A 72,089-nucleotide genomic window follows, 5' to 3' on the forward strand; every position below is an offset into this window, starting at 1 on the left:
GACTGTTCTTATTCTACTTGAACCTATTTGGAGTATAGGTGGATGGGTTCCATACTGTTTTCCTATTATCATTGCTTGTGATTTGTCATTATTTATTGTTATTCCTTTGCTTACAGCCCAGTCATTAGTTATTTTTAATACTCTGTTTGTTTTTTCTTCTGCCTTTTTCTTGATTTAAACTGAACGATGATTGCTATATCCTCTGCGAAAGCTTGGATGTGGGTTTCATATGGGAGTTCTTTACCTAGTAAGTCAGCTATGGTGATATTCCAGTAAAGTGGGCTAAGTGGTGAGCCTTGTGGCGAACCCACGTCTAATGGCTTAATAACCTTAATAATGTCAGATTCGTAGACAATCTTCCTCCTTGTAAGTAGACTATGTGTTAGTTTAATTAAATTACTGTAACATTTGTATTCTTCTAGTTTTTTGTTACTATAACTGGGTTAAAAGAGTTGAATGTGTTCTTAATGTCCAAAGACACGATTAAGGAGTTGGTTTTTGTCTATTTTCGCTCTTGTAGCCCTCTTTTTTATTTCTTGAAAAGCCTCTATTGTTGATGAATTATATGAGTAAAGCCATACTGATATTTATTAAAAAGGTTATTTTTATAGAGGTGGTGATATAGTCGGTCCTTAACTACCTTCTCCAGAACTTTTCCTAGGATTTAATTACCGTATTTACCCGATTCTAACGCGCCGCCGATTCTAACCCGCACCCGATTTTCCGGGCAAAACACCGAAAAAACTTTCACCTCCAATTGTAACGCGCACGGGACTTTCTGACCCAGACAAACGAATGCGAGAGAAATGGGCGATTTATTTCCCGAAGTAATCTCACTCATCTCACTACTCGTCGCTCTCCGCTGACCACAACATCTCGGCCTTGGTGCCTTCAAGCGCGTTCGCGATGCCACACTTCTGAACGAACGTTCAACCATGGTCTATGAGATCATGGCCCACGCCTCGCACGCCCATCCCGAGAGCTTCTCCAGAGGTGCACGCTTCAGCCGACCACTCGTTTTGAACGCGCGGGAGCCGCTGTGCCATTGCTGTTATCAAGCGCGCAAGCAAAAAGATTGGACGATTTGTGTGAACTCTGATAGAAAAGCCTAGGCGCCTAGGCTTGCTGCGTCCGAAAAATCGTTGCTAAAAGCTTTGGCGACATCTTGAGATGGCGATGGGTGGGACGAAATTTTCGTTGTTTCGGCAGTTTCGGTTTTGTATCCGATTCTAACGCGCATGCGATTTTTCGGCCTATTTTTTCGGAAAAGAAGTGCGCGTTAGAATCGGGTAAACACGGTAATAGCTATTGGGCAAAATTTATTTTCCTCGCATGTCTCGTCTGGTCTTGTTTTGGGGATAAGTATTACTTTTGATTCCTTCCATCTTTCTGGAAAATAACCGTTCATAAAGCAGGCGTTAAAGAAATTCAAAAAGAACTGTTTGTGTTTCCTGAAGATTGCTTGGATAACAGTGGTTTTACGCTTGTGCGGTCCTGGTGTTACATCTTTCCTAAGGTTATCCACAACTAATGTTACTTCTAATTCGGTAAATGGGGTGTCGCTACTTCCAGGATGTTCTCCGTCCCCTAGACATTCCGTTTGACTACTACTAGTATTCTTAACCCCTGTTCTTTTCACCGTCTGGTGCTCCTGGGCTTGTTGTGTTTGTTCTGGGTACAGTTTCCCTAGTAAGTATTCTATTGCCTCTTGGAGAGTTTTTGTTAGCTCTCAATCTTCTTTTACTATGCTCCTAAAGGTGTTACTTTAGTCTTTAACTGATTTCGTGTTTTCTATGCCAAGTTGAAAGGATTTTTCGTTAATTTTGACGTTAGTGCTTTCCAACTATTCTTTTTTGCTAGCTCTATCATGTTGTTATAGCATTTTTGCTCTTTGTAGGGGAGGTTCCCGTTTGAACCCATTCCCATTTCACCCTTCCCGCTTGTTCCGTCCCGCTTCAACCCGACGCAAAACGACCTTCCCGTTTCGCCCTGTTCCACTTGGCCCGTTCCCGTTTGAACCCGTTCCCATTTCAACCTTCCCGTTTGTTCCTTCCCATTTCAACCTGATGCGAAAGAACCTTCCCGTTTGGTATTTTCGTATTTAGCCCGTTCCCGGAATAACGTACCCAGTTTATGAAATGTTATGAAAACATTTTCATATTTTTTTTTTCATTTATTACTGTTTGTTCACAGCCGCTGCGATAGCATGCTCAGTACATCCAGAGTCCTTGACTGCTTTTCAAACCTGGGCTTCACTTTTTGAATCTAGAGACGACGATATTTGGTTACAATTTGTCATACCAATTAACCAATCTTTTAAATTAACAAAGCCTATCAACCAAATTAACAATTAACAAATTAATAAACAAATCTTTTAAATTAACAAACAAGTCTTTTCAATTAACAAACCAAAAAATGATAAAATCAAGAAGCCCAGAAAAGCGCCGCGGAAGCAGAAATAAAAAATCGCATTTGGCGGACTAACACATTCAATCGTTTTAATAGCGCAAGTGTACGTCAATGTCGAAAAGAAACAGATGAAAACTATAAAAGATAAAAACATATATAAAAATAAAGTAACCCTATGTATCTGGATACATATACCACATCTGGATATAAAAAATCGCAGTCATGAGAAGCGGCGAAAATTATAAACTTAGCTTTGCGTTTTATTGATTCTGTTTATTCCCGTCACTCTAGCGTACTCAATTTGCATAATAGGGCAAACCTTCAAAAGCATATGCAGCGCAGGGTCGTCTCTAGCCTAAATTTTCTTTACTACAGAAGCTTAAAATTGTCGCGGGAATACTACCTCCAAGGGCTTTTCAGACGTTCAGCGAGAAGACATCACAGTAAGACTTTTCGGCAGCCAATCAGCTCAATTACTATTCGAAAGTTCTCTTTGTTTCCTCGTGCAATTTCTTTCTGCAATAAGTTAACTGAAGGAACAGTGAACTCGGTATCGTTAGAAGAATTTTCCCCACGTATTGTAAATATGTGTTCTGGTTGAATCGCCATATTTTAAAATTGGAATACATTAGGAATACGTATCCTTGTTCGGACCCCTTTGCGTATATTACATATTTATGTCTCTTACTTATTTGTGTGGGGCGTTTTTAAACTACGCCAACCAATACTGGTGTGTTTTTATGATCATTCCTGCATGAGCCCGACCAGGCCGTAAAGTATCGGTAAATAAATAAAAATATCTGCCCAATACTCACGTAGGAAAAGCATTAGTAGCCAATTCTCAGATTTCTGCACATGTTTTTGCCTTTTTTAAAGTCTCTCCTACGGACATCTTTGATATATAGATCTCTCGAACGCGAAGACAAAGCTACGCTGCAAACAATGAGCATAAGAGCTGCTGATAAATAAATTTCAGCCGCACGTACGCCAACTGCAGAAAAATCCAATGCGTACTCAAGATATTGAGTATCGTTATAGTACACTTTCGCCGCTACAAATTTTGCGTCAAGAGGGCAGTATCGGCCTAAGGCCTTCGGAAACTTTTATCGGCCGGAAATATCAGTCGATTCGGGAAAATTTGGTGCATACAAGTTTTAAGTGCATGACCCGTTGCTTGTAAGCAAATTTTGGGGAGCAGTTTCGAAGACGGTAACGCATATTTTCAGAAATTCAAATGGGTTGCAACGATGCGGGTTCAGATGAGAAGAGCGCTTTGGGAGCGGGTTGTAACGGGAAGGGCGTTTTGGGAACGGGCTGAAACAGGAAGCGCCCAAACGGGAAGGTCGTTTCGGGAACGGGCGCGCACGGTACGGGTCAAGCGGGAAGGGCATTTCGGGAATGGGTTCAAACGGGAAGGGGTCAAACGGGAATGGGTTCTTTCGGGCTACACCCCTTTGTAGTATTCCTTCTTATACTTCTCTCGCATGTCTCCTCTAGCTTTTTGGTATCTTCTCCTATATGCCCTTACTCTTTTGCGTTCAATCTCTAACTCCATGTTCCACCACGGGTTGGGTTTTCGCTTTAGTGTTTTTTTTACTGTACTTCGCTCTCAGTACCTCAAGCTTGTTATAAAATGTATTAACTATGTTTTCTATTTCATCTGCCGTTCCAATCCTATTTGTACTTCTTCGAACCATACGTCGTTTGCTATTTCATCTATCATTCTAGCTTCACCTTTTAACGTTAATCCATAGACTTATTCTACTTTGACATTTTCGATTATAGTTCTTATATGTCTGTGGTCACTATTATTGAAAGTCTTTAATACCTTCCACTCCTTAATATCTCTAGCTAAAACTGCGTTAAATATTGATAGATCTATCCACCCTCTTGCCCTACTTGTCCTAAATGTGGGGGGGGGGGCGAATCTTTCTTATTTAGTAATGTTAAAGCATTAGTGACGATAAGCTCTCAAACTCTTTCCCCTCTTTCATCAGTTGTCTGGCTGCCTCAGATTTGATTTTGCGCGTTAAAGTCTCGACCTATTAATACCTCTACCGACCTATGTCTTTGTACTATTTCTTCTATTTTTGAAAGTTCTCTGTTGATGTCTCCGTCTGGTGAGCAGTAACAACTTATTATTAGTATTTCTCTGTCCCCTTTGTTATTTTAGCTGCCACTAAGTTTTGAGCTCTAAAAACTGGGAACACTGAGAGGTTTTTGTGGTTTATAATGGCAGATTTGAGGTCTTTGCTGGCTGCGATTATGATATGTTTAAGAGGAAATCCTATTGTTTTATTTTTGAGGGTATAAGGTGCTTGTATTAAAGAAATATCTAATTCTTCATCTTGTTGGAAATTAATGAGGGATTGATTTGCTTTGTATGCTCTAGCTAAGTTAACCTGGAGTATGTTGAGTTGCATTTGTGAGTTAGGTACTACGTTTTCAGTTATGCTAGTCATTTTAGCTAAGGCGAGTGATGATCCTCTTACGTCCCTGTTCAATCTTGTCCCGGTAGACCGGACAGTCCCAGGACATCATTTCGTGGTCTCTGCTTTGCTTCGTGCCATCCAGGTCACAGGCGTGACAGTGGGGGTCCTTCCTGCATTCTTCTCTCTTGTGGCCCCGTTGCCCACACTTTACGCAGCGGATCGGGGCTTTACAATCTATAGCGTTGTGTCCATGTTCTGCATACTTGGTACATCGCGGTACGAAGAAATGATCAAAAACTCGGCATCTGCTCCATCCGATGTACAGGTGTGACCTGTTGTTCAGCGCCAAAATTGCTGTTGTTCCTTGTCTTCCTTTCCAGGTTTTCTTGACCTCGATATCTCTAGTAGTGCAAGGTAAGTTGTTTTGTTAAATAATCATTTGCACGATCGTTCCTGCATCCTCTTCTTCGTCAATTACAATCACCTTTATGGGGTATCTATTTTCCTTAGGTCTCTTGATTGGAAGGTCCTTTCTTTTTCCTTGGAGGTGCGTCTTAATCTTCGCTGAGCCTTCCTTCGATGTAGTGGTGATTATTACACCTTCACTCCCAGGTTTGATTGTAGCGTCTCGGAGACCAAGGTCAGGTGGATGGATGCTCTTTTTGTTTAACGATGCCACCTCTTGTTTGCCCATTGTCCCTGAGGACACAACCAGGGCGTAGGTTGGCTTCCTTTCTTCTGGTTTATCTGGTTCGTTTTGGGGAGTGTATTGCTCTCTCTTGCTTTCGTACTGTTTTTCGAGTTCGCTAATTCGTCCTCTTTGGTAGGCCAGTTCCTCCCGTTGACCTATAATGATGCTCTTAAGTCTGACCTGCTCGATTAGGACGACATCTACCTGTTCTTGCAGCTTCTCATTGTCCCCTAACATACTTGCAATTTGAACGAGGGCATTTGTGATTGCCTTGTCGGCACGCGAAAGTTTCGTAAGGGACGACTGCCTGTCCACTTTCTCTTTCTGAACTTCTTCGTTAGTCTTGGTACCTTCGGCCTCTCTTGGTTGTCTTCTGAAAGGTTCCTGCGCTCCTCTGTAACCTTGTTCTTCTTGTTCCTCTTCTGTTGATTCGTCCCAAGAGTCCTTTGTAGCTACTTCCTTTGGTCTCTCTTCCTTCTTCTGTTTCCCTTTATCCTCTTCGTCTTCAAACCAGGAAATGTCCTTCCTGGTTTGTGAAGTCTCGTCGTCCTCCTGTCCTCTGTGGGTGTGCTCTTTGGTGCCATCCTTCGTCTTCTGTTTCTTCTTCTTTTCCTTCCTCAGTTGTTCAAGTCTTACTTGTTGGGATTTACTCCGCCCTGGTTTGGACGGAGCTGTTGATCCCTTGATCCCTGTTGCATGATCGGCCGTTGTTCTTGGCTGTACGCCCCTGGAGTCGTCCGTCGACGTGTGGGGTGTAGCCACTTTTCCTTTGGTGTGGTGCATACTTTTTTTCCCTAGCGTTCTTCAGATTTCTCCAGCATCATATGTTGTCCTTCCGTTATGCTCAGATTTTTTCTCCGTCCTAACCAAGTGATTCTCGCAATCTGAGGAAAAAATCAACTTTTATGCAAAATTTAGCAGATTTTCTTTCGAAGGTCTGGCAACACTGTAGCCCAGGTTTTTTACCAAGCGGGTAAAGCTGATTGCTTACGCAGTCGAGAATAGGGCCAGGGGCCCTATTCTCGACTGCATTCTCGACCAGTAAATTACGCCGGGGGGGGGGGCTTTCGAATTGTGTGAACATGGTATATTTTTATATGTTCAATGTGTCCAACCAAAATGAAATTGGCGCAGCTTGCACTAGGGGTGCAAGGGTGGAGAAACATCGGAGCTGGTGGTCGACCTAGATTCTTCCGGTTTGGCTAAGTTTTGCTATAGGTTTTGCTAGGCTTTTTTAGGTATTTTTAGGTTTTTCGATGGTCTTGCTAGGCTAGGCTAAATGTTGAGGGGTGAGGCCAAATTTATCCGGATTTCACAAGGCCTTTCTGGTCGGTCTTCCACACTGACAGCGGATCCCGGGGGTGGGAGGTAGGTCGACCCCCAGCTCTGCTATTTCTTTGCAACCTTGCATCACTAGTGCAAGCTGCGCCAATTTTGTTTTTTGCGCTTTAGTAGCCCAAGAAAGACTATCACCTTTAAAATGGTATAGTAAGGGGTGCACGTACACATATGCCCGTTGTACTCACACTCGAGAAGGTGCGAAAGCCGTCTTCACTGTTATAATATCCTGTCTGCGGTGGTGCACCCTTTACAGGCAGCACAGCTTATCTTTTTTGCTAACGCCAAGCTTAAGCATAAACAGCTCCGCTGTTAAAAAAATAATACTGTTTCGGGGTTCTGGTTGGGGTAAACCGGTTGGGTAAGATGGTTATTAACTAAGCGGGAAAAAAATAAAGCCATCTAGTCTAAAGGAACTGTGCAGAAAAATATAAGCTCCGTTCATTGAGAAGACAGCTTTATCCCAATAACAATGAGGAAACTTCTAATGAAAATTTCCAGGGATTAATCTAGAAATTAAAGAAAATTTCGGCCTAACCTCCACTTTCTCGTTCAGTCCTAATAACGTCATAGGGTGTTATCTACGCGACTGGCGGCCGCCGAGTAAAGCCAATGCTAAATGTAAAGACTTGGCAATTTATTAACGCCATCGCGTTTGACTGCACGAATAGAATGCTAACATGGAAACTCTGTTTTCTCCCTTTTGCTGCGGTTGGACGGCGTGGACCTAGAATATTTTCTATTATATTTTTTTGCGTGTAAGGACGTCCTTCCGGGTCAGAAGATATTCGAGCGAGCAACCAAGGGCTAAGTGTTTCCAACAAAACAAGGTTGAATTTTTTCTTTGTGACCTTCTGGACGTCCAAGTCTGAGCATCTAAGGCGCAGCGGTGGAGTAGCGCCCACGGCGAACTTATGCGTCTTCGGTATTGAGCTGCACTTCACTCCAATTATGGTGCCGTGCTACTGGCGTTCCCATTTCGAAATCAATCTACAAAAATGACACACAAGTTTTGAGAATTTTCTGCTAATGCGGAAACATTATTTGCAGCCACCCAGTTATAATTCAGGCATCTGTAAAGTCAGCTTTGCTGCTGTAGACAAATGCGTAACCAGAAAGACGTTCTGCAATGCGTTGTGTAAGCCCTCGTGCACAAAAGTATCAAACCCCATGCATCTATACGCATAGCTATGAATTATAAAAAGCGACAAGTAGCCACATTTAAGGCAGATGCGCCGTGCAGCTCGCTTGCCACCTACTTGGCCCTGTGCACTTTTCTATTAAGCAGGCTAATACCACAGAAGCCGTCCCGGTGTCACCAATTTATAAGGGGTTAATAAAAGAAATTTCGATTTTCAAGGTTTATAAAAGATATTACGCGACATAGTTATCGAAAATTTAGTCTTTTTTTTTTGTTATTCAAGTTGACGTTCTTTATGATTTGATGTATAATGCTTGTATAGTTATTCCTCTAGTTAGTTATTCCTCGAAACCCGCCGTGGTGGCTCAGTGGCTAAGGCGTTGCGCTGCTGAGCACGAGGTCGCGGGCTCGATTCCCGGCCGCGGCGGCCACTTTTCTCATGGAGGCGAAAAGCAAAAACGGCCGTGTGTGCGAGATTTCGGCGCGCGTTAAAGATCCCCGGGTGGTCGAAATCAATCCGCAGCCCTCCACTACGGCAATTCATAGTTGTAACTTGAGCGCACAAAAAACGAGGACTGAACGAAGACACGAAGACCAGCGCAGAAAACTAGAAATAAATTGCAATAACATGAAAGGCGGGCTAATTGGTGACAATTCATCGCTGTATCTTGAGCACACAAAAAACGAGGACTGAACATCGGCGTTTGGGCATTGCGTCGGTGCGTTAAACTCTACAATCAATCAATCAATTATAACGTCGATATTTTGGGTTTAAGGTTGCCTGGATCGTGACATTTCGGTTGCGCAGCCTTGCTTCTTCCGCAAAACCAGTGGCAATATATCATTGCAAAGTATTCACATGTATTTTGCCTATGTTATGATAACGACTACGGAATATTATATATTGGGCGATGGTAGTGTTGCCATTTGTCTGAGGAGCATAGGTTGGTGAGGGGTTATGAAGTCGGAGGTACGCGAAAGAAAAAGGCCCCAAATGACATTTGCCGTGGGTCATAAACAACATATGGTCAAACAGTTTCGGCGTGAACAGGTAACCGTTAGTTCGTTTGTCCGCCTACGGTCCGTTTCAACACAGAGATTATATATATATATATATATATATACATATATATCAGAGTGTCGAACTGGAACCGACCCGAACCGTTATTTTTGAGCCTGCTGAACACCAACCGGAACTAAACCGAAACAAAGAAATAACGGTTACCGGTTCATGACAGAACGGTTCGACCGTCCGTTGTTGATAACGGGTCGTCAATATAATTTGGGTTTTTTCTATTTCGCGCACCATCAACTTCGCTAACTCTCGCACACTTTTCCCCTTCAGGCGAGTAAAAACGCTTTCTTCGGGGTCGCAACATTGGGAAAAAATTGCACACCAATATTGAAATAAGTTGTTGCTGGTCGCACAAGTTGGGGGCAAGGCTGGGGGGAAAAGTTACACTGTCGGTGTAGTCTGCCAGGCGATTGTAGCACCCAGGTTGCCCTTTTCTCGCCGGGACTGCGCTGGGGCAATCAGGCCGAAAGATTGCTGCAAATGGCGCACCTTTGGGGTAGGGGCGGGGAGTGTAGAAAGGCTAAATGACAGCTTAACATCGGCAATCTGTGAATCAGCAGCAGCTGTTGAAGAAGCAACATGTAGGGAACAAACTGAAAAACTAAGAAAACGAAGGAACAAATTGCAAAACGTAAGAACATAGTGTCAATTACGGCAGATCTTACTGAATTAGCCGAGCTGTCGAAACTAATTAACAGAATTGAAACAAACGACATTCGTGCAGATAGCATGGCAGTGATAGAGAAAACGCTGCAAACAGGGGGAAGCTTGAAAGCAACTAAGGGAAGCTAGCCATCGGCAAAGATAGGATGTACGCACTCAGACATCAGGAGGGTAACATAACGCACAGCCTGGACGAGATAATAAAGGTAGCAGAACGATTCTACACCAGGCTGTATGCCAGCGACTTTAGACCTGGGGAAACTACTGAGAATTCAAGCTTAACTTGCGATGTCCCACTAGTAACAAATGAGGAGGTAGGAAAGGCTCTCAGACATGAAAAGGGAAAAAGCTGCCGGTGACGACCGAATAACTGTGGATCTTTTGAAAGAGGGAGGAGATATTTTGCAGAAAGAGCATGCTGTAGCATTTTCGGAATGCTTGAAGACTCAAAGAGTGCCCATAGCCTGGAAAAACGTCAACAATATAATCATTCATACTAAGGGAGATCCCGACGACCTCAAGAATTACAGGCCCATTAGCCTACTTTCAATTTACAAGCTGTTTAGCAGAGTTATAGTTAGCCACATATGTGACAGCCTGGATTTCCAACAATCCAGAGAGCAGGCTGGGTTTAGGAAAGGTGCTCAACCATGGATCGCATCCATGTTGTCAATCAAGTGATAGAAGAATCCGTAGAATGCACTAAACCACTTTACATGGCATTTATAGACTTAAAGAAAGCGTTTGATTCCGTACTCACCGCAGCCGTGCTAGAAGCACTAAAAGAAAACAAGGAATAGAGGATACCTACATAAGATTTCTAGAAGACGTATATAAATAATGTACGGGCAGGATAACCCTCCACAAGCAAGGCGATAAATTCCCGATCTGAAAGGGAGTAAGACAGGGAGATAACATCTCGCCAAACCTATTTACAGCATGTCTGGAGGGGGTATTTAGAAAACTTAAGCGGGAAAACATGGGATTTAGGATAAACGGGAATACCTGAGCCATTTTAGGTTTGCGTACGATAATAGTCTTGCTGAATGAGACTGCAGAACACCTGCAAACAATGCTAGGCGAATACAATCAGAAAGCACGGTAGTGGGGCTACAAATAAACATGAATAAATACAAAGTAATCAGGAATAAGCATGCCAACAACGTTCTCTTCAGATTAAGAAACAAAACGCTAGAAGAAGTAAAAAATATAAATACCTTAGACAGATGATTAGCGCTGACGCTAACGACAAAAGAGAAATACGGCGTAGAATAGGTATGGGCTGGGGAGCACTCGGTCAGCCCTCCCAAATAACGATAACTAAGCTCCCTCTTTAAACACAGCTGTCGGGCAAGTTGGTACATTATGATTGAGCGCTTGTCCCGTCGTTCTTCGTTTGTGTCGTTGTCATAGTCGCGCTCTATTTTTCAATCATAAGCTCCCTCTGTCACTCAAAAGAAAAATCTACAACCAGTGCATACTGCCGGCTATGACATACGGAGCTGAAACTTGGCACCTTACTAAAAAGCTATAAAGCAAACTTACGTCGGCTCAACGGACCATGGAACGCATAATGTTAGGAGCTGAACACTCAGGTACAGGAAACGAGATACCTGGATCAGAGAACAACCTAGACTAGGAGATATCATAATTCAAATAAAGAAAAAGAAATGAAGTTGGACTGGCCATGTAGTGAGGCGAACCGACAACCGGTGGACAATTAAAGGCTAACTGCACTCAAATTTCACCCTGGCTAAATGCCTTCGAAATGTGTAGTAGGTACCATGAGAACTACTGCGACGCGACCGGTAGCTCTGTGCAATGCGTGGTTATTAAGTTTCAGGCACTCAAAATAACGCCCTTGCAGACGACAAAGCACCTGCCGGCGTGCGCGCAAACAGCCATTTAGCGGAAGTGACATGCCAGCCGTTCAGGCCGATTGGCCTGCCTCGCAGCGGGAGAATCCTGAAAACTCGTATTTCGCGCCGGTACGCCTGGCTAGGGTGGACCCTAGCCTGGCTGTAGCCTGGCTTTCATGGCTCCGAAGAGGCTTCGTTAACCATACGGTTCTCTCCTTTTCGAGTGTCGTCGCGACATCATGCCTACGCGGTGTGCTGCTGTCGGAGCGCACGAATAGTGTCGTGCTTGCGGGACAAGCCCTCGCTTTTCCGGGCGCCTCCCACACCCCCGCACGCGCGCGCTCGCACTCTCCTTCTGGCTGGCCGAGCCGGACGCGTCGGCCGGTCCGCACAGCTCGCGCCGTCAGGCCCAAGGAGGTTCAGGCCAGGCCGTCTGGCCGCTCGCGCCGACGGCTGATACGTCACTTCCGCCTGCCCGTAATGGCCGCGTTTTGCCCAGTTTCGTTTTCAAAATCGTCGATTTTTTCTGGTCGCTTGCGGCGTAATTACGCACATTTTAGGCGACATATTTCGTACATCGCGGTCTTTTTAGTCATACTATGCAGGAACAGTGATTTCGCGCGGTCGAAATTTTGAGTGCAGTTGGCCTTTAATGTAACAGAGTGGATACTAACAGATGGGTCTAGAAGAAGGGGCAGGCCGTTATTCCGATGGAGGGATGAAATAAAAAAATCTTGGGCTCACTGTGCATTCGAGCAGTGCAGGACAGGAGCGGTTGGGGGGCAATGGGACATGCCTTCCTGCGGTGGACCTGAGTAGACTGATGATGATGATGATGGTGGTGATGATATTTCTATTCTTTATATTCATTTTTGTCTTCAGTTATATTATTTAGTTACATTTGTATTATTATTCTTTCCTTTATGTTTTATTTATATATTATATTTTATATTTGATGTCAACACTTGACAACCCGTGGACCGAAATCCTTAGTGCGAAATCGTGGTTGTGAAAATGCTGAAATTTTGGCAGGTTGGCACATATTCGTACGAATGGAAACAGCCTGTCGGACCGGACACAGGTAGAAAGAGACGCACACTTGCGCTGACTGTAGAAACCGTATTTTTTTATTGGTTTGGTGCATCTGCTTTATACACGTGAGGCGAACCACTTGAAAAAAAAAAAAAGAAAAGAGGGACAAAGAAGGGGGCGTTTAACAATGCTCAACGCAGTTGACTATTGCCACCAGTGGATAATTCCGTTCACTATTTATTTGTAAACAACGAAGGTAACAACAACCTCTTACTGTACACATCGAATGTTAACCTTTGATTCTATCTTCATTGGTTTCATGAGCAGCAATTTTATCCCCTCTTCCGCCCTCTCTCCTTGATCTAACTCGCTCTGTTTTTATGAGGCCACCCCTTCACAGTGAATGTTCTAGTGACCATCACTATATTTTTATGGGCCATTTCGTTTATTTCAAGAAAGTATGGCGGGGCACTATGGCGAAAGCGCCCGATTCTGAGTAGATTCGACTCGTTCGTAACCTGTAAAGCTGGCTTTTTTCGGAACATGTATGTCACCATGGCGGCACTCCGTTGGCTACAAATCAACCCGCACATCCAGAATGCAGAACTTAGCGCACGCGTTAAGGCTAAAGGCGAGGAAGCGCGCCTTAGTGGAGGGCTCCGGATTAATTTTGACCACGTGGGAATCTTTAACGTGCGCCGAATCTCGAACACGCGGGCGTTTTTGCTTTTCGCCACCATCAGAAAAGCGGCCGCCGCGGCCGGGAATCAAACCCGCGTCCTCGCGCTCAGGAGCACACATAGCTCAGTCCTCAGTCAGGAGAGGACAATCTCCTGACTGAGGAAAACGAAGCAGTGATTTTTTCGGCTCCGTGCTCGGAACGCGTTTTTTAGATTCCCAGGCTACGAGATCGCCAACCAGCAGTACGATCCATCGCCGGAACATCTCAAGCATCGTCGGTGAGCGCGCCAGTCTTCTTTTGAGGCCATGCAGTTGTTTCGCGGGACTCCGATGTGTGGTTAGGCTTAGTACACGTCCTGGCTCAGTGTACTTCGCCTAGCACGTTTTCTCCTACAAATCTGTACTCTGGACAGGACCTCTTGTCGACTATAATGTGGCTTCCGGGCACTCTCCTACGCTCCGCCCTACATCTCGAGGCTCACTTGTAGCCGGCGACAGCGCTCTGCTTTCTCGCGAGCAAGAATCTTTACCAAGAGACAATCCCCTTGATACTCATCATCAGCTGGAGGGGAACAATTCCCCGCGGGAACATGCCTCAGCTGGTACCAGTGGCGCTGGAAGTTCTCCGGTATCTACAACACACCATTTGGAGGGATTGTCCACAGAAAAAGAGGAAGATACCTCTCTTCTATGTGACAACGGGAAGCTGCTAATTAATATTCTCAGCGACAGCAAGCACAAAGTGCCATGTCCCTCGCGTGAAAGAATCATGGAAGTGTTCTTTGACATTCAGGCAATCTTCATGGCACTTCGCACAAAGCTTTCTCGTGCCGAAGGAACAATTGACGAACTTCGTTCACAACTAGCTGAGTGTCAAGAGTGTGAAGCCACCCAACAACCTTCTATGCCGCGGCGGTCCTATGTGAACGCTGTTAGAGACCACCAGGATGTCTGGCGTGGCTCTCAGGGTCCCGCACCATCGCTTGCTCCTCCTCAGCCCACGCAACAACGCCCAGATAACGCCGTCAGCTTCGCCTCGGATCCGAATCATGTACTGCACATTACTCCGTTGCTTCCTTCTGTTCATCCCGGCCCCGAAACTATCACATTGTTAAAAGCGACTTTCGGAAATGATCCATCAGGAATTGGCGTCAAACAGGTGAAACTTATCCCCAACCGTTCAGGGCTCACAGTGATATCTGCAGACCGCGCATCCATTGACAATTTGGAAAAGAGCAATTGAAGGAAATGTACACTTGAAAGCTGCAATCAAAGTCACCCGCCCTCCACGCCGCCTTCCCCAGTTTAAGATCAGTGGAGTTGACCCAAGCGTTGTTCCCGGCCTACTCCGCACAGACATTAATGCTCGAAATGGATTAGAGATCCCAGAAGAAGACTTCATTCACAGGACTTATTTTAAAGACCGCACGGGCAACAACGTACATATCGTGGAAGTTTCGCCTTCTGTGTGCAACATCTTGAAAAGGAGGGACCGTCTATTGGTTGGATGGACGTCATGTCCCATAAACGAAAATTTTTACGTGGCAGCGTGCAGCCGCTGCTGTACTTACGGTCACGTAGCGGTACGATGCAATTCCGAAAGTGTATGCTGCACATACTGCGCCGAAGAGCACGCCGCTGCAGACTGCACTTTGGCTGACAAGGAAAGGGTTGTTTGCAGGGAGTGTCGCGCAGCGGGCCGTCGTTCAGATCACGTCTTCAATGCGCCTTGCTGCTACACTGTAGAATCAAGGGTCTCACGCATGCGTCAAAAAACCATTTATGAATGCACCCAGGCACCTTGCTCTTCCTCCGTTGTCTCTGCATAAAATAACGTTTTGTTTCCCGCTCACTGTCACAAGAATATATCAAATGACTTTCTTAAAATTTATTCAGGCAAATTTGGATCACACCCATGCAGCTACTTCTCACCTTGTTGATTTCATCGAAGCGGAGCATATTGATGTGGCTATTGTGTCTGACCCTTACGCTCGTGGATTAACAGTGCCCGGAGTGCCGCCCAATTGGCTCTGTTTCCTCAACTCAGCCACCCCACGTTGTATGGTTCTCATACCTAAGCGCAGATTCGACGTATTCCCCTTAGCAATGTCTCCATACATCGTGGCTCTCCGACTTCAGCACCAGGAGTTCACCTTGCTCCTAATAGCCGTTTACGCGGCTCCATCGGTACCTCTTGACTTTACGTTGTCCGGTATTGAAGACGTTCTTCAGCGCCACCGAGTACCGAACTTGCTGCTGGCGGGCGATTTTAATGCGAGGAATCCTCTTTTGGGTGGCACCGTTCTAAACTCTCGTGGCATTCAACTTGCTCATTTCATTCATGGGGCGCAACTCCGAATATTAAACGACCCCATGTCCATAGCCACATTTCACAATGCATATTCAGAGTCTTGGATTGATCTCACCCTCGTTTCCGGAACAATCTGGGATGGCAACCCCTTGTGGGAAGTTCGAGACACACCAACTCTATCTGATCATAAATATGTGGTATTTGGTCCCAGAATGGCGCAGAAAAAACGCTTAAGCAAGGCCGCATTACAACATCTGGTTGAAGAATTAGCAAGTGATGACTGGATTGAAGGTTTCACTCATCAAGATATTGCTACACCAAGCTCCCTCAACTCGTCATTGGACAGATTTTACTCTAAGCTGGACTGTCTCAAAAGAAAGTTTGAGCGGCTTCCGAAGCAGCACAAGGGAAACATGTTGTGGAGTGACGCCATTGCGAGAGAGAGATCAGCCGTGCGAGTGTTGCGCCGCCGGTACCAGCAGTGTCGCGACCCCTTTTTACGAGCGGATTACAAATTCATTTACTATCGGCGACTTGCTGCGTACAGGGAAAATATTCAGCTTGCAAAAGACAAGACTGTGCGACAGGCATGCTCGAGAGCGTCCGGCAAGAACCTTTTTGGACCACCTTTTAATGTGGCGTTTCAGCAGCTTAGAGCGCCCTCTGTTTTACCTTCACTACATGTGACGGACGACACTTCGACAACATCCACAATACAGTCAGCGGATCTGCTTATGTGGACTCACTTTCCTGTTGATGAACGGGATGATACCCTGGCCCACATGGCAATTAGAACCATAGTGGCTTCAACTCCATACCCCGTGCACTCTAAGAAGACGAGGAGTGCTGGGCACTCTGTCTAGGAGTAAAAACTTTTGTCCCATATTTCACTCCCTTTGGCAGCATTGGGCGACTCTTCCGAGGAGTAGCGCGTGGCGGCCAAACGAGAGGCGAAACACTCCTCGTGGGATTTACTTGCTGCTGTCGAAGCGGAGTACTTGAACCCTGTGTGGGAATTGCTATGCCATGTACAAGGCAGCGTTCCGTCACTCCCTTTAGGCGTGAATAAGCTCTATTGGTTTCGGCGTTCCCGGATACTGCAGACGGGTACTACTACTCTCTCTTGTAAAGCATCTCATTACGCCTCAAGAGCGTTCTGCTATTCCCCGCGAGACAGCGTGTTTTCGCTCCGCCTGCTACTAGCCCCCCCCCCCCCCCCCCCCCCTCCATCCCCACGATGGTACTATAGGCAGTTACAAGCAAACAAAACAGGACAAACCATTTTGAAACATGGAAAAGAAGAAAAAACAAGGTCAGACTTTATTTTTCAAAAAAATACAACAATCGGTTCATTCTGCAATTTCACACAAAAAGCAATTTATTTTGAATTAAAATATCACAGCATAAAAACGGTTCTTACTCCACATGCACACACGAGACGTAACGCCTATTGAGGATACATCCAAGAGAAAAATTCACAAATAAAAATGCAGCAAAGGAATTGATAACACTGAAATACAAACATTAAATTAAGTCAATAAAAATGACATTAACACCCACAAATAAAAAGGTACTGGCATTAGCACGAAAACGTCAGTAGAAATACAGCAGTGGGAAAATAGTTAACAGTATTAACATAAAACAAAGTGGCCTTAGTACATCAGTGTGCTTCACATGGACTGGAAAGCCAGCTCTTATTTAGGACACATCAAAAACATTTACAAATAAATTTTGCGAAACAAAAATCTTAGACTAAAACTATTCAGCGTGGATTACTATTAGCGCATTACAAGGTGCAATCAACACAAAGATACAAAGCCACTGACACGGGAACTTTGCAACAGATATATGTTGGTGGGACAATAGGAAACCACCGGAAACATTCCCACTGGGTTTTTTAGGCGGGTGGTTCTCAAATAAGGATGCGCTAATAAGATTTAAAAAAGGCATAACTTGCTATTAAAAACAAACACGTTCTAGCTGAATGCTTCATAATGTTGGTGGCGGCCTTCAGAACAGCACCGACCAGGGCACCGTGCTTGAGCCGAAGTAACGTCTACAGAACCAAGGTGCGCTTCCCCTTTGAAAACAGACAGCAGCAATGGGAACTCATCCACGATGTCCAAGGATGGGAGCAGAAGTGTCTTGAATGCGACGGCCACTCCTGCTGACGCCTCGGGGATCTCGTTCTCTCTCAGGAAAAAAAAAATCTTCGGGCAAGTACCGTCTTCCCGTGGTTCCTGCATAGGAAGAAAGAGGGGGACAGCAAAGATAAGTTCTACAATGAAAAAACATTGACGAGTTTGACGACGTGATAGATTAGTTTTTGCGCCGAGAGAACGCATTGAACCCGTATTGGAATGCAATACTGCTTGGCGCAGTCATGCGAATGTGCGGTGACCTTGGATGCAGCCACGCTCATTGTGCCACTTGGCCAATGTCATGTCAGACAGCGCGCCCTACAGCTGTCTGCCTACGCAATGCGCCCCAAACCCATTAGTGCTTACGTGTCCGCAGCTTCTATTGTTTACCCCGCTATCGTTCCCGGTATAAAAACATTTAACAAAATTTAAGTAAAGAGAACTCTTTTTGTAACGTTATAATCCCTGATTAATTTGCATAGGATTTTGTCCTCAGCCGACTGCAACGTACGGCCCATTATACGTTCACAAGTACAGCGTGTAAAAGTTGCTATGGGGCATATAGCTACTGTTTTCTTCATTCTCGAGTACGCTTCGTTGCATGCACGCTGCAGATCGCAACACCTGATGAGAACCAATAGGCTCGTTATTGAACGATCAGAACGCTCGAACATTAAACCACACGCAGCGACGGCGGCAACCGACGCGAAAAAAGTACCGTAATGGGTACAACAAACACTATGGGCGACAGCGACAAACGAAAAAAAAATGCATTGCTGCCAATGCCATTCGTCGTCGTTGCTGCCGCTCGCTCGTGGGCTGCTTCTGGCCGGTATAAGCCGGCGACGGCGACGGCCCGTCGCCTGCCGCAGTTGCCGCCGTCAGCGGCCTGTGTAAAAAATTTTTGTCTGTGTCGCCCACAATACCTGTTTGCCGTACCCAATGAGTGAGTTTTCTCGCGTCGCTCATCGGCTTAGACCCTGTCAGGACAGCATTTCAGTCTGCTGTACGCGCGGCGGTCACTAAAATTATTGTAATTTTAGTGACTGCCACGCGCTAGACGCGCTCCTATCACTCAGCCTATTGGACGAAATTCTTTGGAGCCGCGCAGGCCACAGCTACTGCACGGCAGCCACTCTAACCCTAGCCGCCGAGCTCAGAGTACAAATTAAAACGCAAAAAACCTATCTGGACAGGATTTCAGTCTGCTGCAGTACGCGCGGCGGTAACTAAAATCATTGTAATTTTAGTGACTGCCACGCGCTAGACGCGCTCCTATCACTCAGCCTATTGTACCAAATTCTTTGGAGCCGCGCAGGTAGCCACAGCTACTGCACGGCAGCCACTCTAACCCTAGCCGCCGAGTTAAGAATACAGGGTAGCGCTGCGACTACTCGCGCGACCGTGCTTCTTACCTGCGAAAACATTCGGCTAGGATACCAACACTTCACGAATCAAAGGGATTGAAACGGTGCAAGACTCGACGCTGTTTGCACACGGGTACAAAAGCCGCCCTTCAAATTTAAGCAACGGTCAAAATGAGTGACGAAAACATTAGGGTTAGCCGCTTCCGCGGACCGAAGCTAGAGAGCAACTCTCCTTCGCTAAATACACAAGATAAGAATACCAGGTTAACTAATGGCTTACCTCCACTTCCAGCCAGCATTTCTTCGTCCGGTAGATAAATCCATGGTCGTCATCCCAAGATCCCAAGCTTAAGGCGCGAAGCCTGCAAAGGCAGCGACTGCACACCGGCTGGTCCGGCGGCTTGCGCGCGCATTGCTACACAGTGCATATAGTTCCGGTATCGGCCTCTGCGCCGCCGCAGCTGTGATGTCCGTCCGAAATAAAAACTAGTTCCACGCATTCACGCACGCACGAACGAACTAATATACGGCTTGCTTACGTGTTCGTGATCTAACGCTGACGCACAGGCATGCAAGCAGTTAGCGAGCACACGTCACACTGCGTTCAAGCAAGTATGACGATAAGGGCAGGTCAAACTTCCCATGTTGAGCAAGCCGTCTCCGAAGCTTCGGATAATTCTCGCGCCGAGAATGCTGGCGCCGAGAAGGCGAAAACGAAAACAGACACCGGCAGCCTGCCGAGGGGCCAAGCCCGGAGCACGAAACACCTGAAACCGCCACCGTCGCAGCGAACGCGGCCGGATGTTTATACCAACGAGTGAGAGCTTTTGAGTCTTGCCTGGGGCGTGTCACGTGTGTGTGCTGTTCGCCGAGGAGAGTCGCCCCACGCCTGCGCACCGCGTGAGACGTTTTCTCCCCGTGCTCTTCTGTCCTGATCCACTGTAACATCAGTTTTCTCAATAATTATACCTTTAATTCTCAAAGCCTAGTTTCTCCTATTCGATGGGAGCACGCGTCGTACTGTGTTCAAGCAAGCATGACGATAAGGGCAGGTCGAACTTCCCATGTTGGATGACGCGTCTGTTTGAAAGTCCACTTCGTGCGTAGCACATGGTTTACAAAGCGCAGCCCTGTGTTCCGCGCTGGCGGGACATCACGGTCTGGCGCGATCAGTCGTCGCTCGCCCGGTTCTTGCGGGTGCACCGCCTGTGTCGGTTTTCACCGTAGACGCGAGATCGCGTGGCGGAAAATCCGCCGTGGTAGTACGCCGTATATTCGTCGGGCTGAGCTACGGAGACGCGGCGTCCACCGCCGCGCCGCCGCCGCTGGGATGCCCTCGGTGTAATCGGCGTAATCGCTGAAATCGGCGCGCAGTATTCTTTCCTCCGTGGTGCGCACCTTTTATGATGCATAGTCTGACAACTTTTTAAATGTCGATAACTAAGCCATTACAGAGGAAAAAACAAAACAAAGAAACGAAACCAAATCGAGACATGCGTTTTTCTAGTTTTGTTAAGCTTGCTCCATTCATGTCACTGAACGCTGCGAGCAATCGTTACATGAATTCATATTCTTGCACGTTTAGAATGTGCGACGGAAGTACTCGGGCGCTTTTTACACAACTGCTTTATATAATATATACGTATGCAAATAATACATCGCTGATGAGTTGGTGTGCGTAAATGGTAGGAGTGCCTCTCCATGCTTACTCCCGCACTTGACAAGAATGAAATTGCAATTTTACTCTTCGTACTGGAGAGAGGAGACGATGTGCAGCTTTACTCTTCACTGGTGCGGGAGCGGAACTGGGGCTGCACTCCGCCGCGCACGAGAAGAGTACGCTGTCAGTTTTGCTCTTCCTCCTCATGGGAGCGAACATTACATCCAACTCCCCGCAGCTTTCGAGGGGAGCGCGCCAACGCTTGCAGGAGTACAATGACTGTTGGACTCTTCAACTACTCCCCCGATTTCTTAGAGTGTGGAAGAACAAGATGATGCATTCACGCTAGAAGAACTGCAATTGGCCTCTCGAAATTTAAATGCTAATGCAGCGCCAGGTCTCGACGGTCTCACAACTCCCATGGTTCGTCTTTTCGTTCATCATATTCCTAATTTTTTGATGTGTCTTTTCAACTCTTGTCTCGCGAATGGTCACTTTCCCCCCCACTGGAAACAAGCACGTGTCACCTTTCTGTTAAAACCAGGACGCTCACCCACTGCACCTTCTTCGTACCGGACAATATGCATGACATCTATGATTGGAAAGCTTTTGGAAAGAATGTTAAATGGCCGCTTATATTATTTCCTTCAACGATCTCGCTTACTTCACCCACAGCAATATGGTTTCACTACCGGTCAAAGCACGACGTCTGCCTTATTTGCTTTACGCAATCGACTGCAGCAGCATAAAGACAGTGGGGGACTTTCACTCGTAATCTCACTAGACTTTACAGGCGCATTTGATAGCATCTGGCATCCCCGATTATTATATTTTTTCCGATCTCATCATTGCCCCCGCAACATCTACCAGCTCCTGGAATCGTTTCTAAAGGGTCGCACCGTCTGCTTTGACACATTTTCAGGAAGCACTACCCATGCCACTTCAAAAGGCTCTCCTCAGGGCTCTCCTATCACCCCACTTTTGTGGAACGCATATGTGTATGATATGCTTTGCCTGCCCATGCCTCAAGATGCATACATGCAAGCGTATGCGGATGACACCGTGATCATTATTCATGGTCGTACGCGTCGACAATTGGAGGCGACTGCTGACGTAGCCCTCTCTAGGACAACTGCTTGGGCTGGAGTCGCAAAATTAAAGTTGAACCCCGCTAAATGCTCCTGCCTCCTTGTCTCCAAGGGTGACCGCGGGGCTATTAGGAAACCAACCATCAAGCTCAACGCCGCAGTTATCAAGCAGGTGACGGAAATGAAACTCCTCGGAGTGATTTTCGACAGTCACCTCACATTCGTGGCGCACACAAACCACTTGAAATTCATAGTTGAAAAGATGGCAGTTTCGCTCACAAGATTTGCCCGCATGCATACCATAGTCAGTCGATATCATCTCCGTCAGTTACATCACCTTGTGGTCCTTCCAGCAGTCTCATACGCAGCGCCTGCATGGCGGCACATCAACCAACACCATCTACTGAAAGCCCGGGTACACTCGCTGCTAAGATCTTCATTATTCGCCGTCACCGGGGCGTATACTACCACACGGACCGCCGCCCTCGAAGTCCTTGCCGATGCGCTTCCGCTTCACATCCACCTAGACATCACAGTGCGCATGTTTCTCTTGTTTCATCACCAGCAACCAGTGACCTTCAACACGGCATCATTCGATCCTTCTGATGTGGACCTGCCCATCAAGGTCGACACACACCCTGCGCGACGACTTCGTGTCCGTTACGACCGTCTCACCAGAACGGAAGCAAACCGCAGGCTGCACTTCTCCACTCTGCATGCCTTCACAGACGGATCACACACGTCGACTGCATCAGGAGCAGCCTTTGTTATTTTGAATGGGGCAGACCATGTGTATGCGGTGAGGAGGTTCCGTCTGGCGTGTCCAACCACCTCGTTTGATGCCGAGGTGATTACCATGCAGCAACTCGTACTGTTTCTCTTGGACGACAGACCTTCCCGCCCCGTCAGTATCTATTCAGACAGTATTTCGCTTTTATTTGCTCTCAATAACCCATTTAATCAGTCCGCTACCATTCATCGCCTAAAAGAGAATATTTCCCTGCTCTCAAATTTACTGCCTGTATCTATATACCACGTGCCAGCTCACTCTGGTGTGTGGGGGAATGAGCTTGCGGATACTGTCGCCCGCAGTGCTGCCACAAGAGGAGAGGAGGTTCGGGGAAGGTGGTCGAGAACCAGAGTGCGTTCTTTGCTGATGAAGGTCGGTCGCTTGGTATGGCAGGAGACGTGGAGTACTAACAACTGCGACACTAAATTATATCGATGGACCCCCAGTGTATTGGACCTTCCTTCCTATTTCCCGCCTTCCAAGAAGCTAGCTCACCTGATAACTGGACACGGTTGATTTCCTCATTACTTTCACCATCTACAACTCACGCCAAACTGTCAGTGCTTCAGCGGTGCGCCTGCCACTTCGGTTGGGCACTATTTAACAGAATGCCCGAAAACGGCCAGCTATATTCAGAGACTTCGTCGGCCGTTACAGCCGCCACAGCTTCGTCACCTTTTGGACAGTTCAACAGCCGTGAAGATTCTCATGGACCTCACCGATTTTATTTCCCGATCTATGCCCGAGGTGTGACGCTTACGTGTGTTCAGTGAATTTTTTTCTCGGTGTTTCTTTTATACCTTCACCCCCGCTTGCCGCCTTATTAGTTGAACTAATACCTAGATACGTGCCACCCATGAACTGCACCTCCGCGATATTGTGTGCCCAAGGTCCTTGTGCTACAGCGTGTGACCTGGTGTCTGTGAGAGTTGATAATGCCGCCTCATCTCTGACTCAGGCTTTCTTTGAGGGTGCTGCACACACGTGAGAGTGGAACTGCTGCGTTGTGTGATCTTTTGTGCCGAACTGACTTGAGAACGTTCTTCCCTATGCTTCGTTTGATGTTTCTTCGCGCTTAGTTATCCTTTTAAACTTTGCTTGGACGTCCTGCTGTTACGTACGTCGGGGAGTTTTTTTTTAATCATCAAATTGGCTTTTTCTTAAAAATGTTTGTTTTGCTTTTCGCCCTATTTTTTTATTTTATATTGGCTTTAAACCTGCCATAGCCTAGCTGGAGCAGGTCTCGTTCCCCACATTTTTTTTTCTTTTTCTTCTGACGGGGAAGGGGGGAACATGGAATTGGAATTGGATACCACTCACACTCACTCAAAAAAATATATTTATCCTAACGCACTCACTCGCACTCGCACTCGCCTCTCCACCCTCACCACGCGCACTCACTCGCACTCACGCTCACCACTCCGCCCTTACTACTCACACTCACTCGCACTCACTCTCACCCCTCCACCCTCACCACTCGCTCTCACTCCCGCTCACACTCTCCACTAGTCCCCAGCACTGGCACTCACTCGCACTCACGCTCGCCACTCGGGCCTCACTACTCGCACTCACTTCCATTCACGCTCACCACTCGTCGTCACCATTCGAACTTATTCGCACTCACGCTCGCCACTCCTCCCTCACCACTCGCACTCACTCCCGCCCACGCTCGCCACTCGTCCTCAGCACTCGCACTCACTCGCGCTCACGCTCACCACTCATCCCCACCACTCACACTCACTCGCGCTTACGCTCACCGCTCATCGTCACCACTCGTACTCATCCGCGCTCATGCTCACCACTCGCATTCGCCGCTTACACTCCCTCGCACTCGCACTCACCACTTGCAATGGCCACTCACACTCACTCGCAATCACCACTCGCTTCCTCCACTCACGCGCACTCTCCACTCCCATTACGCACTCACGCTCACTCGCAACCACCGCTAATTCACATTCCAACTGACTGTTTTTTTTTACAGCATGGGAGTTTAAACTTCGCCTTTGTTTTAAACCACACGAATCATTCCATTTTGCGGAGACCTACAATGCGGCCCTATTGACACCGACACCAGTATGTTATGTCAATCGAGAACAATTGGGTGTTTTAAGAGATAAGCTTCACATTGGCTATGAGGCATGTTCCAAAACAATCATTAACTCCTACCAACTTGCTCCAACTGGCAAAAAAGTCTGTATTACGAGAATTAAAGCGCGAAGCTTTCTCCCGTGCGACATGAGTCAAAGTCACAGTTTAAAATCGAAACTCATTCAACAGTGTTAGGATGGCGCAATTGGATAGACGTCTGGTTCATATCGCGGGAAACCCAGGTTCAATCCTCACCAAGGGAAAGGTTTTTCTTGAGGCGCTTGATGTGCCTTCGCTTAACATCATTATCGTTTTCTGAAACCCACTGTGTAAGGTTGGCTTTCCTACAGGGCTTTTGTTCAGGCTCCCACGCCATCAGCGAGGAATAAAAGCTTCACACAAAAATGGCGAAGCTTCACATAAAAATGGCGAACAAAGCTGGACGATTTCTTTCTCTGTAGGCACTCTTTCGATGTAAGCACCACGACGCATTGCATTCGGTTTGAAATTGTTTACTTGCATGTTGCATAGTCGCTTTTCACTGTGGTAGTAGTAGTCATTGTCATATTCATCTATACCATTGTTTATGCATGACTGGCAGGTCCGTGTCGTTTTGTCCGCGGGTGAAATCGACTTCGCGAACTGGGCGTCTGTAGCGCGAGCTGCCTTGTGCTCCCCCCTTGAGGCGCAGGCATAAGTAAGCTGTTGGTTTTTTTTTTGCGAGCTTAATAATGCCATTTTTAGAGGTAATAACCTGGGGTTGCAGATAAGCAGCTGTAATAGTCCTGCTGCGTGGATTCGCCATTTAAGAACAACTTGGCGCTCCACGTTACACTTAATAACTCGCATCTCTGGAAAATATGGCGGATCACATCAGAATGCATGTCTCATGCTTGCTCGTGCCGTTGCGCACGGACGACTGACGTACGGGTTCCCCGTTTATGAATTGCGTCCCCGCCATTTAAACGAGCTGAACATCCTCAACAGACATCTAATCCGTACCATCTCGGGGCTTCCACTCCATACCAAAACAGACGTACTGTCGGAAGCAGTTTCGCTTCCCCCCATCGCTAACCTGGTAGAGGAGACGACACTCCGCTTTCAGAAGCACCTTGAACACGTGCCTCAAGGACAATCTATTTTGAAGTGGGACACATTAAACAGTACTTTTAATGCTGACACTTTTCCACCTGCTATTCCACCCTGGGAGCGACCCGCCCTGGGCCACCTCAGGCGCCGACCCGCCGCGGTGGCTCAGTGGCTAAGGCGTTGCGCTGCTGAGCACGAGGTCGCGGGTTCGATTCCCGGCCGCCGGGAATCGAACCCGCGACCTCGAAAAGCAAAAACGCCCGTGTGTACGAGATTTCGGCGCACGATAAAGATCCCCAGGTGGTCAAAATTAATCCGGAGCCCTCCACTACGGCGCGCCTCATCGCCTGCGTTGCGTCGGCGCGTTAAACCCCACAATCAATCAAATCAATCACCTCAGGCGCCGACCCATTTCTCGCCGTAACCGCGCCGTACGGGAACAATATGTCCGCACTCTCGCCAACGACAAAGCTCCCGATGAAATAGACATTTTTACCGACGCATCCATCAACGGAACAACAGCAGCGGTGGCCTGGACCTGCCCTGACATCCCCCAGCTTAATGGCTCTCGCAATATAACAAACACATACGGTCTCACTGATGAAGCCGAACTTTTCGGAATCCTCGGCGCCATTCAGGCCATACAAAGTGCGACCTCATTTATCACCACCAACAAGTTCCGTGTCATCACTGACTCCCATGTCGCTCTACGGGAACTGAGCAGGTCCTTCTCGCCCAATTCTATGTACGGCCACCAACATTCTTTACAAAATTCGTGACCTCACTCACGAAGGGTTCAAGATACGCCTGGTCTGGACTCCTGCTCACACATATGGAGCGGACGGAAATCATTCGGCGCATAATGCTGCCCGGGAGTGTTTACGCAATCCTCCCATGGTTCCCGTGTCCATCCAAGGAAGACCTGAGCCCCAACAGGCATGCGAAATGGACTGGCAGCAAAAATACCGTCGAATTAAGAACCTCAGCCGGCAACAGCTTGCCGACGCCTCACCACCTGGTTTTCTTGCTCCTCTGCAGTCCCTGCCAAGAACAGGAGAAATTTTCGCTAATAAAGTCTACGCTGACTCGGCCTACACTCCGGACGTCATCTCCAAATGGACAACGCATAGGCACCTTGCTAGTCCTCGGTGCCCCTACTGTGGCAGCAACAATACACCGAATCTTTTCCACCTCATCTGGGCTTGTTCAGCTTACTCGACTGACCGCGACCAGTTCCTTACGACGCACGTACGCCCGACGACTTCTAAAGAACATGTCCAACACGTCAGAAACAACCCCCAAATTTTACAGAAGATTACAGAATTCGGTCTCAAAACAGGTCTCTATAAAGTAGTATGATGGCGGATCGTTCACCCTGTCTCTAGATGTACCCCCAAACACACCCCTTGTGGCTCCTGAACGGCTCCTTTTGGATACCCCAATCATGGTCGTAGTAGAGTGCCCTCGTCACAACTTCACCTGTGCATATCGTGCTAAGTGAACGAACGCTCACAGTGCAGTGCAGACTTTATATGAACAATCTTCCCCTCCCCTTTTCCCCGTGCCCCACACCAGGGCCTATTGGCCTCCTCCTGTAATAAAGTCATCCATTCCATTCCATTTTTTGGGAGCGCCACGCGCCAGCCAGGGCGACGCCGGGCGCTCCTCGTGAGACGCTTGCTCGCGCGCTCGCTAAACAGCCGGAGTAACTATCACGAAGTTTTTTAAAGACGATAGTCTTTCTTGGGCTACTTAAACCCAGAAATTTTGGTCTGTCTGTATGTCTGTCTGTCCGTCTGTCTGTCTGTGACTTGATTCAGCCACCAGGCCAAAGTAAAACAATGCCTGCGCAATAGTCTTATATAGTCACAGCTAAATGTGCCCGTCTAAGTCCGGTGTAATGTTCATACTTGTCAATATTGTTGAAGAACAGCAAAACATTACGCATATATAAGACAAGAAATTAATACAGAAGTGATATTTGCAGCGTTCCTTTATAAAAAATCGTACATGTTTGATTTTGGCGAGATTAAATACGTCATCAACTTAAGAAAAAAATATCACTCCGCCGTCGCCTGCTGTCGCCCGCGCCATATAGCTTCTGGCGGCATTTGAAGAAATAAAGTGGCAAGAGTTACGAAAGGTTCCACTAGATAGATTCCACGTTCTGCTTGGAACGCATGTGAACTAGGGAAACGCGGTTCTATAAACGTTGAAGTAGGGCGCCTCGATTCACACGCGTCTTCGCCGTACGGCAGCGTTGGCATCGAGACACCCGGTTTGGAGCAGTGGAACGCGGAAAATTTAAAATGATTTAAGCAAACCTTTGGCGTCTTTACCTTGGGAGGAGCGCGACGCAAGAGTAACAACATGAGAGGTGAGCGGGAAAGCGAAGGGAGGCATTTGCTTGGCAAAAGTCGATAAAGACTGTCGTCTTTTGACGACATTTGCAACGAAGGAAGCAAATACGCGGCCAATTTTTTGATGACGCCGCACACCGCACACATTACGGCCAGCAACAACAGCCTCACTGTTGAAAGCACACGCTGAAAAAGGAGTAACACGTAACCTCCCAAAACTGCAATGCAGCTGCGAAGCGCAGCAGCTAAAAAATATTTCTCTATGGCGAAAGTCTTTCAGCTTTAACGGCAGACTCCGGGCAGTGGCGTCTACTACTTTGCTAGGCCAATTATTGCGCCACAATACATAAAAATGAATTTAACCTCCATTTTGTAGAGAGCGCTTTAGGTTACATGGTGAAAAAAATTAAGACACACGAAGTGGACAGTGTGAGCGCTACTGTAATTTGATTTATTACAAGTACATTATTAGGGGCGAAGCTCCTTAAGTCATGGGTCTGTCCATCCCTTGTGTCTCGTGGTACGTGACCACCGCAGGCTTTCGGAGATGTCGCAAAGTGGGCCGCGTTGCACGCGCAAGAACCGGCTACAACCGGCAGCGCAAACTCGGCACCGGGACCGCGAGCTTGTCTGTGTTCGCCAACGGAGGCGCGAGCGCACGTGCACTGCGAGGGGGAGATCACGCAAGAGATCACGCCACGAACGCAGGCAGTCGTTCTCGGAGATCGAACGAGACGCAAGGACCTTTGCTCGTTTCCTCTCGTCTTGTTCGGGCACAAGTTCGCCCTAAATAAAAGTTCTTTCTTTACCGTTGTGTCCCATCCTACGTGACAAATTGTGGTGGAGGTGCGGGGTAGTCCTCGATGGCGCGGGGTCTTTCACCAGGTCTGGGCATGGGAGCATTGACTCCGAAAATAAAAGTTGATTTGTACAATGTACGCACACAGTCTTACGTCTTTCTTAATGATGTAATGGGCGAACTTTCACGGGAGAGTTACGGTTACCGATGATCTCCACCTCTCGAGCTTCGCCCCACTTATCATCATTCATTCCGTGGATATGGCGTGATTTTTTTCCTTGGAGACCAAACAAGTCGGAAGTGTTACAAGATACAACTTGAAGGGGGGGCGGGGGGTAGGGGGGAGGGGAAATGTGGGAAAACTTTTCGCTATAACTCACACGTGACAGGCGGCAAAGCATCAAAAGCTTGTGAAGGGCACTTTTCCTTTGTTCAATTTTTAAGTAGCCGTGTATACTCTGCATGACGCTTTTGATTTATTATATGGTTTAACCCAACGAAACTACGCCGGTTATAAGGCGCGCCGTAGCGGAGGGCTCCGAATTCATTTTTACCACTTGGGTGTCTTTAACGTGCGCCTAAATCTCGAAAAAACAGGCGTTCTTGCTTTTCGCCTTCACCAGAAAAGCGGCCGTCGGGTCCGGGAACCGAACTCGCGTACCTGGCGCCTTTTCTTCCCATGTGTCGACTCTCTGTAAGCTGCGTTTAATTAGGTCTATTTCAGGTGCGGAATAACTGAGCATGAGTTCACGTATGCGCTCTGCTCGCTTCATATGTGATAGATTTCCGAAGTTTCGCGTGTGGTTGATCTGTTATTTTTCCAAAACAAGAATTTTCAAAGATTGGGCTGCACTCTAAAAAATCCAGTGCAGCCACAGATTGCCTGAAGGGCTGTTTGCTGGCATGTGGAGCGGTGTTCTTGAAGCTTCTTATTGAGGCATCTCGCTGTCGTGCACTGCATTAAGTGCGAACTGCGAATAGATGAAGCAAGAGCGTAATTAACAAAGTAAGAGCCAACAAGGAAACATAAAGGCCTTTAAGCTTGCCCGAACGCTCTGTTATACGGTTCCTGCTTTCGGAATTACAAAACAGATTTCACGCTGCTGACGTTCCCGGCATTTTATGACTGCACCACAATAAAAAAAAATTAGTGCCTTTACACTCTGTGAAGAAGGATGAGCTGCGGAGCTGGACGCAGTATACGAACTTCAGAGGGAGACAGGGAACTAAACGAAGGGTGAAGTCGGCGAGTCATTATGACAAATACTATGTGATGTGATGCTAAGGCGAGCTTACTTCGTTTGCATGCGAAAGGTACGCACATCGGCGCATATGAGTCAATGCAACATTCACGCAACATAACGAAACGTAAATGTTTTGGTGAAGTTTGCAATAAAACAGCAGCGGTGAAGTTTTCAGGTGTGTCAAACACGCGGACAGCAGCAAATCACATTCCTCAAGGCACGCACCGTAACTGCCGTAGAAGGATGTGTGACGCCAAGTCCGCGTGGAAGCGAGTATCATAACACAGTGCCGCCGTATCAAGTAATGGCAAACACTGATGCGTTTAATACGCCAAGGTCTCGAAAATCAGCTACTGCTTCACCCGCCGCGGTAGCTCAGTGGCTAAGACGTTGTGCTGCTGAGCAGGAGGTCGCGGGTTCGATTCCCGGCAACGGCGGCCGCTTTTATGATGGAGGCGAATAGCAAAAACGCCCATGTGTACGAGATTTCGGCGCACGTTAAAGATTCCAAGGTGGTCAAAATTAATCTGGAGCCCTCCACTACGGCGCGCCTCGTCGCCTGCGTTGCGTCGGCGACGAGGCGCCGAACCCCACAATCAATCAAGCTACTGCTTCCACAACACTGAACTCGCCCATCCGAACCATTTCGCCATCCTGATACGCGAATCCGTGAAAATCTGCGATACCTTTCCAAACGAATCCGGCTAATTGGCAGCTGCATGCGGCAAGCCGGCCAATTATGTACACCAAGTACTACGGCACTAGACCATGGTGCTTCCTAATGCCTCCATCGCAGCGCTCAGCGGTAGTGAAGTGCAATCGCTTTGTTGCGACGACGTTACCGACACTAATTCCAACACAAAACGCTGCGAGCCAGGAGCATCATTCGGCGAGAGTGCGCGCAACAGCCCCTCATTGAGTCATGACAGTAAGAGTATCAGTGCATTATGGCGTCAGACGTCCATCCAAATCGTATTCCTAAATCAGCAGGTCACTGGAGAGTTGATTCCACGGTGCCTTAATTATGAAGGGGAGTAGCCACATATTCCCGAAGCTAAAGGCAGTCGTTCCATTAACTAGTGGCTCTGCGTACGAGTGGTTATCGCCAGCAGCAATTACCCCACAGCAAACGGCTCCTGCGACGAATGCCAACAGCGAGTGATGCTCACCGCGGTACGCCCCATACATCGCGCAAGATGCGCGGGTTCACTCGCCACTCATGAGTGTTGAGCGGGGCTCGCCGCGAGTGGAACTCGCACTCGCGAGTGGTGAGTGGGGTTCACCGCGAGTGGCTTTCGCACTCGCGAATTCTGAGCGGGGCTCGCCGCGAGTGGAACTCACACTCCCGAGCTGCGAGTGGGGCTCACAGCGTGTGCAACTCGCACTCGCGAGTGGTGAGTGGGGCTCAACGCGAGTGGAACTCACACTCGCGAGGGGTGAGTGGGGTTCACCGCGAGTGGCTTTCGCACTCGCGAGTGCTGAACGGGGCTCGCCGCGAGTGGAACTCGCAGTCACGATTGGCAAGTCCCACTCGCCGCGAGTGCCGCTTGCACTCGCGAGTGCTGAGCGCGGCTCGCCGCGAGTGGAACTCGCACTCGCGAGTGGTGAGTGGGGTTCACCGCGAGTGGCTTTCGCACTCGCGAATTCTGAGCGGGGCTCGCCGCGAGTGGAACTCACACTCCCGAGCTGCGAGTGGGGCTCACAGCGTGTGCAACTCGCACTCGCGAGTGGTGAGTGGGGCTCAACGCGAGTGGAACTCACACTCGCGAGTGGTGAGTGGGGTTCACCGCGAGTGGCTTTCGCACTCGCGAGTGCTGAACGGGGCTCGCCGCGAGTGGAACTCGCAGTCACGATTGGCAAGTCCCACTCGCCGCGAGTGCCGCTTGCACTCGCGAGTGCTGAGCGCGGCTCGCCGCGAGTGGAACTCGCACTCGCGAGTGGTAAACAGGGCTCACCACGAGAGGCGCTCGCACTCACTCGCACTCGCACTCACCAGGCCAAAACGACGGTGAGGCTCACTCACCACTCACGAGAGTGCACTCATGAGTGAGTTTGCCGACCTATGGCAGCACAACACCTTAGCCACTCAGCCACCGCAGCGGGTACGCGCTAAGACTGAACGAACGGGGCCAAGCATGCATTGTGAAGCAAAACGTGCGCTTTAAAGGTACACTGCCACACTTGTTTCAACTTTTTCGAAATATTAGATGCTTGCAGAACATAGCCAAACAACACATCCACTACGTAGGTATGGTGGTCACCAACCTGAGCCAAAAATTACTGCTCTATGCTCGGCAGAAGATTTAAAAACTTGCTCAAAAGATTTTTCTCTCTTCCCAGGTCTTGGCGTTCTTCGACGGCTAGAATTAGTCACTATGGCCATGTAGCGACTGTTGGTCGGTTTTCTTTCAGTAGCAGCAATGAACGCTTTTAGATAACAACTTTAAAAAACAAAGTCACAAAAGCAAAGCAGAAACGGAAGGCGTATCTGGTGCGACGAGCAAATCACGCAGTGCCGCTCCGTGCTGGCGATAACTATAGCTTTCGCAGGGCTTGCAGACGCGAAGAAAAAGTGAAAGCGTTTATCGTAAGTGTTGCGGAGTCCCTCTAAAACTAACTTCACAGTCTTTCAATGACGGGTACTGCAAGGAAACTTTTTACACAGACAGTGAGGACATTAGGCAAGTTAATTTCTGACCAAACTCCGGCCTTCACGCGTGCCCGTTCAGCGTTTATTCGACGGCGAAGATGCCTCAATTGCTAAGCAATTTCTAATCGAAGAATGCGTTTTCTCTCCTTATTTCCCTTCCAGCGATTCTAAAATGGCAACATGAGGGGTGACAATAAACGGGATATAGATAATCCTGGAGCTAACGACGCAGCGATGCGGCGTCGCGGCAACCTATAAGAGTGCATGGATTTGTCACATCAATTGGAATCCGTCGTGTTTTGCATCCCTCCCACGTGCTTTGATCATCCGTACAGCCGAGCAAAGTCTTTCGCTAGAGTGTCTGCAATTAGGTGATAAGACGTTTTGCTGAAGATCATAAAATAACTTTTTCAAGTGAGGGTTTGCTATCCAGCAGCGTATAATCTAACCGAACGCTAACAACGCGCTATATACAGTGTGACCAAAATTAAGTTGACAGGTTTTTTTTTTTAATTAGGCGCTTATCTTAACGGGAAGACAGCCTCTGCAGTGAGGTTGTGAGGTCGTGAGGTCGTGGGTCCGGATCCCACCCGGCAGGCATTTTTTTCACCACTTTCTGACTCAAAAAATTCTTCATCTGTTTCTATCACTTACCGCATTCCCCCCTTTGCTTTCCAAGGTTTTCTTGAATGCCAACCCTTATTCTGTCTTAATTCACCGAGCCCCTCATTTCCCATTTCTGACCCGAAAGGCTGTAGACGTTCGCGTCACGCCCCGGGGGTTGAAAAAGAAGGTCCCCTTCTCCCCGTGTAGTCTGAGTGGCGCTGGCTACCACCCTCAAGCGTCAGATACAGTTGTAGTAAATATAAATACCCCAGAAAGTGAAGCAGAACACAGTCGCCCAGATAGCCGAATTGGTAAGGCATTCGAGATCTAATCGAAAGGCGTGGGTTCGGTCCCCACTCTGGGCGCGTGTTTTTCTTTCTTTCTTTCTTTCTCACGTAATTAATAAAAAAATGTAACGTCAATAACGGTAAAAAAAAGTATAACCACTCCACTTTGCCTTCTTCGGCGTTGTAGACTGCCGGCATTTCTTTCTGTATTTCCTAACGAGCCCCTCATTTCCAAACCCTATTATCGTGCGAAAGCTTAGCGAGGGCCTCGGTTCTGGCAGCCTTGATGCCAAGGTAGCATAAGAGGGTTTCCCGCCACACTGTAAAAACAATCCGTAATTTTACGGACAAATTACGGACCAGATGGCCGTAATAAAACAGAGCCGTGTTCCGTTTGATGCCGAACAAAGAAAACATCCGTAATTTAACGGAAGTGCGCTCCGTCCCTCAGTATACGGATGCTCTCTCCGTTACACGTCAAACGGAATGTTTTTCTGCTTTGCAAAATACGGGCGTTTCCTCTGTATGATGCGGAACAGAAACAGGTCAGTTTATTAATAACTGCAAGAAATGTATTGTCGTGTCGATCGTCGGGAATCGATCGAGAAGCGAAAACTTCGCCTCGACAACATTCGTGCCGTAATGAATGCGGCTCTGTTTCGTTAGTTTCTAAAGTGTAATAAACTTAGTGAGGACCATGAGGCCCACACCGCTCAGCACGAGCGCTGTATCGTATACGACACTCCGGCGACGTCGCTGCCCCGGACCTGAAAAGTGCACATGCGTGTGTGACCGGCACACTTGTAGAAAATATAAGGTCATTTGGGAGCTGAAGCAGAGTTACGGAAGGTAATTTAGTTCTTAAGGAATCAATATCGTCCGAAGTATTTAGCCTAAAGCTTAAAACCAAAGCACAGCAAGCACTATTCATGCAGTGCGAAATCGCAGTCGCAGCCAGTCACACACATTTTTGCGAGCGCTTTCTCAAAACAGCGGAGTTGATGGCGATCAGCTATTGTGGGGGCTTCGCGGAACCTTACTGCGGAAGCGCTATTTAAGAAATCGCACTTCATCAGCCAGAAAATCTGTAAGGCAGCTGTAAGACAGGGTGGGCATCCATGTATGCAGATTGTTCGGCGCAATGGTAGCGTTCGGTGGTGCAGTCCAATAAAATTCCCCCGCATTTCCCCGAGGGGGAGAATGTGAAAGTGCGAATGCACGGTTGTCGGCCCGCTTGCGGCGCTTGCGCTCGGCCCCCGCAGCCCACCGCCCCGCCTCCTTTTCTTCCATCTCTTCCATCGGTTTTGTAGTATCACGTGTACACCACGCAGTTATGAAGCCGCTATAACGCCGCTGAGTCGCCAACGCACGCCGCTGACGACGTAGTTTGAATGCTTTAAAGATATAAGGCGCGTTACTAACAATGATATCAGCGTCGCGTCCGTGGCTTCGTCGGCAGAGCGTCGCGCTGCGGCCGCAAAGTCCTCAGATCGAAGCCTGCTTGTAAATGGCACGGTATAACCCCCCCCCCCCCATTCTATTTTTTTCCTGTTGCATATCTTAGTCATAGTCATTTTCATAGTTTTGTTCGCACAGAGCGTTTGTCAACCCGGTCCGGTGGTGTGCATGGCTAGACAGAAAGGTGGATGTGTTTCTGAGTCACGTTCTCTTTTGCAGTATTGCTGTACCCGTTGACAACTGCATACAGATTTCTGGTGAATGGCGCCGTAGAGTCCCCACACCTCTTTTTTTCTGTCGTATCTCTTGAAAGTAATTTCTGTGTACAATCTCTTTTATTTATTTATTTATTTACTTATTCACAGAATACTGCAGGCCCATTTAAGGGCCTCAGCAGGAGGGGCAAGAATATAATACTGCACACAGCTGTAAATCAGCAAGAACAAAAAAAAGATACATCAGATGCAAAAGATACAAAAAGATACATCATGGGTCATGGTTCAATACGATCAAGTGTTGGATCAATATGATCATGGATCAATACGATTTTGAGAGTGTTGCTGTGCTTACTGCCCACCGTGTTAGCCTTGCTTCAAAATTTCGGTGCTTTTGACATCTTTTTGTTTCTCAGTCAATATTGTGTGTGTGTTAGGTTTTGATTCATGCCCTCTCCCTCTGCTTCTTCAATCTGTTACCTATATCCCCCCTACATACACACCAGCAGGCATTTTTATGTCTGCCCAAGGGTTGAACTGGTACTCGGACTATTTGGTCGACTGTGTTCAGCCAACCATTCAATAACCCTAAATTGGACTGGGCGATCTAAACACACAGCTCTTCAACCCTGTTGCAAAGTGAACTGACAGCATTATTAGGTGACATTTAAATATGACACGTCTTCGATAAACTGCACCATAGCATCTTCGATAAACTGCACCAGTCACACCGGGGCGCACCGGTGCGCCTCTTCATCCTTGATCAACTGCGCCGGTGTGCACCATCTGTCCTCCATAAACCGGGCCACACCGTCGCGGGGCAGTTTTTGGCTGCCCCGCCACACACTGAGGGAGTCGACGGGGCTCCGGGGTGCAATCACAAGATACATTGCGAACAACGCTGGAGAAGCGGCTTCCTCCACCGTCTGCTGCAGCGACGGTGGTGATGCCGCATCGGTGCACTTGTGTGAAGGTGGACAGAGCTGTATGTTGTTGCTGACAAGGATGACTTACGAAATCATTGGGCAATGATGGAGTAAAAGTAAAAAGTTTATTGGCATAGCTTGCGACGGGCTCCGCACGGAGGCAACAACGGCCAGAGATTGTAAATGAAGACATGAACTTCGTGTACTTCAAAGAAGGCTGCATGAATTGCCAGCCAGTTGGAGATTTGCATCCGCTTCGTTCGATTGAATTTTCATGAACAGTCACTGCGGTGCCTAGACCATCAAGCGGAAGGGTGGACAGAAACAGGCACTCGTATCATGGCTTTAACGAAGATGAGAATCAGCTTGTATGTAGCTGTTTAGTTGAAGCGGTGAAAGTGCATTGTTGCGCATGTGTGACGGATACGGGTTTAATGTACACATAATCATTGCCCTTCAATAAATATCACTTTCTAGTAGCGCTGTGTCACATTATGCTGCTGTATTGCCACTTGTGAACATTTTTATGCGTTGCTTTCTTAGCTTAAGAGATGGTGCTTGGGTAGAATTGCTCAGTTTGTCCTCGATCAACGCTCCATGCCGGGTGCACATCGTCACCTGGCACTGTGCGTTGCACCGGTTTTGGGGGCAACCCCGGTGCGTGCTTATTGAGGACGTTATATGTTGACAACCGACCAAAACTAAAAAGCACCATTTATCATTTTCAGTGAAATTGACACCCCTTGTTCCTTCAGGGAATGTTTGTAAGGATCTTACTGGAAGATGCACAAGTTGAGCACAAACAAGGGTTCATCCAGAATTTTGCTTATGGGGGGTTGTCCAAATTCTCCTCATGGGGTGATGGGGGGATTTTGAGTGGGGAGGGGGCATTGAAGAAATCCCTGTTTAAACTTTACAATGCTCCAATAGGAATTAGAGTATTTGAAAACAGCTGCTGATGGGACATGCTTAATCCATAAAAGCACATAACAAGCTGGGGCTTCAGCATTTTTTTTTTTTTCAGTGAAACGTACCATGTACAGCCAAACTGTTCACTGTGAAGTATTTGTTTCTGTATAACAGCGCACGTTGCGCCGTATCCTCCAAAACAGTGCATGATCGACAGACGCTAGACGTAGTACACATTTGTGCCCTAGCTGCCTGTCCACACTGCATTTTTCCTTTTTTAAGTAACAGTCAGACGCCCTACCAAACAACGATGTCAAGACATGCTTTGGCTCACACCAAGGCAAGCACAGTTTATTGCTGCAGCCTTGGTTGCTTTTCTTTAGCGACAAACTCAATCGGCTGTGCAGATGTATTTTAGGGCGTGTAGGCAGGGATTCTATCTTCTATTTTCACACGGGCCGCTGGGAGCGGCCTGTAATATTCTTTTCGCTCGTCGCTACCGCACACTGTACCTGTTTGCTGTACCCATCACGGTTTTCGCGTCGTTCGTCGCTTCGGTTGCTTTCTCATGTTGCGCCTTGAGCTATGCCCACGTACTCTAACTACTTCAGAGGTTTTCGCTGCTGTCAGCAGTCGTTTTACACAACAGGTTTGCTGTCATTAATTGTCGTATTAGCGTGATGTGGCTTGTCTGCAAGATCGGTGCGTGACAAACAAGCGTTACCAAACTAGCGGCGTATTTCACTTCATTCGTGGCTACCCTCGCTTGCATGGAAGAGATCGGGAATGATCTGAGATAGCTTTGTTGGGTCAAATAAGGGAGCTTTGGCAAATCGCTTGTAACACTAGCGTAGTTGGCCTTGTCAGCAAGATCGGTGCGAGAGAAGCAAGCGCTATAACTGCCGAAATGTCTAAACTGCGGTCAAAACAAGACACAAACAACAATATCCATTGACACTTTGGTAATTATACTATATTCTCAGCCCACTAAAGCCTCTTGCTAGGATAGTGCAGTGGTAGAATACTCGTCTAGCGTTTTGATAGTCGCAAGTTCGAATCTCGGCGAAGATTTTTTTTTTTTTTTTTATTGTCCGTGAGGAATTTAATAGCTTTTTTTTTACAAGGGAAAGCGCTTGTGTCTTGCTTCCAATCACGTCAACGTTGGCGATTTGTTCCGTCTCTTTCTCTAAAAAAGGAAAAGAAACCGCTGAGAATTGACCGGAATAAAGGCCGTCAAAACTATCGAAACTACTTTAACATCAATGTAAATGTGTCAGAGTTTTTCATTACTATGTACTTCTGCGTATGAAAACCTCAATTTGAAGATATAAACTTGTTATAGCTTTCAGAAACGAAAAGATTATTGCCAATATTCTCGTACTAACACGACTTTCGTCAAACTGAGAGGTGCTGCTATTGCAGCCTGGCAACTATGTCTCACATTGTGTGTGTGTTTGTGAGGATCCCGCGTTTGTGCTGTGCTGTTTGCATCAGTTTTATCTGCAGATTTCCAGCTGAAATCAAACTTATAGAAGTTTTATTGCGCGATGTCAGTCCTTCCAACCTACGCATGTGTTGAAAACATGGGCACTGGAAGAACGATCATCGCCGCCCGCCTCAGAAGACTGCGCGTCAAAAGTGGATGGCATTGCTTCCGAACAAAGTGTATTGGTGTTCGCAAAGTGAAGACGACAGTGAAGAAGGATTTTACGTAGGAAACATCGTTCCTGCTAGGGTAAGTAGGCATGTTTTATAAATCTGTACTTGTTTGGAACGGGTTCTGGTGTTTATGGGTCAGCGGTTCACTAAACCCCCATCTCATTTTCTCTTAAATCCTAGGGAACTTGCGTACTTTCTGGGCGACCTGGATTTACCTGTCCACGGTTTCCGCGGCAGTCAGCATCAAATTACGCGTAAGCTAGACCTTAACTACGACGCTCGCGCTGTAGTAGAGGGCTGCTAATTATTTGACATGATCACATCACGCGAGGTTCTTTAACACCTATGCGTTTTTGCGTTATGTGTCTACCAAAATCTGCCTTCGCGACTGCAGATCCCGTCGAAATTTCGCGTGAGCGGCACAACGCTGTGATCAGTACACATTCGTGAATGCCTGCGGTATACGATGAAGTAACGTGGACAGGAGATGCCCTGGAAGTAGTGTACATGCGAAAAAGCGGGCACTTGATTCCGTTGGAGCAGCTCGCGGGAACTGTGGGGCTCGATATCAGAGGCATCTGCATTGTTGTAAATTAGTGATGAAAGTTAAGCAAGGTGTCAACATCCTAATATCCCGAAATTGAAGACCATACAGAGACTAACAAGGAAACTGTAGGCCCGCACTCTCAACTCGATTTATATTGGAGAATCGAACTTGCAAAGACAAGCTAGGCAATGCAATAGAGGATCCTCAACAAGCACACACTAGTCCCTATTGAAAGCTATGGACCCAGATAAGCTGCTAGCATGCGTTCAATGCAAATTAGCGTAGCGGTAAGGTTTGGATATATCATGAATACCCCAATCGCATTACTGGCGTGTCTAATAAACACATCGTTAATGTGACCTAAATTTCACTTTGGATGTTGCTGGAATGTTCTTATTATTGCCTTGATGGTGAATGTCCTTAAGCGATTACAAATCCACTTGATGTAAGCATTTGATCTTTGCGTGGCCTTCTCTTGTATTTCAACTACTGTCTGTGCACTCACAGATCGTGTACCTTCAGGTGCTGCTGCTGGCTGTCCTGGGTCGGCTGCCTGTCAGTCCAGTTCTAAAGGCTTTGCCAGGGCCTCCCCTGGCCAACCACCTGCTGGACCTAAGCTGCGGCCGGCCTTCCCTTGGTGCTCTGTATGCTTCGCCACCAGGAAAAGCCATTCCTTTGTCTGTCACCTGGCACCAAGTCACTCGGCACACCCCTTCAAAGGCACTGCTGCCATTCAGCGCACCCATCGATTATGTACTTGCAGGTTAGTTATTGCACGTTGTGCAAACTTCCATTGTCATGATGTATACCTGTTAGCAGTGTTCTAGCCTCTGGTTATTGGAAACATTTTCGTGAAGCAGTGCTGTGCATTTTAAGCATGTTATTGGTTAGTGGGGATATTCAAGAGAATCTGGAGGCGCAGGAAGAGAAACCGAACTTTGTTTTAAAGGGTTCATTCGCATGGAATCAAGCCAGGCAATCCTTTTAAAATGTTTCTATACATATGCAGCGGGTGTGGAGAGGGCCTATCCGTAATCCACATACTCATTCAATGCAAGGCACTTGACATAACACAATGCAAACACTTCCAACAACTATACACACGACATATTCCACTTCTTCTTAGGAGACAAGCCCATGTTTTCACTCAAACGTGTTTTCGAGTTTCTTACCAACGTAAAATTTTTACATCTCATTTCTTATCATGCATCTTGACAACCTGGCCCTTTACACCAGTCATCTTAATTATGTTGTGTCTTACTTTGTTTATTTTTACTGAAATGTTTTACTTTTACTTTCATGTCGCTCTCATAACACGACTTTTGTTTGGCGCTCTTTGCCCTTAGTTTGCCTTGCGCCATTAAAACCTAAACACCATCATCATCATAAAATCTTTCTATAAGGCTTGAAGAACTAACCATACAAACTGACGTGGAACTACTTTCTATTTTAGGTAAGCTTAAAATTCCACCTACTTCAGATCCTACTGGTATTATTTACAGTGTACTGAAAAGTACAATCCACACTGTAGAATTCTGATGGCGCTATTTTCAGTCTCTCGACAGGCGCTATTCTCAGTGATGGGTGGATAGCCGAGGTAGTACAAACCTTTCCATCTGGGTACCGTGCTTCACCATTAAACTACAGGCCAATTTTCCTAACAAGCACCATATGCAAGGTTGTGGAACATTTCATTCTCTCTCAAGTCACTAAGTACTTATAAAATTACATCATCATATTTGAATATCAGCATGGGGTTAAGAGTAACTCACAAGGGTTACTCTCGTAAAACGCAACTTTCTGGGATTCTTCAGGGTCTACATTCATCCATTGACGCAGGTTTACACACTCCTGCAGTTTATCTCAATTTTTCTAAGGCATTTGATCGCATTACACACCGCAGACTACTTCTCAGACTTCACCGTAATGTCCTCATTTGGGTCACGGATTTTCTTCCTTGTTGAATTAAAGGGGCCCTAAACAGGGTTCCAAATGTAGCGATTTTACGTGCTGTGCGCTGAAGGAACAGCATCCCGCAAAAAATGGTTTAAAAGTGTTAAGTATTAGCTAAGTTATTGTTCCATAAAAAGGGTTGGCAATAAGGCCTGGAGCTTTCACCCTGTCCTCGCACCTCTTAATCGGTGTGAATGCTATGACATCACTGACATGCACAAGACCACTTAGAGACCTTACAGTTTCGAGGTACACACAGCCATTGACTCTGCTTGTCACGCTTTTCTTTTTTAGCAGGCGACGTGTATGCTCTGCCCACTGCTGGCTGCGCTGAGCTGAGTGGGGCAGTAAGCAGGCGGGCCGCTCGCACTGCCGTGGTTGCGTCGGTATGTCAGTTGTAGAATGGGGGAAATGAGTGTTTGACGGCCAGATAGGGGGGTCCCAAACACAACATGTTCGCTGGTGACTGTAATTGAAGATTTCCACCTACGATTGGCGGTTCGCTAGCATTTCTTGCAGGTGGCGCTGTTGCAGCGAGCAGGTCCCTCTAACTTGCGCAGAAAAGGCTTAGCATCGCCGCAGTTATTCAGTCACCACTTTACGAAGCTGAGCTGATGACGATTACCAGCGCAATCTTTCACTGCACTATTTCCCCCTTTCATGCATTTGTAAACTGATTTCCAGCAATAGTCCCCCTCTGGCGGGCAGGGACAAGTTTTAACTGCTGCGGTTCATGCCATATCGCGTATACACTGCACAGCGGGGTCCTTGTCGACCGTGCAGGCAGATGCTTGCCACGCTCACACTTGTAGCGGCGATTCCACCTGCAGAGACTCTCCGTGTTTTTCGGTGTTATTCATACTTTGCAAACAATGCACTATATCCACAAACTCAGCTAAGCTCGTGTAACGGATGGCGACGATCGACATTTGTTTTTCCAAAGATAGCTGTGCTGTAGTGCCGTTCGGCGGAACCGCCGAACCATGCACCCGCATTTCCACCGCAGCTGGGAACGCTGATTAACTGCAGATTTTAGGAAACCCGCCAAAACCAACGCTGTAGTGTTCAGCACCGGCTTTGCCATGAAGGTTGCGTCAGAGTCGCAAAGTTACATCAGAGTGTGTGAGAATGGCGACAAGGATTGACAGGTAAACAAGGAAAGAAGCGAAGACCTTTCTTGCACTTTTGTGCAGCATTCGCTTTACGCAGAGGTATTATATTTGGTATACGTTGTCGTGAACATGTTGTCTAGCAATTTTGTATTTGAAACCACTACCTTCGGAAGCCTATTTAATGCCCCTTCAAGTTAACGTCTGCTAATACCTCTACTTATTTTGCCCCCATTAATTTGGTGTCGTCCAAGGCAGTGTGCTTGGTCCTCTACGTTTTAAATCTATTTTTATCATCTACCATGTTGCATATCTTCCCGTGCACATCTCGTCGCAGACGGTGTTGCAGTTTATCACACAATATCTTTCGACAACCACCATCAATGCTTTCAAACTGATTAAAGCACTTCTCTGGGCTAGTTGTTCATATCACGCTTGGGTTAGATTAATGCGCTGCTTAGGCTTACGATACAAGGATGGAGACAAAGAAACACACAACGCAAATGGGTAAGTGCAAACAAGCAACTATTTGTTCTTTGGAACGCCTCCAACAGCTTTACAGAAAAGAGAAGAAACAAACACTAAAAAAAGGGTGGGGGGGGGGGGAGGGGGAGATTTAAGGCGATAAATGAAACAACGAATCTTAAAAAGCTGACTCTCATGCCAATGGGTTTCACAAGAAGTTCCATTTCTAGTTCCATTTACACGTTGACGCGGAAATCTTAGTTCTGATTGCCGAGTTTTTTTATGTTATCTGAACACGAAACCAACCAACTTACAGGGTACTGTTCCGTTGAAGCGGCAAGTCCGTTTAAGCGATTTCCATTTATCGAGATTATACTGTATATCAAGGAGCTCTGGGTGCAGCTTTTTGCTTTACTGGAAGCTGCACTAACATGTAAACGTCTGGTTGCAGAATTCAAGATAGTGGCTCAGCTTTTAAATTTTATGTCAGTACTCTTATAATAGTGGCGAAGGATAGGGCAGATTGCATTAAATGGTTGGCATTAAGGGTTGTACAACCTGGGCACCGCCGTAATATTGCCATATATATGAACGTGTTTCATCTTTACAACAAACAAGTGAGAGCCAGTACTTTGTGCGTCTTTGCGAAGTCTTTGTCAACTTTTCACGTTGTCATCATATTTATGTGTCTACCAATTTGCCCAATGGCATGTTTTTTTTTTTTTTTTCAACACCACTTTAAGCAGTGGTGACCATTCAGACATGGACACCGCTTAGTTGACACGGGTATTGTAAACCTCATTGCTAGGGTAGTGGTTGTTTGAAGGTGGCATATATCTGGATGCCACCCGTCAGCCACTAGCAGTCAGCAAAGCAGTGGGTGCCATCGTCCTCCTTAGTCTACTTGCAGGCTCCTAGCTATTGCAGTTATAGGTAATGCAAGCTATAAGAGGCATAATAACAGCTTGGTTTAATATGAACTGCACAATAACAGGTTTTTCAATGTACTTGTTTCCATGAAATGTTGTAGTGCTCCTCAATTTTGTGGGTTTTGGCATTCTAGGTCGACTTCGTATAGTGAAGTGTCAAGTGCACTACAAAAACCCTCTGCCCCATAGTAGCATTAAATGGCTTATGCCGGTTGCGACCCTTATTAGTGAGACTTTGCCAAGTTTAGTATTTTATTGTAGGAAATAAGGGACCTCTGAAGATATCTTATTTTTGGCATAAACCACTGCTTCACTGAATATTATAGCAATATTGCGGACAATGGCTTTAGTGAATCTTGCAAATATTTCTCGAACATCAAATAACCAAACTAATACTGTTTTACATTTGTGCTCATAAATATCCTGATGAACTATTGCAGGAGGCATCTTTAAGAAGAAATGCTTCGTAGTGTGTGAGCAGATAGAGCTGTTTGGAGAAGGTATGGACTTCACAGAAGCGATGTGCGTGGAATTTCTTCTCTACTATGTATTCAACATGGTGTACCCAGGAAGCGTAGCCACAACACTGGAATTCATTCAGAGGTGAGTTTGATCATGCTTAACCTACTCTTTAGACAGGTGTCCTCATTCCAGGATGCCTTTAGCTCGGGCTGCATCGACACCCCTTCCAATTAAGCGTACCTGATCTTCGAGGGGTGAGCTGGCCAAGGCTCTCTCCCGAAGCTTTGTGGAAAGGTGGGTGGCGGAGTCTAGGGTAGAGTCGGTGCCACCACCCACTAAGTGTTCAAGCAAACGCCGCCTGTATAATCATTGATTCATTGCATAACGCGTGAGCGAAAAATGGCCAAACAGCCACTCTCCTGCTGCTCTCTCCTACCCTTTCCCACTCCGTAGCCTTCCTGCGTGCTTTCATGTCCGTCGGCCAGCGCCGCTACTCGGAAACTGTGCAAAATAGTTGGCTGTTTGTTTAGCGTTCCTCAGGCAGCGCTCCTACGCTTTGTTGTTTTTCACCATGACTGTCTGTCTTGGTCTGTTGCTGATAAAACCGCGCCACGGGCGCAAAATCACTTGTACTGCCGCGGGCTGGTGCCGGCTTTGCGCGCTTACCTACGTGGATCACCGGCCCCGAAATTTTCTGAGTGGGGCATCCCCGCTCTCTCCCCTCTGCATTTTGGCGTTGTTTTGTCACCGCTGTTCGCACTCCGCATCAGTACGCAGTTTTAAAATTGAGGACTGTACTGTAGAAGTGCCCAGACAGTGTGACCGGGCCCTCAGCTGCTTATCGTTTTGTTTTCTATAACCTTCTGAAATTTACAAGCATGTGATATTCTTGGAAAGTAATGGTAAAAGTGAGTGCCTGAATAAAAAATGTGTATGCAATTTTTCTTGCCTACATCCTCCTGAGAGAAAAATATCAGTAAAATATTGGCTGTACCCTCGGAAAATATCGTTTTTCTGCTCGCTATTTGTCCACCCAAAAATTAATATGTTCTTACACTACTTCAGTTCCGCCTTTGTCAGTTATCTTTGGAAAAATACAGCAAGTATGAAGCGAGCAACGCGTTGAACGAGATCCCCAGTGCGGCCCAGAATTAGCGCCATATCGCAGCTAACATGTGAGCGAAATGGCTTTTGAAACCCAACATGCAAGCTGACAGACACACGTCGTAGAAGTGGGGGCAGTGTTCGCGACTCGCGAGCAGTGACATAAAACGGGATGTCCGCCAGCGCGTGCCACATAGTGGATTAGTGCCTGAACTAAGCGTCCCTACCCTGCCCATTGAAAAGCACGCGACGCGTTAGGCAATGTTTATACAGGCGGCGTTGGTTCAAGGGTCAGAGGCTCACCCAGAAGCAGCAAAGTGGAGACAGTTGTGTGCAGTCAGACCGGAGCAGTCTGGTCAGGGTGTTGGAAGGTGTTAAAAGGGCCATGAAGACAAAATACGAGTTTGTTTTATTTGAGGGAGTTTTATAGTACCCCTGGCACTTGTCCAGCAGCAAACAAGGATTTGTTCACTGAGAAATTAAACAATTTAAGCCAACATTTTGATTCTCCCGCTGAATTGTGTTTTGGGACGTCAGCGAATGAAGGGCACAAATAAATTGTAATAAAGAGCGGTACGTTTGTAGTGAGGTGGGTGGCTGCGTGGGGCTGAGACATAATCTGGTTTGTATACTGAGGTCATAGCTGTCGAGAAGGACAAGGTTTACTTTTCTGCTCAAAGAACAAGGCGCATTTAAAAGCATTAGTATGAAATACGCATGCAGCTCAACTCAACTCCTCAACAGCTATGAACTCAGTATACAAACCAGATTTATGTCTCAGCCCCACGCAGCCACCCACCTCACTACAAACGTACCCCTCTATTATAAAAATTTATTTGTGAAATAATGCTGCAAGCATTATTTCACTTGTCAAATATTTGTGGTTAAAAGGGGTATGCGCCTGTGTAGCATGTGCTACAAGGTGATGGTTTTGTGTTTGCTCTTTACTAGAATGGGGAGTATGACCAATCCACGAAAAGCAGATTGGGCATGCTACTTTTGTTTAAACCATGACGCTTTCAAAAGCGTATTTGTAATGTTAGCTCTTAAATGCTACAGGCACAGAAGGACACGACCTGCCCATTTTTTTTTTTGCATTCAGAATCATTGCAATTCATAGGAATAGGGCTGAAATAAAAATTGTTCACTTGTTTATCTTACAGACAACTTTTCAACATAAATCCTCTGAGCGGCACCAAATGTGACGGAAAGCGCAAGTCACGAACCAGCGTGAATGTAAAGGTTATGAAGCTAGCGTAGGCCCTCCGAATGATCCTCTGAAGTGGTAAGTAGAAAACCTGCACATTAGGTCATTTTGGGACACTCATTTGTAGTGCTGCCTGGGCACCATGCTTAAAGGGACAGACAACTGATTTGTGTCGCGTATATGTTGTCTAGCTCATATGAAAGCCAGCGTTTTATATTGCCCAGTAACCACAAGCAATTTCTAAACAAATTGGGGGAAATACTTTTAATTTGGCAGCAAACTTCCTGAAATGGGAAGGGTGGCGGTTCGTAGTGTCGAAACTTGACACTACAATATGATATGTGTCCCTGTCACGTGACCTGCAAACCTAGCAGCTACTGTAACTGCTGAAACGTTTATTGAAGTATTGAAAACCTTTCAATACAAGTATTTGTACAAGGTTAAATTGTATATGTATTTCTAAACATGCCGCCCACCGTCACTGGGGTGCTCTCAGTGTGGCTTGAACCACCATGCCCAGAATCAACGGAAGCGTTCAGTAAACAGACCTAGTGAAGGAGCTTTGACGATTCTGCCTGAGTCAGGGGCGTTCGTTCTGCCAAAATATTTGATTTCAGTTTCCAAATACGGCAATGGCAGCTTTAAAAAAAAAATGTTGCGCCCAGGGAGAATCGAACTTCCCACCCTTACAATGTAAAGCCAAATTCTACCTATCGTCTATCCCAACAGATGGCGCATTCGTGCAAAAGAGACCGTTGCATTAAAAACAGACATAAAGGAACAGGAAAGCCTGCGATTCAAACTTTTTTAGCTGGGGACAAGTTTTTAAATAGCGTTTTTCATCTCGCATACAGACAAAAGTATGTTGCCGAGCTACCCTATGCCGTGGTTGCCAGAATTATTTTTGGGAGGGACACATACGGCTCGTAGATCTAAAAATTTCGATTTGAGAAGTTCTGCGCCGTTATTAGCACAACCGTTTCTCGTCAAGGTGCTCTAAGTGATGCCCTTTCATTTGGGATAGAGAATATATACTCGACAAAAATCGGTTGTCTGTCCCTTTAAGCTGTGTATCCCGTCTGAGCCACAACTGCAGATATGTTCTCAGCATGCCCCACAAGCAATACAAGGAGTTTTGCTCATTTCAAATTTTTTGTAGCGCAAAGATTCTCTAGAAAATGTTCAAGCAGTGTCCGATAGCAGGAGGGGCTATTATTGCGCGCTAGTAATAATGGTTCATCTATCTGAAGTGAAATTTAATGCAAAAAGTCAGGTGGCTAAACATACCAACGTTACTCAAATTACGATCGTTGTGAACGTGCACCTTGGGGATTGAAATGTTTCGCACCAGCCTCCTGCACGGAGCCTCACGGTACCGACGGAGGCCTGGTCCGGCTGCACCCATGGCCACTACGCCAAACCGACACCTCTCTATTCAACAGCTGGTGGGGTGCGACGTCTGTCACCTCGCTTTGTGAAACTTTTGCCGTGGCTCTACACTTGTGCAGAGAGCAGAGTCTGAGATTACAAAAATTCTCCCGCATTTCCCTGAGGGGGAGAATGTGAAAGTGCGAATGCACGGTTGTCGGCCCGCTTGCGGCGCTTGCGCTCGGCCCCCGCAGCCCACCGCCTCGCCGCCTTCTCTTCCATCTCTTCCATCGGGTTTGTAGTATCACGTGTACACCACGCAGTTATCAAGCCGCTATAACGCCGCTGAGTCGCCAACGCACGCCGCTGACGACGTAGTTTTAATGCGTTAAAGATATAAGGCGCGTCACTAACACTGATATCAGCGCCGTGTCCGTGGCTTGGTCGGTAGAGCGTCGCGCTGCGGCCGCAAAGTCCTCGGATCGAAACCTGGCGCCGGATGCTGTTTCTTTTTTAAATATGGAGGAGCACACTGCGGACGCCGACGCCGCCGCCGACGCCGGCAGTGGATGGTTTGGGGTCGCTTATAAAGTGCATTCGCACTTAAAAATAATAATTTCAGCATTCCCACGATAATAAAAATGCCTTACGCTTGCTTAGTTTTTCAATTCGATATTTTCAACGGAACTCCAGGCTATCTATGCATAGAATTTAAAAATGGTTTGTAAAAAGGTAGTGCAGTTCGTACCTTGTGATACTCTATTACAAAAAAACTTTGTTGAAAGGTGGTTTCAGTTTTATGTACGTTCAGAACCGATTGGTTCAGAACGTTCAGAACTGATTGGAAAGTGCACTGCTCCCCCCCCCCCCTAATTTCCCAAAAATTTGATTTTTTTTTTTAGGCTCCTAAGGTGACATAATAAATGTTGTGCTTCTGGTCCAAATCAAGGTTCTTCTGCTGCAAAATTGAGATTTCGCTGCTTCAAAAACTGCTCCCAAATGTGATTCAGTTGTCTCACCCCTGGGAATTGATTAATGCATTATGGGGTTTAACTGACGAGGGTATGTTTAACCTCTGTGTGCACCACTTTGCGCCACTGTTCTTCAACCTAACCGGAGTCATGTTTTTCGGTAGCATCCTTGTTCTTGATGGAAAAGCAGGCCATCTGCTTGGACAGGCCCGTACTTATGGCGATGTCGGCCTGCTTTTTGCCATGTTCGACAGCGTTAATAATGCGTAGTTATTCCAACAGTGAAAGGGACTACCCTGCCGCTGGTTGCACGAAAAAAGTCCTCCGACACTGGCTTGGCCTGGCTGCACCCACGACCCATTCTATGCCGGCATTGTTGTTAGACAGTTCTATGCCGACATTGTTGCTAGACAGTTTTTTCACTGAAATAAACTAAGAAAAGGCATATTGGGGCTGGCACCTTGAAAGTCTGCTATTTTTTGCCCAAAAATGTAGTCTGTTGTAACCGACAGTGTGCTATGTAGCCTGGTCCATTATGAGTGAAGTGAACTCCACTTAAAATGCAAGGGCACCAAACAAACTCAAGTGGTCTGTTGTAACTGGAAGTTCGTTGTTGCCGGATCCACTGTAACGAGTGTAGACTATCCAGGTCGGTTGAATCATTAGGCGCCACTCATGGTTGCTGTGTCAACTACAAAGGATGGCACACAGCAGTGTGTTTCCACGCCACCCCAGCATTCAAAGTGTTGATGTTCGAATGTTGATCTTGACCTTCAAAATGTTGATCTTTACCTTGACCTTCATGGTTAGTATTGACTATGTTCACACACACGTTCAACAGATAAATGCGCTGGTAGCCCACAAAATTAGGCCCTGTGGACTTGTCAGTCATTTGTCATAGGCAGATTCAGCAGTTGACAAGGAGATTGGTGTGAGGGAGAACTTGTAGAACCTGTCTTTGGAATGAGCTTTTTTCTTAAGTTTGTGTAAATTGGCAGCACTAACTTCGGACATGGCCTACACATTCTAGATTTAAATGCGATGTGCTAATTACACCTTTACAACTGCGAAAAAATTAGTGGACTTCGTACGTGTTAGGCTCTGAGAAATAGTGCTGCATACCTTCGCACATATTTTTGAATTCCCAGGTGTTCACGACTCAAATAAGTGATGCCTGGGGCTTTAATATCTTGTTTCCTTCTTTTTAGGCTGCCATGAGCAACTTTGGAAAGACTCCAACAACATGACAGCTAACCTTGAGCAAGTTTGGAAAGACTCCAACAACATGACAGCTAAAACTCTCTATTAATGCTCCTGCCTTCGCAACACCTAAGAAGTGCTTGGTGTTCTTGGATTTCTTACACAGCAGAATCTTGACATTGCATAGATATTGTAAATTTCACCCAAAATAAACATTTCGACAACTACCAGCTGTATTCATTATTGCATATGCCAAGAACTACATATTGAAAAAATAAAACTCATTGCCAATCTATCAATATTACGGAGAGATTAGTTTTGCACTACGGAATGCCAGTAATATTACGGTCTAGCCATAGTGGGCAGCACGGTGGGTCTGTTACATTACGGAGTGGAGGTTGTATCAATTACGGGGAGGCAGGTTTTCTAAAACGGAGTGTTTGTTTTATTACGGTCGTGCTGTACCACCAAATACGGTGGGTCCATTATATTACGGAGTGACGGTTCTATCAATTACGGGGAGGCAGGTTTCCTGAAACGGAGTGCTTGTTTTATTACGGTCTTGCTGTACTACCAAATACGGTGGGCCCATTATATTACGGAGTCAAGGTTCTGTCAATTACGGAAAGACGTGCTTTTTAAAACGGAGTGTGTTTTGTTACGGCCTTTCCGTACTACGGAATGTCCGTTCTTAAAATTCTTTCCGTTGTCTAAATAACGGAATTGTGTCCGGCAACATTTTACCAGCAGCTTTCTCCGTAAAATTGGCCATTTTTTTTTACAGTGCAGTTAACCGCTCATGAAAGGCTGTAGACGTTCGCGTCACGCCCCGGGGGTTGAAAAAGAAGGTCCCCTTCTCCCCGTGTAGTCTGAGTGGCGCTGGCTACCACCCTCAAGCGTCAGATACAGTTGTAGTAAATATAAATACCCCAGAAAGTGAAGCAGAACACAGTCGCCCAGATAGCCGAATTGGTAAGGCATTCGAGATCTAATCGAAAGGCGTGGGTTCGGACCCCACTCTGGGCGCGTGTTTTTCTTTCTTTCTTTCTTTCTCACGTAATTAATAAAAAAATGTAAGGTCAATAACGGTAAAAAAAAAGTATAACCACTCCCCTTTGCCTTCTTTGGCGTTGTAGACTGCCGGCATTTCTTTCTGTATATATATATATATATATATATATATATATATATATATCAAGGTTGCAGTCGTCATTGCCAGTGCTATTCGGCTTTTTTTCGAAATATATAATAGGGCCGAATGACGTGTGCTTGTCACGTTTCTTTGATTCATTGATAAATAAGCGAAAATATAAGTCGAGAAAAAAGAAAAAATATATATATATATATATATATATATATATATATATATATATATATATATATATATATATATATATATATATATATATATATATATATATATATATATATATATATATATATAGTTACGTGGTGGCAGGACAAAGGACGTGAACCATGAGACGGGCGATCGATGTATTTGCACTATTTACAAGATGTCGGCCATGACACAGAACCAGCGCAGAATTACACAGAATTACGCAGCAGATGACTGTGTACAGTCATCCGCTGCGTAATTCTTCCTGACGCTGCTCCTTTGTGCTGTGCTCCTGCTGCCGTGTGTTCAAACAGTGCGTGCCGTTCGCGATTAGACAGTGGTGTTACCGTGCATTCGGATGGGCACGGCAGGATTGGTGACCCGCTCGTGTCCTAGTGCAATGTCTTAAGATGTCTTAAGATTTTAGGGTGGTGTACGCTCACGTTTCGTACGCGTGTGGACGGGCCAGTGGACATGCGTGGCCGTGCGGGTACGAACTGGCCGAACTGCTATGAACTGGCCGAAAGTGTACCAATATGGGGGTGTATTTAATTTTGCATTCTACAAATTGGCTTTTACTACAAAAAGTATGTTTGGGTTATAACCCCTGTTCATTTATTTTTGATTGGCTGCAAACCTGCCATAGCGTTGCTGGAGCGGGTGTTGTTCCCCAGGTTATTCTTTTTATTTTTGGGAGGGGGGGAACATGGAAAAAGAATTGGAAGAATTGGCTGCGCGCCTGCCCAGCTTCTCCGTCTTCGCACGTTGCACCACGTTTCGTTGTTCGCATCCTCGTCGTCGTCTTGTAACATAACGGTAACGGCGGTAACGACACGCCTCATGTGCCTCCGAGCCCAGCTATCATCTGCGCTGGTGCTCTTCGTGAACGTGAACCTGCCAAGTCCAACGGCAATGAGGAGCAAGACGTTAAGGACTGGTTGGCGTCTTTTGAACGTGTGAGCACGCATAACAGATGGGATGACGCCATGAAACTCAATAACGTCAGCTTTTCTTTCACCGATCTCGCCGAAGTGTGGTTCAACAACCACGGATCCGGCATAACCACGTGGCCGGCCTTCAAGACGGAATTAATTGCTGCTTTTGGCCGTCCCGCTGTTCGGAAACTGCTCGCCGAACAGCGCTTGCACGGCCGCGTCCAGAAGACCGGCGAGACGTTCACGAGCTACATCGAGGATGTTTTGGACCTCTGCAAGCGTCTGAACCCATCTATGACAGACCCTGAGAAAATCAAGCACGTCATGAAAGGCATCGACGAGGGTGCCTTCCAGATGCTCTTGGCGAGAGGCCCGGGCTCCATTGCTGAACTGGTGAACCTTTGCCAGAGTTACGACGAGCTTCGTCGACAGCGAGTGAGCACACGACGCACCTCTGTCCAAGACGACGCCATAGCGAGCTTGGTCCGTGACCCCGACAACTCTTCTCTGCTGTTGCAGATCAAGCAGATAGTGCGGGAAGAAGTCGCCCGTCGGCTCTCCCTGCTGCCATACACCCCGGAGCCTTCGTCTACTTTGGCGCCAACACTCCGCAGTGTAATTCAAGAGCAAGTTGCTGACGCCATTTCGCTGACTCCCACTGCGCCTCCTCGTCATAACTTGACGAGGAGGCGCAGTGGTAACTTGACGTTACCACCCCGCTGCCGTGTGCCGAAAGCGTCGCAAGGACTCCGGTACCGATCGTCACGTACGCTGACGCCGTGGGTGTCCCCCCTCAGCGGGTCCCCATGTCTTACCAACACCCTGTACCGATGAGGCCACCGCCCTTGTCTCGGCCTCCGCTGCAATCCAGCAGTGCCTTGCAAACGTGGGACAACTGTCCCATCTGTTTCAATTGCCGCTATGACGGACGTGTCGCCCGATACTGCCGCCGACGCCTGACGCCCACCAACGACGATATCGGAGCCCCTACTTATGGCCCTCGCAGCCGATCGCCACGTGAAGTCTCCTACAGGTCCGACTTCACCGCTGCACCTTCTGACTCCCGCACTTTCGCTAGCCGTCACTCGTCCTCCCCTCGTCGTCGGTCGCTTTCTCCCATGCGCCGCCGACCAACCGTTACCGAAAAGGAAAACTAGTTGACGCAGTTCAGAAGGCAAGAACTGCGTTACCAGCGAACTGTCCAAGGCCTCATTTTTCGCCCTCAAATGTTACAGACGTATTTGTGGAAGATCGACGTGCATTGGCGTTAGTCGACACGGGCGCTGCCGTTTCAGTTATTCATGCCGACCTTTGCCGTGTCCTTAGAAAAGTGCCGTTGGATGGCTTTGCGCTACGTACCGCAAACGCACAGCACGCGTCCATGCGTCTGCAGCGTGCACGGCGCGAGTGACGATCCAGGATGTTTTGTACATTGTTTAGTTCATCGCGCTTCCTACTTGTACCCATGACCTCATATTGGGTTGGGATTTTCTCGCTCGTCACCACGCCGTCATCGATTGTGCGCGTGCGGAAGTTGTATTTGCACCATATTGCAACGCGCACCATAATGAGGCAACTGCTGCTAAATTGGTCGTCAGCGAAGATGCAAAAATTTCGCCGCACTGCTCGGTTTCCGTGCCCCGATGCTGTGCGTGCACTGCTGACGCAACCGTGCTTTTTACGCCATCCGACCTCTTCATCCGACGGAGACGTCTTCCGCTGCCGTCCGCTCTGTTAACGACCCATGCTGGTACGAGCCGCATGCTTGTTAGTAACTGGTCCTCGGATGAAATTTCGCTGCTACAGGGTAAGACTATCGGGTGGATTGAGTCTGTCGAGCCAAGTGCTGTCATCGATGTTCCCGACGATTCTCCCATTATCACTCATGTCGCAGAATTGAGTGCTACATCCGAAGCAGCGGTTTTACGATCCGACGTTTTCAATCAGGCTATCGATGGAGATCTCACGCCCACACAATGAGATCAACTGCTGGCCCTCCTCCATCGGATTCGCTTGTCTTTTGACTGCTTGAAAGGTCCGCTAAGTCATACATTAACAGTCGAACACAGGATTGACACTGGCTCGCACCCGCCGCTACGACAACGACCTTATCGCGTTTCCCACAAAGAACGACGTACTATTGATGAAAACGTGGACGAGATGCTTGAGCGAGGCGTCATTAGGCCCTCCAACAGTCCCTGGGCGTCTCCCGTAGTCCTTGTGACCAAGAAAGACGGTTCGATACGCTTTTGCGTCGACTATCGGCGCCTCAATAAGATAACTAGAAAGGATGTCTACCCTCGCCCGCGTATTGATGACGCCCTCGACTGTCTGCAGGGTGCCGAATATTTCTCGTCGCTCGAATTGCGCTCCGGGTACTGCCAGGTACATGGCCGAGGCTGATCGCGCAAAGACGGCTTTCATAACACCTGACGGCCTGTATGAGTCCAATGTGATGCAATTCGGCCTTTGTAATGCGCCTGCCACTTTCGAGCGCATGATGGACAGCATTTTGCGCAAACTAAAATGGAAAGCATGCCTGTGCTACCTTGACGACATCGTCGCTGTTTCTCCGGATTTCGAGACACAATTACGCCGATTAGAACAAGTTTTAACTTGTCTTGCCGACGCAAAGCTGCAGCTCAACCTCAACAAATGTCGCTTCGCCGCTCGCAAGCTCACTATTTTGGGCCACGTCGTTTCGAAAGATGGAGTTCTACCCGACACGTCTAAGCTTAAGTCAGTTGCGGAGTTCCCGAAGCCGACATCTATAAAGGCCCTCAGGAGCTTCCTCGGACTCTGTTCTTACTTCAGGCTCTTCGTACGCAACTTCGCGACCACCGTTGCACCATTGACGCAGCTTCTCTCTGGTACCTCTAAAGACCTCACTTCGTGGTCTCCTGCTTGTGAAAACGCGTTCGCGACATTGCGGAAGTTTCTTACGTCGCCACCTATCCTGCGGCATTTCGACCCGAACGCCCCCACTGAGGTTCATACTGATTCCAGCGGCCATGGTCTTGGGGCTGTGCTTGCTCAGCGAAAATCGGGCTTTGACGAGTACGTTGTCGCCTACGCTAGCCGTACCCTTATACAAAGGCTGAGGCAAACTACTCCGTCACGAAAAAGAGTGTTTGGCCATAGTTTGGGCACTAGATAAGTTCCGACCGTACTTGTACGGCCGCCCTTTCGACGTCGTCACAGACCATCATGCGCTATGCTGGTTGTCCACACTAAAAGATCCGTCTGGACGGCTAGCTCGCTGGACTTTACGGCTACAAGAGTAACCCACATATGTGTCATATATCGGTATGGCCGCAAACATTCCGACGCTGACGCTTTATCCTGTTCTCCAGTGTCACCAGAGAATGCCTGCATCCTGCCTGACGGCGCTGTTGTGTCCCCTCTCTCTTTCACTGACATGCCCTCTGAACAGCGCAAGCACCAATGGATTGCTTCGCTCATCTCCTTGCTTTCGGACGTCTCCCGTACTGAACAACCTCGGGCCCTGCACAGACAAGCTATGCATTTCACGCTTCGTGACGGGTTGCTCTACCGGCGGAATTACCTCAACGAAGGGCAGAAGTGGTTGCTCGTAATTCCTCAGCACCCTCGCACCGACATTTGCGCATCGCTTCACGCCGATCCAACGTGTGCCCACGCTGGCTTGTCAAAAACATACCACCGTGTCCGTCTCCGCTATAACTGGCGCGGCATGTACACCTTTGTGCGCAAGTACGTTAGGTCATGCACTACCTGCCAGCGTCGCAAGTCTTCGCCTTCCAGCTCGGTGGGTCCACTGCAGCTGCTTCCTTGCCCGGAGAAACCATTTGACCGTGTTGGTATAGACCTGTATGGACCTTTGCCCACCACAGTCTCCGGCAACCGATGGGTTATCGTCGCCGTCGATCACCTGACGCGCTATGCCGAAACTGCGGCTCTGCCTGCCGCCACAGCACGAGACGTCGCCTCTTTCATCATACGGCTCTTCATTCTGCGGCATGGGGCGCCTCGTGAGCTCCTCAGCGACAGGGGACGTGTGTTTCTGTCAGACGTTATTCGTGCCCTCCTCGCTGAGTGCCGTGTTGTCCATCGAACAAGTACAGCGTACCATCCGCAGACAAACGGCCTCACTGAGCGCTTCAACCGCACCCTCGGCGACATGTTGTCGATGTACATCTCAGCGGATCACGACGACTGGGACCTTGTGCTGCCCTACGTGACTTATGCGTACAATACAGCCATTCAGGCCACAACAGGTTTCTCGCCCTTTTTCCTCCTGTATGGTCGCGAGCCGTCATGTACCCTTGATACGGTTCTCCCCTACCGACCGGATCGCTCCGAGTGCTCCCCAGCTTCTGACGCTGCCAAGTACGCGGAAAAATGCCGCCAGCTTGCAAGGTCCTTTACGAATGAAGATCAGTTGCATCAAAAATCTCGGCACGACGACACAGCTACCCACCCGACGTATTCTCCAGGATCTCTGGTGTGGCTGTGGATTCCCTCCACCACACCAGGATTGTGTAGCAAGCTTCTTTCTCGGTTGCACGGACCCTACCCTGTCCCCGAACGGACGTCACTAGTGAACTACGTGATAGAGCCCATGACACCTTCCTCAGACCTCCGTCGCCGCGGGAAGGAGACTGTTCATGTCCAGCGTTTGAAGCCGTATTATGATCCCCTACTGTCGTGTGCCCCGTGACACGCCAGGATGGCGCTTTATTCCCCGGGGGGTAGTTGTAATGAGGTAACGCGGGCTGCAATAACTAGGAATTGCGGACAATCCCTTGTAATGGCTATGTGCCATCGGACATCGCCATGTTGCTAGCAGACAACCAGCCGCTCGTGTGAACGAAGAAGAAGCTCGGTCTGCGCGGCTTTGGGTGTGACTGTTCGTCGGCTCTCTCCTCGCTCTATGTGGCTCTGGACCTCTGCGACCGTCTGCATCTACCAGCCAATAAACCCCCTTTCTATATATATATATATATATATATATATATATATATATATATATATATATATATATATATATATATATATATATATATATATATATATATATATATATATATATACCAGGGTGTCGAACCGGAACCGAACCGAACCGAAAACCGGAACTGAACCGGTATTTTTGCCGGAACTGAACCCGAACCCGAACCGTTATTTTTTGAGCACGCTGAACCCGAACCGGAACTGAACCGAAAAAAGAAATAACGGTTACCGGTTCATGCCGAAACGGTTCGACCCTCTGTTGTTGACATTGCACAGTCAATGCAATTCAGGCTTTTTTTTCTTTCACGTACCATCAACTTCGTACCTGCTCGCTCACTTCCCCCTCCAGACAATTGAACACTATCACGCTCTATGTAACAACAAGGGAAATGAATGAGCACCAATGTAGCAATGGTCTGTTGCTGCTGGAAGCGCGAGCGTAGTGGAAGCTGACCAAAGGAAATGTCATTCTCCGCAGCTTGCAGGGGATATAAAACGATTTTGCCCTTCCCTAGCTGCAACTTTAGTGGAGAAATCAGGCTGCAGGAGTGCTCCAGTGTGCAGCAGCGAAAGCCCGATGTGTGCAAACCTTTTCCATTTCATAATTTCTTTAAAAGGTCCGACACCTGCAAATTGTAATATTTGACAAATTTGACCGCAGGAGCTGCTCAGTGGCTAAACCGCTTGATGCTGACCAAAAGTGGCTTCGATGTCCCTTACCCACGACCATTTTTGAGGACAGTACCGTGGACAAGCTCCGTTTTTTACAAGTACTAATAACAACAGATATGTCAGGGAAAACTGTTAAGGTGCGCACTTAATCTCTTGGCAAGAAACTGCAGTCCTCGACCTTGTCTTGGAAGCAGCAACAGTAATAAAGCAGATGACACGTGCAGAAAGGACGGCCGGTACCTCACACTGTCCCATTCGCCGAGCGATCATCTTTTCTGCTTGTTCTGCAGTTTTTTCTCTTTCAGATCTGGTTTTTTTTCGAAGGTGCACTTGTACTGACTGCCCAACTCGCTACATTACTTCTACTGCTACTCGATCCGGAGGGGAGTACTGATTTGATTTGATTGTGGGGTTTAACGCGCCGACCCAGCACAGGCGATGAGGCGCGCCGTAGTGGAGGGCTTCGAATTAATTTTGACCACCTGGGGATCTTTAACATGCGCCGAAATTTTGTACACACGGGCGTTTTTGCTTTTCGCCTCCATCAGAAAAGCGGCCGCTTCGGCCGGGAATCGAACCCGCGACCTCGCGCTCAGCAGTGCCTTAGCCACTGAGCCACCGAGGCAGGTCAGAGGGGAGTACTGCTGTGGACGAATTAAAGAGCGCCTACCCAAAAAAGTTCTTCTCATGCTCCGCGCGTAAAATTTCCCTTTCATTTTGTAACAGCATAATCTGTTATAAGATTACGCAATGTAGCACACGGAATGATGGCCGGGGGTCAGGCGGTACGATGACATACTGATTGTAATGCACACATCCAGTATAGCTTTCGCAAAAGGAATTGCAGTGGTCAGAGCAATAATGCAGTGACTGAGCGTTAACTAAAGCTTACTTTTAACAAAAGTGTGGCTAACACATTCGATAGGGTGACAGCTAAGAAATTATTCAGGGTGACCAAATGATCTAATTCATTGGTAGTATTTATGTGCCTGTAGTAGGGTTTTTCTGTTTTGTTACAAATATAAAAAAAATGTGCGCCATTGGTATTAAGCGCTGATATTTCAACACGCCAGTACGCAGACCTAAATTTAAGGCTTCAAGGTAAGCGTTATAGGCGATTCCATAGCGACGATTGCGATTTCACCAAAAAATGAAAGGGCAGAATATATATCCCACCGTCATATCTCTTGGCGGTGGCTTTATGAATAGTCGCTAGGACAACATAAAGTCTGGACGAGAAAGTAGGTAGTAAATCGTCACCACTCCATCTGTTTTTCTAATATCTCGTGATTTTTTAAAGTTTGCTTTGCAATTGCGCCACTGCCCTTGGGGAACAGCAGCATTTTGAATTTTTGTTTGTGTTTTGACTTTACTGTCGCTTTAAACTACTAAATGTTTTTTTTTTTTCTAATTTCAGTGACAATTCAAATCATCGAACCGGTTCGCGAACCGGTTCGGCACGTGATTTTGTCGAACCGGAACTGAACCGGAACGAAATTATTTCACCCGAACCCGAACCGTAACCGAACCGGTATTTTTTTCGGTTCGACACCCTGATATATATATATATATATATATATATATATATATATATATATATATATATATATATATATATATATATATATATATATATATATATATATATATATATATCAGGTTAGTAGAGACAGAGACAAACGAGAAAGACGTAGAAAATAGAAATCAGTTTACTGACGCCTCAGGGAGAGGACTCCCTTTCTTCAGAGTACTCTAGTACTCTGAAGAAAGGGAGTCCTCTCCCTGCGACGTCAGTAAACTTATTTCTATTTTCTACGTCTTTCTCGTTTGTCTCTGTCTCTTCTAATCTTATTTTTTCGCGCTCTGTGTGAGTTTTTATCTTTTCAGTCTATATATATATATATATATATATATATATATATATATATATATATATATATATATACTGAAGAAAGTAAGTCCTCTTCCTGAAACGTCAGTAAACTTATTTCTATTTTTTCTACGTCTTTCTTGTGTGTCTCTGTCACCACTATCCTTATTTTTTTCCACTCTGTGCGAGTTTTTATCTTTCCAGACTATACAGGGTGTCCCAGCTATCATGCACCAAGATTTAAAAAAAGAGAAATTGTGTAACTCGAAGAAAACCTAGTGCATAATGTTTGCAGTACTGTGAAGAATCGGAGAGTAATTTTTTCGTTAATGAGACTTAATTAATTAGTTGTAATTAATTATCTAACTCGATAAATACTGTCCTAATCACCAAAGTGTCAATGAGGCACTTGTAGGTAACCACGAGGGGCATCTAACTGCGGTATTTTCAGCGACGAACTAATTGCGTACTCATTTATTCTGACTGATAAAGGAAACCCGCGAAATATGAAAAATACCACGTGACGACGCTTACGCGCGCGTTGTAAAGCAGCGTCCCCAAACAAAGCTGATTGAAAGCAACTGCTTTGCGTGTTAACCGCCCGAAGAGACAGCGCATCACCTTGATAATAGCATGCATGGAAGGAGCAGCAGCAGCAAGATTCACGGGACGCGTGTGCAGATAAGGGACAAACTCGGTCGCGATTTCTTCTTTCTTTCTTTTGTCTATTTCATTCTGGCTAACTCAGAGGCAGCCTGTTTGAGGGCGTTGCTTTACGGTGCGCGCGGAGGCGCCGTCGCGTGGTATTTTTCATATTTCGCGGGTTTCCTTTATCAGTCAGAATAAATGTGTACGCAATTAGTTCATCGCTGAAAATGCCGCAGTTAGATGCCCCTCGTGGTTACCTACAAGTGCCTCATTGACACTTTAGTGATTAGGACAGTATTTCTCGAGTTAGATAATTAATTACAATTAGTTAATTAAGTCTTATTAAAGAAAAAAACACTTTCCGCTTCTTCACAGTACTGCAAACAATATGCACCTGGTTTCCTTCGAGTTACGCCTTTACTCTTTTTTAAAATCTTGGTGCATGATAGCTGGGACACCCTGTATATATATATATGGATCCCAGACAGTTTATCAGATGCCGTTTTATCGAACCAACTACGTTTGCTTTATCGAAAGTGTGGTCTTGCGGTTTTCATTGTAATTTTCGGGGTTTATTTTGTTTATTGGCCATTGCACTAACCTAATCTGCAGATAGCTTAAGCCTGCATTGTCTTTGCCGTGCATTACATACAAAAGCCTGCCTGTATATGCTGACGCGTCTGTCCCGTGTTTTCGATCCCCTTTGTTTTATTAGATTTTTTTTTTATTTCTTGCGCCGTCATTGATTGCACTCAAGCATGTATGTTCCCGTTGTTTGTATTACAGAATTTGGCGCTATAGTAGCAACCCTAACCCCGTGCGCAGTATTCCTGAGATGTGCTTCGGTGTATTTAATTTGGTGTTGCCAAATAAATCCCTTGCGCCAAGGATGGGATCCAAAGTCTTGCCCTCCCCCAATTTTTCTAGTCACATGGTTTGCATGCGACTCCTACACGGACCATGTGGGCTCATTGGTTGCATTTGCATAAATACTGTGCCAATAACTTCGGAAAAATTAGTGCTATATGAATGGAACAGGCGGGGTTCCGACAGTGAAAGTGACGCCCTAACAGAGGTGGTGGAGTCTAGGAGAACTCATCACAAGAGAACCCGTAACGCCCAACTCCTCATAGGAGAACTCGTCAAGTAGGACAAGTGATCATAGGTCACCTCGTACTATTGAAACTCGTAACCTAAGGCAACTGGACAATTGCCCATCCCGCACACAATTTATGTTTTTCGTTAATCATGCTGAAATAAAAAAAACAGGATTTCGTATAATTCTCTATTTATCCGTCAACACTTTTGCGCCCCTCCTTCGATTCGCCAGCCTTACATTTCCTTGATGGCCTTGGAGGAAGACGCCAGACCAGACAGCACATTTTGTTGTTTTTGAGGGGTTTTCTTCAGCTAATCGCACGGGCCATATTACATTTTGTTGGCTCGTTCTAAATTTTTATCACTTTTACATTTTTATTTCCAGATAATCGAGTGACGACCTGATTTGAATAGACCTTCACTATTTCTTTATTTCTGGTGTTTACTGTTTTGACCTTGCAGTTTTTTATGCCTTATGATAAAATGGTAAAAGATTATGGGCTAAAAACTCCAGACATGCTGAAGTGCAACGGGGAGGGGAGGGGGAGAGATGAAAACGAACGAGCCTGTATTATGGTGACTAATTTTGTAACTAACTAACGAATGCAGAAATCGGGAAGACTTTTAGTAGCGTTCCAGTTAGGTTTTTGACATTGGATCCACAAGCACCAAAAAGTGCCTTATTCATGTAGAACATACGCGTTGAAATAATTAGGTTGTGTGTTCAGGAGGTCGTGGGTTCGGATCCCACCTGACGGGCATTTTTTCTCCACTTTCTTTTTTTTTCAACTTCTTTATCTGTTTCAATGACCTACCACATCCTCCCCTTTGCTTTCCGAGGTGTTCTTGACTGGCAACTCATATTTATATATATATATATATAAAACGCACAAATAAGACTTGCCAGTCAAGAACACCTCGGAAAGCAAAGGGGAGGATGTGGTAGGTCATTGAAACAGATAAAGAATTTGGAAAGAAAGAAAGAAAGCGGAGAAAAAATGCCCGCAAGAAAAAAACCCACGACCTCCAGAATACCGGTCTGGTGCGATAACCACTACGCTACCGGCGGGGCGATTTTCTCCTACGCTTTCTGGGGTATTTATGTCAATGTAATTTTTTCCTGTGCTTGGGGGGCTAGCCAGCGCCACTCTGACTTCTCGGGGTGAAGGGGACCTTCTTTTCAATCCCCGGGCCGTGACTCGAGTGTCTACGACATGTCGAGAGTGGTAAGTTGAACCCTCTAAAGCTATCTATAGCACCAAGACTGCCAGAACAGAGGCCCTCGCTCTGCATGTAGCGAATCAGAATAGGAAATGAGGGGCTCGTAGAAATAACACAGAAATAAGGGTTGGCAGTCAAGAAAACCTCGGAAAGCAAAGGGGAGGATGTGGTAGGTCATTGAAACAGATAAAGAATTTGGAAAGAAAGAAAGAAAGCGGATATATATATATATATATATATATATATATATATATATATATATATATATATATATATATATATATATATATATATATATATATATATATTGTTACTTTGTCGCACCTCTACCAATTGCAAAGGGGTTTATTGGAAGGAAGACAGAGTCCGCTGGACAGGGATCAAGAGGCAAAACCGTCCAAGGTGAACCAGCCAGAGGATTCGACTCGAGCCGCCCGATCACGCACCGCTGATGACAGCCGTTGATCCGTGCTGCATGCTCATTCAGGGATTGACCGGTGGGTGAAGAGGGATTGGACGGCGAGAGCACTTCAAGCAATCTCCATTACAATTTATATATATATATATATGTATATATATATATATATATATATATATATATATATATATATATATATATATATATATATATATATATATATATATATGTATATATATATATATATATATATATATATATATATATATATATATATATATATATATTTAAAAACCGGGGAACGGAGAATGTGTACGTACGAAGTCCATACAATTACATGCGTGAACGCGATTCTCTGTTTTCTTGCGCAAGGCAGCCGAATTTCGTTCATTGTATTCATTCAGAGGTCGCATTTCGTCACATTATGGCATTATGAGTGAATAATTTGGCAAAACTTCGCTTCTTTAGCGAGGACCTTCGGGCCCTTACTCCAGAGATAGGATTTTATTGAAGTAGGCTGGTTTTGTGGAATAATGCTTGTCCCGAACATGCAAGCAGAGAAAGCTTCAGTATTTAGAATAATTTGACTGGCTGGACCAATTCGTAACTTCAGTGGGAAAAGGATTCCCGTCATCTACGATCACCTCAACAATGAACGCTAATAGTATTGTTGAAATTGACTTCGGAACGAATTAATAAGCACGCAGCGACGTCCGGGATATGGCACTGACGTTTTATCCTCATTCTTCTATAGAAGAATAAGGATAAATGTAGCGGTGCCAAGTTTTTGCATCCCTACAAGGAACTGCTTTGTAACGAAACAGGTACGCCCTTTTGTGTGAAGGGCGTTTCCTGACGCTTTTCACTGGAACGAGAAATGTGGGTGAGGGTGCGCAATACCGGCCTCGTGTCGCACAAAACTCCCACTGGTAAGCACTGTAGTAATGCGTGAGGAATCTTATCTTTCGAAAACTGAGCAAAGCGAAAGAGACTGAGTTCCCCATGATGTCCAACGCGCTGCCATGGAGTAAAAGAACCAATTGGTCGCTGAAAGAAGGCAGCTGAAAACAGAGAGAAACAAACTTAAATGAAAGGAGAGTCTGGAGCTCGTCCCGAGGATGTGCTCTGGCCAGTTATTCCGCGTTGGGAGGGGGTGATGGGAAGCACGGGCAGGCAGATGTGAGATGACTTTGGCGGAAAGTGGTGTAAATGTCGAGCGTTTCCACAGTTCCAGTCCCTGGCCTAACGTCTGTTGATGATTGACATCATTCAAAGTGCACAGCACAAGCAGCCGAAAGCAGGGTTAGAGTGTTACGTGAAAGATTCGTGGCTTGCATTGTCCGAAATGTCGGGTGATCCATGCAAGGATGGACATAATCCGCATTGCAGTGGCTTTGGCATTCTTTAGTCCGTGTATTTTTTTGTTCTTCATTTAGCTGTATTACTCTGCGCCATAGCTTCTTCGGTAAGCTCGTCAACTCGTGATGCTACATTCGTACGACGGCCATTGTAGTCATCCTTTTATAACGCACACGGCGCCTGAAGTGAAATGACTGATTTTGAAATTCTAGTTTTCCTTTTTTTTTTTTTAGTTCTGCATTGCGCCTTGCCCATGTCCGCATGTATGCGGTCCTCTGAGTGTTCGCGCATGACGACGGCAGCCGAGTCCAGGATGAGCACGCTTAAGGGCTTCACGGTTCAAATCTTCCTAGCGCAGTATGGGGGTGCTGCAATTCGCTTTTCGCGCCCGCGGCCCGTGTCTGGTCGCGAGGACCGCCGTAGTCCCCGTTGCGCAGCCGTTTTCTTCGCGGCAAATAACTGTAATCTGCGCGTGGCGATGAGACCGAGGAGCACCTCCCGCGATAGCGGCGTGATCGGCGGCGGGACCCACCTGCGCGCCGCCACGCGTGGGCTCGGGGCGAAGAAGGCGCGAGAGTGCGGCGTCGCCCGTGCGACCGGCGCGGGCTGGCGGCGTTTTTCCAGGGCTAGGGCACCGGCTGAGGCGCCCCGAGCGCGCCTCTCCCTCGCGGGATGAGAAGGGTGGCGGAGAAAGGAAGAGGCGGGTTCGCCGCAGGCTCGGAGGCGTGATCTCGACGGGCCAATCACAGCCGCCTCTGGCCGAGCGGTCGAAGGGGCTCCTCCCCTCGGTGACGCGCCACGGGCTTTCTCTCGGCGGTGCGCGAAGAGGAGGCGGTTGGCGACGTCGGGCCTGCAGCGAAGGAGGCCGAGAAAAGAGGAGGAGGAGGGCGAAAAAAAAGGGCGGCATGCCGCGGCAGCGTGGCGACGCGGCCTGGGCGAAGGGTAAGAGAGGCTTGGCGTAAATCCCCCCGGCGCGGAGAGACGCGCGAGCCGGGTCGTGTGGCGGCGCGGCGATGGAGTCCCTAAGCGACCCGCTGTGCCTGCAGGATCTGGTGGCCGGCGGCGACCCGATGACACCGTCCATGACGCTGGCCACCCTCGCACCGCCGGTGGCCATGCACCATCACCACCACCATCACCACGCCGCCGCCATGGCGGGACACCACCTGGGCGGCGCGCTCAACACGGCCTGCTCGGCCGTTCTGCAGCAACACCACGACGCCGAGCAGAAGAAGCGAGGTGAGGCCTCCGCGAGCTCGGGTCGTGGCGCGCGCAGGATTTGTGACGCTTCGCCCATGCTAGCTAACTCGGGCAGCATCGCTCGAGCGTACAATTCGAGAGCTCGATGGGAAATCGCGCAAACCGGGCTTCGCCGTGCTGTCTCTGACGGTCTCGCGGCCGCGCGTCGCTCCCGGGCTTCCCATGTGCTGCAACTGCAATGCGAAGCACGCGCTCCGTCTCAAGTCACGTTGAAGGCGCTTGGTCCACGTTTAGTGTACCCTCCTGAACGGCTGTCACCGAAAATTTCGAGACGTTGCGCGTCCGCCTATCACGCAGACGCGTGCATTCGGCACGTGGGTACGAAAGGGTCACCCATTGGTCATTCGTTCGAAGCTCCGATCGCGTCTAAGTTGAGGCTTGCAAAGTTCCATGAGCCTCGACTTTCGTACCACCACAAAGAGAAAGATTCAGAGAAGAGAAGCCCGTTGCCCCTGGTTGTATCGCCTAATCTGCCACTGAAGCACCTCGTGGTAACTTTTGGATCCAGCCTCGTGTGGCTGGCGAGTTTCTGCCAAACGGTGCAGGATTGCGACTCGCATGCTGTATACATTTAGTTGGTAACTTTTGAGCGCGGCGTGTGCACCGGTACTGAAAAAGTGACGAAAATTACACACTGTAATTCGCTTAGCGCGAATTGTGCGTTAAATGAGTTCTGGGCTCAGCTCTAGGCTACTGGCTCTAGCACGAAGCTAAGCGCTTCGGTTCAGTGTAAGGGTCGCTGATGGGGGTCACACCGTTATGAAAATCCCCATGTTCTATACCACAATATGAAATCAGTGCGCACATCGAAAGCCGATGTCGCCATTTTTTGTTTTGAGACTCAAGTCACGGCATTTCCCGGATGATGGAATGTACAATTTGAGGGACGACGTCATGTGGTCTTAATGCGTTCGGCGTATGTCGCTCCATGGTGCGATTGAGTCTCGCATCGCTATCAACTTCGCGTTCCCTTATATGTGCTCTTCATTCCTGTTTCGTCGCGAATCCGTCAGAGTCTCTGAACAGTGCTCAGTCGTCCACGCGTGCTGGATTTTAATCAGCTGTGTGGCATACTTCGCGAACTGTCGTATGCGATGACATGGAGGTTTCATCAGGACTACGGCGGCACTGCGTATGTAGTATTGGCCTATATGCGTCCCGACATTCCTTCCGTATGTCGGGCGTGCTATGCTTCGTCGTTTGCGCGTGCACGAGTTTCCAGTGAAAACGCGCGGCCATTCGCAGACACTTTAGCATCATGGCGCGCGATTGACCGCCTATAGGTGTCGCTGCTCCCCCCGACCTGGGCTATCGCATCAAAGTATATGCGTATATATACACACACAAAGTATATATGCGCACACAAACCAGCGACCATAGAGTTTCATACTAATATACACTAGAGGGAAATCTGGCGCCACCGTCTAGGGAAGCCGCGCTTCAGCGAGCGTGCCGTCATGTACCGGGCAGGCACGTTCCACTTGTCCTTGGCATGGCTCATGAACAGGCTCAAAAGTTGGCTTTGGCTGCAAAAATGCAACAATTATACTGTCGCAGATTAATAGAATTTGTTTTATTATTATAAAATATAAAGCTCCAGAAAGATTTATTTGTCAGGGATTATTTAGAAGCTTCATGCGAGATGAACAAAAAAAAAAACAATGTTACCCCTTTTGGCTCCAAGACGAAAAAGAAGCCATGTGGCTAACCAAGCCAAGGAGGCGAGGAACGTCGCTAGCTGCAAAGGCGCCGCCCACGGCGGCCCGCGAATGCAGCGCCAGATTTCCCTCTAGTATATATTAGTATGAAACTCTATGCCAGCGACCAGGGGTTTATACGTGCGCTCTATAGAGAGAAAATATAGGTTCTTCACTCGGGCTGCACCGCATAGACATCATACTCGCCCCGGGTATGCTTGAAGCTACTACATATGACATTGTGTATACCGGTATACCAACCCGGGAAAAGTTTAATTATTTTTATACTTATGCACGGAATGAAAACGAAAAGCACGATAGGACGTTCTTTTTGACAACACTCCTAAAACATCTCAATCTCTGTCTCCCTCAACCTTATTTTTTCGCTGGTCATACCGTTTCTGTTGTGAACACAAATAAAGTGGCATTGTTTTAGCGAAATCAGATTTGCAGGCTGTTTAGTTCAACCGAGGTTTCTACGTGCGACGTCTAAGCTATACACATTCAATACATAGTGCTCATTTCAACTGTTTTTTTTTTTTTGAGGGGGGAAGGGGGGGGGGGGGGGGCTGGTAGCCTACCAGTGAAAAGAAGATAAGTGTACTTATAAGGAAGCGTATGTTTTAATATCACGCGCCCTGCAGTGTGCAGGATATAGGGCTGTTTGAAAGGTTGACTCCAGAAGTGCACAGATGATGGTGGGAAGTTTTCCGCCTACGAGACGGACCAGCCAACCACACCGTGTGTTATTATTAGATGCGATGCCACAGACGGCAGTTCGTCGCAACCGTTTCACTGAATGATCGATGCGCGGTGGAAAAAGCGAATAAATATGAGGGGCATCAATTGCGATGATTTTGGAAGGTGACCGCGTAACGGTTTTGGAAGTTGACCGCGTAACGGTGCATGGGTGGGAGAAGTAGCGACTTCAGGGAATGCATTTACGCAACGGAATAGGTTGCTTGAAGTCGACGATACGAGACGTCGGGGTGATCGTTCGAATAGTGCGTGGATGCTGCTAACCGGTGCAGTTACAGATGTGCTACAAACCGGTGCTACAAACAGATGCCGTTACTGTTGAAATGCGGTGTCAGGAAGTGAATTGGACAACACAATGCACAAGGCGTCAGTTGCAGCAAATATAAGAGCGTCTAAAGGGACAGACAACCGCTTTTCTTGGAGTCTATGTCATTTAGCTCAAATGAATCCAGCGTTTAATACAGTGGGGTAACCGAAAGGAAATTGGCGGAAAAAATTTTAATTGGCGCTAATGTTTCGAAATCTTAAAGGTGACGCCATGTATAGTGTCTAAACGTGACACTTCTGCATACATATGCTAACAACTCCGTAGGTTTCAATGCGTCATTCAAAAATCGCATAAAGGAATTTGATAGACTGCATTTGATTACCGTTTTAGCTGGGGGCAAGTTTTTAAATACCCATTTTCATCGCACGTACAGGTAAAAAAAAAAAAAGCACGTTTCCGCGTGGCTCACGGTCATGGTTTCCAGCATTCGTTTGGCGGCATACGTGAGGCTGCATGGTGGATCTAAAAACCCTACTTTCAAACGTTCTATGGCCCAATCAGGTGAACAGTTTCTGTTGTTTCAAGGGATACCCTGTGGGACGGATAACGTATACTCCACAAAAATAGCTTGTCTGTCGCTTTAACCCAGATTTCGTCAACGGATTAGTCCTTTCGCGACGTAATACTGAGCGCTGAGCGTGAATCCACTGCTTCCTGGCCACACATCACCCCGACCTCCCAATCTCCCTCCCCCCGCTAGACAAAACAACTTCGCATCCATTAATCACTTGAAGACTGAAACAGTGCTCTCAAGCACTGCAGATCACTTTTTTTAAAGAAAAAAGTTATCTGCGGTGCAGTGCCATGCGGTATTGACTGGGGGAGCGTAGTGCAGTGCAGCCTTGTTTGCAGGATGCGCATGCAAGCTCGAAAGAGCGGTTTTACTGGACGCACTTGCAGATATATTTGCCCGCTTAGAACAGCGATAATTCAATTTTCATTTATTCAAAATTCAGGAATACGTTGTGGAATGTTCTTGGCCTTATAATGAACAATGCAACTTGTCCTTGCATAATTCGGGAATCAGCGCTATAGAAACATCTTTCTCACCCGCCGTGGTCTTGGTGGCTAACCCGTTATGCTGCTGAGCCCAGGGGACGGGGCTTCAATCCCGGCCGCAGCGGCAGTTCTTCTGATAAAAACGGCAAGTGGAAACGCCAGTAAAATCGAGATTTCGGCCAACGTTAAATATTATCACATGGTAGAAATGAATTCGGAGCCCTCCCTCTCGCCGCGCCTCAAATGTCCATGTGGTATACAGTCGGCGCGTAAAAATTAAAAAAAATGAAGAAAAAATTTTTTCGCCGCTATGCGGTAATCGAATTAAAGAGGTTCTATTTTGTCGCATGTTCCAGCCCTGACAAGTTCGCAACCCTCTTGTAACAGTGTGTGCTATTTCGAGTGAGTGCTCATTCGGCGCATTTGCTGCAGTGTGCATGAGTGTTTAACCCGTGGAAGGCACGTGCGAGTTTATGATTCGCCGAGCTCTGGCACGTGAATTCCTTTCGACTCTGGTGCCTGTGCATATAGAGGACTTGCAATCGCATTTTATGTGAAGTTGCACGAGACGAGTCATTTTGTGTGTTTGGCACAATAGTGTTTACAGTTGCTGTGTATATACAGTGTGTTATTTGTACAATAGTTTGCAGACAGCACCATGCCAGTTTTGTGCCTTGCAAGCATGACAACTGAACGCGCCAATGTGCGCGGGCTTACTTGCCGTTGCTTTCAGTGTTATCGAGCTTAATATGACGGCCTAAGGCACTATAATTTTTGAACGATCATTGCTCCGACAATATGTTATACTCTGATAATATGCCGGGTTAGATAATGGGATGTGTACGAAAAAAGGAGGAAAACGTTGCCAGTTCGTCACATCCTTCTGAAGGAAGCATGGCACCGATTTGCAAGAAACAGCACAGCACAGAAGGATTACGAAGACTTTATTTGTGCTTCGCTTCGGGCGAGACTTGGGCACACACACAAACATGCAGATATATGCGTGCTTATATACGGAGCAGTGCACCGAAATGAGTTGCAAACACTGTACAATTGATGATCCGCTTAAAGTATATAGAATGTGCTGTTGTACGTGCATTTTTTCACAAGAAAAGCAACTTCGAAGGTTCACCCGCCGCGGTGGTTCAGTGGTTTAGGCGTTGTGCTGCTGAGCACGAGGACGCGGGTTCGATTCCCGGCCGCGGCGGCCACTTTTCTGATGGAGGCGAAAAGCAAAAACGCCCTTGTGTACGAGATTTTGGCGTGCGTTAAAGATCCCCAGGTGGTCAAAATTAATCCGGAGCCCTCCACTACAACGCGCCTCACCGCCTGCGTTGCGTCGGCGCGTTAAACCTCAGAATCAATCAATAAATCAATCAATTAATTCGAAGGTTCCGCTACTCTAGCTTACTAGGTGACGTCACTATGACTTCACACTGGCGTGTCCTCGAGACGGAATTTAGATAACGGTTAGCAGGTTCAACCTATGTATCAACTGCGGGTGCACTCATATAGCGCCAACATTACCAACAGACTGTAGGCGAACGCACAAATTTGCAAGACTGGAATAGCATCAGGTCACATTGTAACCCAGTGTGACGTCATACATGTGGTGGCCCGTGAGGCGGCTGCGATGTGCACTTGGTGCTGTCTCCTCGCCCGATGATTACGGGCAAGCTAAGGCCCCGGGGTTTTGCTGAATAGGGACGCATATAGGATTGCGCGCCTTGAACTGCGCAATGCAGTAACAATATAAGAGGTTCAGAAGTTCTCTTGAGTGTTCCTTTAACACAAAAGCTGAGTCAGGTTTTCCGCGACCCAGACGCATATGCTGGCAGACCACATATTCTTCACAAATAGGCTGAAGCAAATGCTTCCAGCGTTAAATAACAAATCCTGGAAATATACATTTCGATGACTGCGTATTATACTCGCCAATGTAGGCTAATCAATTAAAATAAGAATACTTAATTTGCAAGCTTTTATTGTTCGTAGCATATATTCCGCTGCTGTTTCCAACACAGGTCACACACGCAGTGAGCAGTATACCTGGCGGCCAAGTCCAGATTGGCGAGAGCTTTCAAAAGGCGATTTACGGTGTGGCGGCGAGTATTGATTGATTGATTATGAGGTCTAACGCGCCGACGCTATACTCAAGCGATGAGGCGCGCTGTAGTGGAGGGCGCCGAGTTAATTTTGACCACCTGGCGATCTGTC

General features: G+C 47.1%; 2 protein-coding genes and 1 long non-coding RNA gene across 4 annotated transcripts in view; 2 read left to right on the forward strand and 1 right to left on the reverse strand.

Moving 5' to 3' along the window:
• Positions 1-17,404: 17,404 nt before the first annotated feature.
• LOC144163457 (uncharacterized) lies at positions 17,405-21,091 on the reverse strand. Its single transcript, XR_013320945.1, has 2 exons — positions 19,421-21,091; positions 17,405-17,872 (listed from the first exon to the last, which is right to left on the reverse strand). It is a non-coding gene; the product is annotated as an uncharacterized LOC144163457 (long non-coding RNA).
• Positions 21,092-38,458: 17,367 nt separating this feature from the next.
• LOC144175700 (uncharacterized) lies at positions 38,459-50,511 on the forward strand. Of its 2 annotated transcripts, none has more exons than XM_077704740.1 (5): positions 38,459-39,044; positions 40,023-40,278; positions 44,412-44,574; positions 46,701-46,822; positions 50,292-50,511. In XM_077704740.1, the coding sequence occupies exons 1-4, from the start codon at positions 38,952-38,954 to the stop codon at positions 46,795-46,797; spliced, it is 609 nt and encodes a 202-aa protein (XP_077560866.1). In that variant the 5' UTR covers positions 38,459-38,951; the 3' UTR covers positions 46,798-46,822; positions 50,292-50,511. The 2 variants fall into 2 exon arrangements, with proteins under 2 accessions (XP_077560866.1, XP_077560874.1); XM_077704748.1 differs by having other exon boundaries at positions 40,038-40,278.
• A 15,264-nt stretch (positions 50,512-65,775) lies between these two features.
• Positions 65,776-72,089, forward strand: part of LOC144175713 (pituitary homeobox 3-like) — a 228,779-nt gene continuing 222,465 nt past the window's right edge. The window contains exon 1 of the mRNA XM_077704751.1: positions 65,776-66,068. Coding sequence (XP_077560877.1) covers positions 65,843-66,068 — 226 coding nt within the window. The 5' untranslated portion in view covers positions 65,776-65,842. The remainder of the gene's footprint in view (positions 66,069-72,089) is intronic.

The sequence above is a fragment of the Haemaphysalis longicornis genome, unplaced genomic scaffold (genome assembly GCF_048455015.1).
Source record: "Haemaphysalis longicornis isolate Haplotype H1 unplaced genomic scaffold, Haemaphysalis longicornis Haplotype H1 scaffold_1, whole genome shotgun sequence".
NCBI classification, from domain to species: Eukaryota; Metazoa; Arthropoda; class Arachnida; order Ixodida; family Ixodidae; genus Haemaphysalis; species Haemaphysalis longicornis.

What these genes read in the sequence shown, in the direction of transcription:
- LOC144175700 (XM_077704740.1), top strand. Translation starts at nt 38,952, where the DNA reads ATGGCATTGCTTCCGAACAAAGTGTATTGGTGTTCGCAAAGTGAAGAC. An exon ending in CATCGATTATGTACTTGCAG is followed by an intron (nt 40,279 to 44,411) that starts GTTAGTTATTGC and finishes GAACTATTGCAG; the next exon opens with GAGGCATCTTTAAGAAGAAA. An exon ending in ACACTGGAATTCATTCAGAG is followed by an intron (nt 44,575 to 46,700) that starts GTGAGTTTGATC and finishes TTTATCTTACAG; the next exon opens with ACAACTTTTCAACATAAATC.